At 38.7% G+C, this 72,089-nt stretch overlaps 3 protein-coding genes and 2 long non-coding RNA genes across 6 annotated transcripts; 3 read left to right on the forward strand and 2 right to left on the reverse strand.

Moving 5' to 3' along the window:
• The first annotated feature begins 25,382 nt into the window (after positions 1-25,382).
• On the forward strand, positions 25,383-27,489 carry LOC131330055 (receptor kinase-like protein Xa21). Of its 2 annotated transcripts, none has more exons than XM_058363542.1 (2): positions 25,383-25,781; positions 26,191-27,489. In XM_058363542.1, exon 2 carries the CDS (start codon positions 26,191-26,193, stop codon positions 27,487-27,489), a length of 1,299 nt encoding a protein of 432 aa, XP_058219525.1. In that variant the 5' UTR covers positions 25,383-25,781. The 2 variants fall into 2 exon arrangements, with proteins under 2 accessions (XP_058219525.1, XP_058219524.1); XM_058363541.1 differs by having other exon boundaries at positions 25,385-25,821.
• Positions 27,490-27,579: 90 nt separating this feature from the next.
• Positions 27,580-60,612, forward strand: LOC131328596 (receptor kinase-like protein Xa21). Its single transcript, XM_058361522.1, has 12 exons — positions 27,580-28,861; positions 51,204-51,626; positions 52,287-52,379; positions 54,390-54,531; positions 55,285-55,406; positions 56,562-56,635; positions 56,738-56,881; positions 57,014-57,269; positions 57,803-57,866; positions 59,383-59,564; positions 60,049-60,163; positions 60,327-60,612. The coding sequence occupies exons 1-12, from the start codon at positions 27,580-27,582 to the stop codon at positions 60,610-60,612; spliced, it is 3,183 nt and encodes a 1,060-aa protein (XP_058217505.1).
• On the forward strand, positions 39,499-40,420 carry LOC131330086 (LRR receptor-like serine/threonine-protein kinase EFR). The gene is made up of 2 exons (XM_058363590.1): positions 39,499-40,080; positions 40,169-40,420. Exons 1-2 carry the CDS (start codon positions 39,568-39,570, stop codon positions 40,211-40,213), a joined length of 558 nt encoding a protein of 185 aa, XP_058219573.1. The 5' UTR covers positions 39,499-39,567; the 3' UTR covers positions 40,214-40,420.
• LOC131330115 (uncharacterized) lies at positions 40,813-44,302 on the reverse strand. The gene is made up of 2 exons (XR_009200970.1): positions 44,060-44,302; positions 40,813-41,145 (listed from the first exon to the last, which is right to left on the reverse strand). It is a non-coding gene; the product is annotated as an uncharacterized LOC131330115 (long non-coding RNA).
• On the reverse strand, positions 45,913-49,402 carry LOC131330111 (uncharacterized). The gene is made up of 2 exons (XR_009200966.1): positions 49,160-49,402; positions 45,913-46,245 (listed from the first exon to the last, which is right to left on the reverse strand). It is a non-coding gene; the product is annotated as an uncharacterized LOC131330111 (long non-coding RNA).
• Positions 60,613-72,089: the final 11,477 nt, after the last annotated feature.

Raw genomic sequence — 72,089 nt, forward strand, 5'->3', positions numbered from 1 at the left:
GCAGGGGGAGGATTAATTAGTCTTCTCAATCATCTGAACATTGAGAAGTTTTTGGGTGCCGGGCATGGGTTCCGCAAATGTGGTACCCCGTCGGCAATTCTAGCTGTCCAAACACGTTTGCTATCTATGTATTTGCAATCTTATCAATCACAAAAATTCTCTACTTAATGGGTCAACAGAATTAGTTTTCAATACCTCTTCTCAAGTAAGAGATTGGGAAATTGTTTCCAAGTACAGACTCGAAGTCTAATGTTGTCATCAATACAAGCTAAAACTTCATCAGCACTTCGATATATGTCTACCTCGAAAACTCTAGAGTTTCGTTCATTCCAGAGGTGGTAAACCCCTGCTGCCAAAGCCAGTTTGAACATGAGGGATCTGAAACTTTTCCCTATTCTGAAATCCACATACCAATTACCTGCCTTTCTCTGCACCTGAAATATGCATAGGATAGACTCCCATATTCTACTTGAAAATTAAGTTTCATTCAAAGAACAGATGTTGTATAGATTCCTCATGCTGTAAGCACAACACACAACAAGGATTACCTTCCATGCCCCATCTTCTGTGTCTTTCTTTACTAGCAAGTCTTTTTAGGCAAGCTACCCACAGGATGAATGCCCACTTAGATACATTATTGGGGAACCATACAAGAGAAGCCCATGGCACCGTAACACCTCTGTGTCTAAGGGTATCCCTAGTGGTGTATTGGCCATTAGGTGATGCAGACCGAACAACCTCATCATTCTGTCCCTCTGAGGTTGAGTTATACCAGTTGCAGTGTTTTGAATTTGCTGAATCAAATTGGACGTAGGTCTAGGCCAATTCCAATCCCCTCTCTTTTGTCTCATTCTCTCTCCTCTTTCTTCCCTTTCCTCACTATTTACAAGCCTCTCCCTCATGTTCTCCCATTCTCTTCTCTTCCCTCCCTAGTTAACCTGTCGATCAAGTAAGAATGGTCAAAAGAGAGATGCAATGTTTGACCATTGGGTGATGTCGGATGCAAAAATTTGACTGTAGTGTAGTCAAATTTGTCAAAAATTTGACAAACGAATTGTGAGGTGTTAGCTTACGAGTAATTAAGTAAAGCTGGAAAAAAAAATACTACTAGACAATTTTTGGAAACTGAAATTTTGCTGCATAAGTGAATGATAACTCTTAGATCATGATCCATCATAGTGAAATTAATCATTTTTTTAGCGAGTACGTCGAACAACAGTTTGTAATTTGCTGGGCCTACTCCTAAGCTGGACGTACAAGGGAAGGGCCACAAGCTAACAGGCATTTGGCGCGGGCATGCACAATTCTGTATGTGTTATCTACTTCATTTATGGTTTAGAATGATGTCTCCTAGCCTGAAGTGAAGGATGTGAAGAGGGTTCCTCTTTGTTAGAAAATGGCTTCTGAAACAGAAAACCAGTCTTCGTCCATCATTGGTGTCGAGTAAGATGACTTACAACATATGCTTTCATTTGAAAGACTCAAGGATAAGTAACGATTAGCATGGGAATCGCAAGGGCGATGGCTAGTTAAATAACTTTTTGAGTATCTAATTACATAATATGAATAGTGATATGGTCCAAGAAGGAATTAGATAGCTAGGTACAAGGTCGAAGCTATTCTCGTGACAGACAGTAGGAAAAAATAGTTGTGTACTTGTGTTGTTCATTCAATATCGTCAAGGTCAATTCTATCAGTTTAATGAAGGAACGAAATAGCACGTTAGAAAGAAACAATACATGAAACCCATCACTAATCAATAGCTAATTAGCACTTTCTTTTGATAATTTTGTATCTAACTCACTAATAATGGACTAATCTTGGAAGATCAATCCCATTGTGCACTAGTGGGGATCCAATGAAAACCAGGACAAAGCTTAATATAGACTCACCCAACATAGGTATTGATAGTATGTGAATGGGTTGAAGCCGAGACCAAAGGCGTCCTGATTGCCCTTGGTTGCAGGCAGTACTATTCTAAAAGTTGGCTGCCTAGTCCCCGCCTAGGCTCTAGGCGGTGGTCTAATGCCTAGATTAGGCAGCTGACTAGTCGGTGCCTAAGCACTAGGGGCCCCTTATCCACCCGACTAGAGCCTAGCGATTTTTAGAACATTGGTTGCAGGTGAATGCCACTACACCAGCCTAGCAGTTCCTTGTTTAGCACTTCTCCCGTAACCTGAACTAATTTGAATAGATACATCGATCTGACGTAGTTATGGAGAGTAATTGAATGGAGTCCTTGTTGGAAGTTAATTTGTAATTTCCAAGAGTCTTAAGTAATGGAATAATCTGGAAAGTTAGGTTCATTAATGGTCAGTGAAAGAGATAAGTTCATTGTAATGGTTCGTCTTCCTAATGAGCTTGGTAATTGTAAAGGTCAAGCCGTCAAGGATAGAATTGTTCTAGGTGCTTTCAATTGTAAGTATAAATAAAGGTTTAGTGAGAGCAGCTATAGAGGAAATCGACCAGCTATCTAAAAATTAGATCAAAGCCTTTGTGCCGTAGCAGAAGGTTACTTGTAATAACCTAAGCAGATTTTGTACCACAGCCCTCAACTGATTGAAATATCCAACACCTTAAATTACTTTCTCTTTTCTTGCAATCACACACCCACTCACTCTTCCGCTGTCCCCAACAGTCCTATCAAGCAACATAAATAAGTTGGTGAGTCTAATTCAAAAACCAAGGCTCGCAACAAACAGTAGTACTGAAAACAAATTTCTGGAATAGTATGCCTCATGACGTGAGTTTTGGTTTTATAAACCCCAGAGATCAATGCAAAAAATCAGTAAACCAACCAACTCAAAGCCTACTAAATAGTCCTGCTTCTTACTAGAACCATGGATTCCAAAACCAGTACCAATGCATATGCCTTGCTTTGGTACTCATTTTGGGAACATTGGCTTCTCAAGTTGCATCTCCTTCTCTTCAAAAGGCGTCAACGTCTTCGAAGCATGAGCAATGGATGACTTGCTATGGGCGCGTCTATGTGGATGGATGACTCGTTTTGGGCGTGTCTAGCCATATGGATGCTGAAAAGAAGTACTAGAAACTTTACAAAATATTCAAGGCCAATGTGGCACAAGAATGCTAGTTCACTTGCCGCAAAGCATATCAAAGTTTGCCTTTGTAATTTGATTGTATTACACAATTTAGTATTGAACTTTCTCGAGATTCCTCTTCCATTTCAGGAGTTTTTAATGAGCATCTCCAATTGTTTTGTTAAGAATGTTAGGTAAAACTAATGTGTTCTAGAGCCAAAAAGTAAAAAAAGTGGGACCTAATTTTGTGGGTTACGAACTTGTTCATTTAGTGAGCGAGTGATGTATGTTCAATGTTGTTAAAGAATGTATTAAGTAGTGTTTTTTTTTTGGGCAAATTTTCGTAGTCATCCCTCTAGTTTTACGGCTGTCCCAATTTCGTCCCTCTAGTTTCAATTGTCTCAATTTCGTTCCCGTAGTTTGTTTTACGTTTCAAATTGTTAAAATCGTTAACACCGTTAATGAAACTAACGGAAAAATATGATTAAAAATTTAAGTGCTCCAATTTTCAATTCGGTTGAACCGATGCGAAGATCTTATTTTTTTGATCATTTTATCCTAGATGGTCGTAGTCAACTTTTGGCTCTAAGGCTTTTCAACATGTACTTGAAGACTTCTTATTTAGCTTCAGGGCTCTCTTAGGGTGCTCATTGAAAGATTTTAGAGCCAAAAATTCATTATGACCATTTAAGATAAATGATCAGAAAAATAATATCTTCGCACCGGTTCAAACGGATTGAAAATTGGAACACTTAATTTTTTACAACGTTTATATATTAAAAAAGATAGTTAAAAAATTAAGTGTTCCAATTTTTAATCTGTTTGAACCCGTGTGAAGACCTTATTTTTTTGAAGATCATAATGGATTTTTGGCTTTAAGACCTTTTAATGAGCACCCTAAGAGAGCCCTGAAACTAAATAAGGAGTCTTCGGGCACTTGTTGAAAGGCCTTAGAGCCAAAAATTCATTACCACCATCTAGGATAAAATGATCAAAAAAATAAGATCTTCGCATTGGTTCAACCGGATTGAAAATTGGAGTATTTAATTTTTTAATCATATTTTTCTGTTAGTTTCTTTAATCATATTTTTCTGTTAGTTTCATTAACGGTATTAACGATTTTACCAATTTGAAACGTAAAACAAACTACAGGGACGAAATTGAGACAATTAAAATTAGAGGGACGAAATTGAGACTATCGTAAAACTAGAAGGGCGACTACGAAAATAGTGTGTTCCCCCCTCTTTTGTCTCATTCTCTCTCCTCTCTCCGCCTTTTCCTCACGATTTACAAGCCTCTCTCTCACGTTCTCTCATTCTCTCCTTTCTCTCCCCTTGCTTGTTAGTTAAGACCTTCCTTAAAACTACCAAACTTTCTAAAACACTTCCAACTTAACACAAACTAACACATCAGATAGTACTCCCATTGGAGCACTAAAAAAACTTAAATATTCACTATTCTTAACTAATGGTACTAATACACATTTTGAAACACGTTTTGGAGATGCTCAAGTTCGCGAGTTGGAGTTGATTTCCAATAGGGGTGTAAAATGGGCGTGTTTTGGTCAAATTGGGTAAATTATAAGTGGGTAGAGTCTTTAATGGGTCATTGACCCACTTAGACCCAATTAGTTAGGAGTCCAATTACCCATACCCAACCCAATCCATTTATTTAAAATCAAACATAACCCGCCTATTAACCCAATTAAAATTAAAAATGACTAAAATACCTATATACACTGAAATGACCATTTCACCCTTGTACATTTAAATGACCAAATTATCCTTGCATACTAAAATTACGATAATACCCCTATATACTAAAATGGCCAAGGTCGAGTTTTAGGCTCATGTCTTCAACAGCAGCTCAGCAATCTAAAGCTTGCTTGGCTCAAAAAAGCACAACTCGTTTGTATATACTTGACTCGTTTGTAAGACTCATTTAATAAATGAGACCGGGCTCGGCTCGTTCGATCGAATGAGCCAGGCTCGAGTTTTAGACTCGGCTCTTTTACACCCCTCCGGAGTCCGGACCAAATCCATCCGAAATTCTATATCTCCCAAAATTGGGACCAATTTTGTTCAAACTTCATAAACAGTAAACCCAACTGAGAATCAAAATCCTCACTCACATAACAATAAGATTACAGAAACTAGAAGTTAATTTCAATCACAAGAACAAAACATGATATAGGGTCTGTTATTGCCGTCGGCGACGATGACGGTCCCTTGCTTCGATCAATATTAGTACTATCACTAGTAGTACTCATGTTTCTGCCTAAGTATGTGATACTCCATCTCGGTGTTCCGCGCTCCGGCTCATAATCCTCGACTCGTTTTGTATAAACTTGGCTTGAACCGGACTCTGCTCGTTTACAAACAAACGAAGTTTGAGTTCGAATTTTTGATTCGTTAGTGTACGAGTTCACTACAAAACTCGGGTCGACTCGGCTTGTACTGTAATTGGAATTCATAACATGAAACCATTCAAACTAAATCACCAGTTCCCGATTTGACAATTTGACCAAGAAAAAGGTTCGCTTCATGTAATATGTTTACTTTTATTTTTTTCATTTCTATGGTAGTTCTATTTTTTTTGTTGGGTAATGTTCATGACTCATTGAGCACTCAAGTTGACCCAATTGAAACCCAATTAAGACCCAATAATAAATGGGTTAGATGGGTTTGGACCCATTCTAACCCAACTAATAAATGAATTGGGTTGGGTTTATTTTTTAATAAATGGGTTTGAGTTTCTAAATGGGTCTGGGTTCAATTTGTCACCCATAATTTCCAGGGCCCAGCCATTCGATTGCCTTGCCCTTAGTATAACCGTACTTGTTTAATCAATTGTCCTATAGGAAGACTTGACTTATGCCATCCAATTGGTATTGGTATTGGTCCTCTTCCTCCTCCATGGATTTAGGGATTTAGGTGGTGTTCCAACTAACTTTTCTTTTTAAAAAGTTTTTTTTTTTCAATTTTCAAACTCAAATATAATGAAAATGAAAAATAATTTTTTGATTTTTCTTGCACCGTATAAAAGATCTCAATGAAATCTATCAAACAAAATCTATATTGGTAGGAAAATTATTTGCATAAACATATAATTTTTGGGCTTGAAATTACCTTCATTTTTCCAAAACCTTCTTTTTTTGAAGTTGGAACACCCTTTATAGTATTAATGGCAACATGACTATGGCCAACCCCAAATTTCACGCCATTGAAGATGTCAACTGACAAGTACCACTCTGCCCCAAATTTCAGCCCCAAATTTCACACCACTTTGTTTGGTTTGGATTTTGAGGAATGTTTTTTGGATAATGAATGGAGAGAGATAGATAGAAAAATGAGAGTAATAATTGGAGAGAAAACTTATTGAGGTCCGTGCGCAGAGAGATGTGTTACCCAAATAAGAGAATTCAATTCTTGTTTTCACTATTTTACTACCCAAACAAGAGTTTCCTATAGTTTTCACTCTTTTGTTACCCAAACGAAATGCATTAACAGAGTTAGGAAGTACGAAGCCGCAGAAGACTAGTCTTTGCACAGCCAAACACACGCAAGGAACTGATCCCCGTCAAAACCGTGTCTAAATGACTGTCGAAGACGCCAAGTCAAGCAGCCAAGCAGAATCAAAAGTTTCAAATAGGCATCAGCCTAAGTAATCTGCTTGCCCCAAAAACTTAGTATTTTTTGTTATAGCATTGTGAGTCATATTTTGCACTAATATTATTAATTTTAAAAACTTAGTACTTTTGTTATGCCATTGTAGATATTTTAATGTGGAGATTATAGGATCATTACAAAACTTGCTTGCTTTCCATAAATCAAGGCAAATTTTGAATTTTACGATTTGAATGAGATAAGTTTATCCCTTCCATAGGAATTTTACCAATGGCTCCTATATAAAGGAATAATTTCTTAAGGAATTTTACCAATTGGAAGTCGTATATTACCTTGTCAATTCTGTACTTTCTTGATAAAGTTCAATCATTATCATGTTACTTTCCTTTCTTCTTACTTTTTTCTTTTTCTTCGGAGAATTTATTTATACTAACCTATTGGAAAATATTTATTTAACTTTAATTATCTTTCCATCCAATCAAATCTCGCCATTTGTCGCGATGAGAGTCCTCCTTGTTAACGACCACTTTGCTTTAATATTAGCGCATGCCTATGCCTGAAGGCACATGTCGAACAATCAACATATGCAAATAAATATTGAACTCGCGTGTAGTATATATATAAACCCTCTGTCTAACAAATCCAACTATGTGGAAAAAAATAACTCAACATATCCATTGACAGAGACGGCTGTGTAGCTAAAGAAGCATGGTCACACAAACACCCAAGATTTTTTTTTTTCTTAGGATACATTTAAAATTATGAGTTAACCTTTCTTTGAACACCCAATTCTTATACTCTTGAATACCTAGCCCAAAAAGAATTGAACACTCAACCCAAAACCAATTGACCACTTAGTTACGATCAAATTATAGCCCATCAACCCACATGGTACACTATGGGTAAAATGTTAGTCTCTATGTAATATATTTTTGGAGAAGTACTACCAAAAATACAGAAACAAATGTACGTAAATTTCATCCATTCAGGGCAAATTTGGTAGATTTTGAAAATCGATCATATGTCCAGGGTTCAAAATATTGGGAATTCAACAACCTCTTCTCCATTCGAAGTTCAAAAAAATATAGAAAGAATTTAAAGTTGAGCAAATAAAAAGTCTTTTACAAAACAGGAAGCGAAGAAAGTATGTAAATGAGTGTATTTCGAAAATTTCATAAGAGTAAACTCAATCTTTACTTCTCCATATATGGTATACGTACATTTAGCATATTAGGAGCCTCTTTTTAATTGTTTTTTGTTTTTTTTCCGTTTTACCTTTGCTATGAAGATCTAGAAAAAATCAAATCAATTGAAGGTTTCTTTTGTGTGAAATTTGAAAAAAGAGAGAGAGGGGGTCTGGAAATTAGATTTCCAAATTAGGCACGGGAATGTGTGATCGGGAATGTTCAAAAAATGTTAAGTATTTACTGGCATGCTATTTTGTAGAATGAAAGATACTCACTCCGTCCCCTTTTAAGTGTCCTGCTTTTTAATTCCAACTTATTAAAAAGACATCATCATTATACATTTTACATCAACTTTTTCCTCAACTTTCTTTACTTACCTATCATCATTACACTTTTACTCGCTAACTTTTTAATATGGAATCTACTTTTAGGGACAAAATAGACAAGACACTAACTTTTATCCACTAACTTTACAAAATGGACACTTATTAAGGGACAACCCAAAATGGAATACTGGACTCTAAAAAGGGGACGGAGGGAGTAAGATATAGTGTATAATTAAAATAGGTAAGGTAAAATCTGTTTGAACCTAATTTAATTTAAACTTATTTAGGAAGTCATATAGAATAGGTAAGATATACGTGTACATACAATTAATATTGCATTAGGTTTCGGAAAAGAAAACAAAATTATATGTTTAGTCTTCTTTATATACGTGTACAATCCAATATGATACACAATATTATACAAGTACAATTAAATGTGTAATTTTTTTTTTTTAATGTGGTAAAGAAGAAAACGTGATATTGTGAAGCCATAAAAGGGAAAAAAAATTAAATGTAAAAGAGAACAAAATTAAAACAAAATCAATTGAAAAGGGAAGGGAGATATGTTTAGTCTAATTCCATATAAGGGAAACGTTAAAACTTAAAAAGAATGTAGAATGGATGGTGAAGATTTATGTAGGCATGGCGATAAATTTGGACTGTTAGTTATGTATAAGATTCAAAAACTGCTTTGTTTTATTATATAGATATTGTATAGATAGATAGAAGTATAGATATAGATAGGAAAATGCTAGTTATTCCCATTAATCAACTTTTTTATTTTATTTTATGTTGTTAGCCGTTGAAATGTTTGGCCAAAGTTCTATATATAGTGCCTCATGTTCTCATTTTTCTATCACCGAGAAAACCCACTTCTCTCATACTTTCACTTCCACTTGGCTAAAATTTCAGCACTATCTCACCTTTTCACAGTCAAGTTTTCTTCCAAAAATGTTATGTAGTTCTAAAATATTTGGGCAACTCTGGTTCGTGGCTTTGTTCACATTTTCTTACTGGGTAACTCTGGAAGGGGAAGCTTGAGAGCATTTCGGTTTGAATCTTGGAGTCATTATAATCTGGCCGTCATCACCTTCACATAAGGGAGGACTATTGGATTTAAGATAGTGTATCACGCCTCCCGATTGTATTTCAGGCAAGATTTTCTTTCACTCTTTTACTCAATATTTCCCTATCAGTATATGCTCTCAATTTTAGATTACTTTACCAATAGTTTTATGAGAGTAAATAAAATAAACCGGCGGTATAAATATTTATTTCCTCCAAATCAATTACACTGCCCCAAGTTGTCAAAGAGATTAAATTCTTTCCACCGGTGGTGGAAAATCTCACTTTTCCACCATTACCTTTTCAGTTCTACCATGTGTTTATTATTCATCTAAACCGTTCATCTTGTAGATCTCATATAGTAATATATCCATATAAAAAATAAACTTGATCGGATATCGATAGGAGTATTAAAAATTGAATTATGCTTTATAAAATGGATAATTTATCTTTATTATTACTGATAGAAATCAGATTGTCTATTTTATAAACCAAAATTTAAATTTTGATACGGTAACTACATGTCGAAAATATGTTCAACTTTCGGTAAACAACTGCCGATATGCATTTCTAGTAAATAGCTGTTGAAAAAAATATTATATTTCCGTAATTGGATGCTCAAAATATATTTCAATTTCGGTAACTAACTGTCGAGTATAATTGAAAATTTTTAACGGGCTGCTGGAGAAAATAGGAGGCTGCGAATAGTCGTCCCCTTTCCGTTTGCAAGAATTGGGAACATATGGATCTTCTAGTACTCCTGGCTCTCAAGATCCACAAACAGGTGGATCTTCCTCTGTACGCGAATCTGGTTTTCAAGAAAATTCGAGGAGGCTGGTGGTGACATTGTCGGAGAGGACATGGTAGCGGCAGTGGACTCGGCGTTGCTCCATCAGTGGAGAAAGAGAGAAGGAAAATAGCAGGGGAAATTGAGGGAGGCGGGGGTGGGGTGGGGTGGTGGAAGGGGAAGAAGGAAAATAGCAGAGGAAATTCTGCGAGGAGTCTATTTGGGGTAAAAAAAGTCACTGTGTACCATAACCAAGCCTATCTAGGTTTGGAAATAATATTTAAGATTGGAATCAAAACGAACCTAAAAAAGAGGACCGGCCTCTAATTTTTTATATCAACTAATCCTATAGGAAGACTTGATCAATTATGTCATCCAATTGATTTTGGTTCTCTTTCTCCTCCTAGCTTGGATTTATATACTGATGGCAACATGATTATGGCCTCGGGGCAACCCCAAATTTCACGCCATTGGAGATGTCTACTAACAAGTACCACTCGGCCTAAATTTCCAGCCCGAATTTCGCGTCAATTTGTTTGGTTTGTGTTTTGAGAGAGTTTTTTAGGGTAATGTGGTGAAGAGAGAGAGAGAGAGAGAGAGAGAGAGAGAGAGAAATGAGAGTACTAATAAATGGAGAGAAAACTTATTGGGGACTGTCCGCAGAGAGATTCATTAGTTTTTGAGACCGAAAGCGAACACAATCTGACAACCCCAAATTTCACATCTTGTTTATCTACGTGAATTTAGGCATGGGACTAGAATATATCTAGGACTAGGAGGAACCGTTGGTTGAAACTTTTGCGTTTAGTACTAAATAAATATATATAGGACTAGGAGTATAAGAAATGAAATTTCATGAAACATAAAGATATGCAATACGTTGGATTTGGGATGCAATACTATTAATTAAATTTCATGACACATAACGAATTTTCTGTAAGCTGTCCTTTTGGAGAACAAGTTTCTGAGTTTATCTCCTTCCCTTTCATTCTCGGGCCTCCCGGCCGTTAAGTAAATGATTTCCTACCTATTGATCAAGAGAATGCAATTCTTGTTTTCACTCTTTTATAGTATTACCCAAATAAGCGTAAATTACCTAATTTTCACTGATCTTTTGTTAGCCAAAGGAAATGTATAGAACGACAAAAATCGCCACAGAAGACTAGTCTTTGCACAGCCAAACACTCGCCAGGAACTTCCCCACCAAAATCGTGCCTAAATCTGTCCAAGACGGCAAGACTTGAAGTCGATCAAGCGGCCAAGCAGAATCAAAAGTTTCAAATAGGCATCAACTAGTCTAGAAATATACAAGTACGTACTAACCAAAAAAATACAGCACTAAAGTAATCGGCTTGCCCCAGATCGAAATCAACAACCTTGGTGGCTGGCTTTCTGTCGAAATATAATTATTTTGAGTAAGTTTCAAAACTTATCATATGAATTTACTATTTTACTCTTCAGTTAAGAAAAATGATTGAAATTAATAGAATTAGGCACATGTCTTATTCCATTTAGCAGTTGGAGTTTGATTTGCTTTAACTAGCGTAAAACTCATGTGCTATGCGCGAATAACACCCATAAATTGGTACCAAATAAAGAAAATCTTGAAATGAAAAATATTGTCGATAATAGTATACGAAAAGGCAATTACGATGTATAACAAAAAAAAAATGCATGTGAAAGCAGCAACTTTATAACTATCATCCCATCTCAAAATTGTGTTCCTGTTAGGTCTACTTGTGTCGTAGGTCTACCTTTTCGATTGTGTTGTAAGGCGGCTAAAGGTATTTATTCAATTTTGCAAGTCCCCGAAAGGTGTACCTTACTCAGTGCTCCAATTGATAAAGATCTAGCATTGGTCATTGGTTTTTTTTTTTTTTTAAACGGTAAAAAGAAAGTTTTATTAACTCATAACACAAAGTACAGAGCTAATAGGGGGTCATGGATAAACCAACCTGACCATCCATGGCCCTCATCTCCTAACCACATGGAGGAAACTGATTTGGGCCCAATAGGCTAAGCCCAAAACCAGGGAAAAACACCTAAAACGGCCTAGATTGGAAAGGAACCAAACCAAACACCCAAAAGGCAAAGCACAAAACACCTAATACAACCCAAACCAAAAAACCCAACCCTAGCATTGGCCATTGTTGAAACCTGCTATGTATGCGTGCAAAAACAAATGTACATATTAACATAATATAAGTTGTGTAATCTAAATTAGTACTTCTGCCATTATTTTCCTCTTGTAGTTTCGTGCATGTTAAACGTTTTTGTAACAGGATAGCCTATTCGTTGACTAAGCATTCCCTATATATTAGGAGTTAGACTAGAAAATTGTGTGTGTGTGTGTGTGTGTGGGGGGGGGGGGGGGGGGGGGGGGGGGGGGGGGGGTGGGCTTTTCTTGTTTTGGATGATGTTCGGTCCTTAGACCGGGTTCTTCGTTAATAAAAACTTCTCTCTTTCCGTGAAAAAAAAAGGCTAATCGTGTACATGTAATTAAAAAAAAGGGTAATCGTAGACATGTAATTAAAAAAAAGGATAATCATGTTTTGAATGATGTCCGGTTATTAAACCAGGTTCTTCGTTAGTAAAGCTTCTATCCTAACCGTTGCGTCTTACATGCTTTGATCGGTGGTATATATTCAAGACCAATCCTATTGGAGTATTGAACTTTGATCTTGTAATATTTGTTCCATCAGAAAGTCTGTCCACACAAACACTTCTTGCACAGATTGTGCACAGTTTTTTGTGTGGGACCCGTGGCAAATGATTCGAGCCGTTCAGTAAATGTAAAATACTTTTTCAAGGGTATCTGTAAAATATCAGCTCAATCCGATACCTATAGGTGCTCAATCCAATCATTTAACTTTTCATTATCCAAAAATCTTAATGAAAAGTTAGATGATTGGATCAAGAACCTATAAGTATCGGATTGAGCTAATTATTTACGAGAAACCCTTGAAAAAAGTGTTTTACATTTACTGAGCGGCTTAGATCGTTTGTATGGGACCCTTGGTGGACCCCATAAAAAATATGTGTACAATCTGTGCACTTTCGTCTGTGTGTGGCAGCCTTCTAAATCTAAATTCAAAAAAATTGAACGTAAGATAAGAAAAATGGTATGATAAAATCACTCCGAAGATGAATATTGTTCATTAGATAAAATCAAAATCCTCTAGGTTTTCAATAAATGATGGAGAAACCAATTATGCCATTTCAAGTGTTCGTAAATGGCATATGAGCTCAACCCTGAGGACTCACAAACCATCATAAATCTATCCAGCCCATTCCCTATTAACAAACTTGCGACAATTTTTAAGGTTGGCCGAAAAAAATGCATATCCAGCAAGCACTAAAACAGATTAGATTCAACCCAAAGAAATTTCACACCTAGAAAACATTACAACAGATTCTTTTTAAGCTATTACGTACCTTCGGTTGATGTATGGCCTGCTCAAAAAAAAATCCCACCAAATTTGTAGAAGATGAAAACCATAAAAATCCATGGATAAAATTGAATATGTAAAAAAATAAAATCATAGAAATCCTTGACAAATACTAATGATGGATAAAAAATTTCTCTTTCTCTAACTACCCAGTCCATCCATCATTTGTACTCCATTCATTTTGAAAAAGGATACCAGAATCCCATAATTCAAGGATGGAATAATTAACTGAAATCTTCTTTTTAAGAATTGAAACATTTATTAGTTTTTCAAAAGTCAGCAATGGAAATCCTAATCTTTTGGAAAAAAAAAAAAAAAGTTAGCCTATCAGTTTTTTTTTTTTTTTTTTGTCGAAAGGCAGCCTATCAGTTAGTTAAACTATTTTTAGATCAATTAATACCTACCTATTGTGGAGCACGAGACCGATTGTAGCAACTCTATAGGGCTCATTTCGATGGGGTATTGAGAATGGGTATTAGTTTTTCCCTCTCCTAAGACCGTGGGCTCAGGCAAGGCCGGCCCAACCTGTCACACCCTCGATTTTCAACATAAATATAAAGGGGTTTCCCACAATAAAACCTCACGATTAACCGTACCATGCCCCAAAAAGGGTTTGGCGTTTCCATTCCCATAAATTACATTTCTTTGTCCAAATGTTTACAGAAAGTACTTCATCAGCTCAACGGCCCCCAAAATATACTAAAGTGTCAAATGGAGTTACAAATACATCTTCCAAAAATAGGTTTACAAAGATGGCTAAGTAACTCTTCAATATTAGCTTTCAAAACCGTGTCCACATCCAAGCACTCCAAACATGTTGCTACTGCCCTGAGTTAGTACCTGAAAATGATGGAGGGTCTGAGCTACACTAGCTCAGTAGAAAGCTCTAATCTAACAATGTATGCAAATGAAATGTAGGAATAGTCACGAGATGAACAATGGTAGCAAAATCAAACGGATGAACAATAATAGCAGTTTGAATCCAACACTCCATTTTCAAAACCAATCGTGAGTCTTACCGAACAAACTTTGAAAAAAAAAAAAAACACCATATGTCAAGACGTGTCTCGTACATGTGTCATGAGCCGAAGCTCTAACTGGGCCAATTAAAGGACCCCAATGTCCTCTGCCAGGCTCTTTACCCTTTTCGGGATGTCCTGAAATATCAATTATGAGCTTGTAACTCATACCGGGCCAATTAAAGGACCCCGATGTTCTCTGTCAGGCTCTTTACCCTTTCGGGATGTCCTAATATGTTCTCGTCGTCTCCGCAAGGTTTCAAAATCCATTTTCCATCACGTTTATACTGTTCAAGCCAACTTTGATTCATAAAACAATTTTCGTAAAATCATGTCCAAACGAACATTTGAGTCATGGGAACATTCAATGAGGTCTATGAATACAAATGATCAAGTTAGGGATCGTTTGGGAGGTGTTTGAATGGGTTGGAAGTGATTGAAAACCAAAACGGTGAAGCTGGAAGCAAAACAGTAAAAGCTGGAGATAAGCCAAAGGTATCGATACCAAGAGAAATGGTATCGATACCATTTGGTCCAGAATCATTCCAGACGCAAGGGTATCGATTACAAGGGCAAAAGATATCGATAACAATAGATTTTATGGGTTTTGGAGTTCAAAGGTATCGATACCTATGAAAATGGTATCGATAACAACGGGTTTTCTGGGCTTGGTAACGTAAAGGTATCGATAACGATTACAAAAGGTATCGATAACATAGCTGTTCGAGCAGATTTTCTGCAGATTTTCATGGGTTTCTCAACAACAACAACATCAACAATATCAACAACGATCAATGGCAAGAATCAAGCTATAAGAAACAAGTCATAAACATATATTGAAAGTTAGAACTCCTTACCTCAAGATTGAATAATGAATTTAAAGGGTTTTCCAAGCCCTAGCCACAATTCTTGAAACCGAATGGAATACGTCTCCACCGAGCCTAATCCAACGCAATACGGGCTACAATGTGTGAAGGAATGGAAGATTGAAGGCTACTTTGGTTGGGTTTTGAGTTGAGTGTGAGAAATTTAGAGTGGGAGCAAGAGAGAGTGAGGGAGCCGAGAGATAGAGAGATGGATGGGAGTGAGGGAGTGGAGATTGGGGAATTTTATTCCCTATGCTCACATACACATATGTTATACACACTTAGCACAAATCACACACTCACCCTTCAAATATAACACTTAAACACATTGACCCCAATCCTCAATTTTCCAAATCATTTTCCTCCTTTTATTTCTCGTAAAATATTTAAATCAATTTTACGAATTTACGGGTCTTTACACAACCCCAAGGCCCAAGAGACCTGGGCCTTAGGCATCCAAAAAAGTCCAATTTTTAGGAGCGCTCCAATATTTTTACTATTTAGGTTTAAGTATGACTCTTTTTAAGCCTAATAGAATGGAAAAAAAAAAACCCAATTAGAGATAACGAGTTAGCCCAATTCACCATCTCATAAGCCCAAGTGTCCAATTCACTAAATCCCCAAAATCATTTCCCCCAAACCACCGAATAACACCTCCCAAAAATCATTTTCCCCCAAAAACTTGACGATCTCGTATTTTGTGTTCATATATAATGATTAGTAGAACTTTATATTGGTTTGGCTTTTTCGTATTGTGATTGTTGCTTTAAAAATTGTTATGTATTAACTCTTTAAGGGCATACTTTTTTTTATTAGACCTTGGGCATTAAAAACCCTTGTGCCGGCCCTGGGCGCAGGTTTATCACCTGGTTTGGCAACCCAAAAATGCAAAGGTATAAAGTTTTGCTTCTCTTCTACTGGCTAACGTCCCCTGCTGGGGGGATAATTTATGTGTAGGTTTTGGGGTGTTATTAGTTAATACCTCCGGATAAAGTCGGCCAGCCAAAATAATACCCCATCCTCCTCCATTTCAATTACAAAACAATCTTATCCCCCTATTTTATCTCTCATCCAAACCAAGTACTATTTTATCCTCCCATTTTTAATACCTCATCAAAACCAACTACTATTTAATCCCTCTCCATAAACATTACATCAATATAGGTCATCATTTGTTAACCAATACCCGTTACTATTGTATCCCTCGTTCATAAATAATACTCCAAATCCTTATCCCGCACCAAAACGAGTCTGTGTATTGCTGATGGACCAACAGCCCGCCGAGCACTATCATAGTCAAACCTCGTTGCCGAGCCTAAAAGCTCAAATGTAAGTCCACCTTGTTACGGCCTTGAATTTTAATTTATTTTATTAGTTATTTTGGCCATTACTTAATTGGTTATTATGGTGGGGTCTTGTTTAATTATTTTGCGTACATAATGGATACAATTATCGTAATTATAATTGCAAGTATATAAGCTTAATTAACCGTAGTAATTTAGTTTTTACCTCAGTTAGAATATTAGATATTTTGTTAAACTAGATGGCTATAATTGTGGGTGTTTGTTATTAGTGGGAACTACCTAAGGCTATAGTTATAAGCTGAGTAGGGTTTCTATTAGGTTGGACGTACCGTTCTGAGGAAAGAAAAAAGAGGCAGCTTCGAAGTTCTTCGAGTTCGAGAATTCTCCAATTGATGCTCTTGATTTCCCTAAAATAGGTAATTTACTCCTTAAATTGATTTGATTGCCTCCTAATCTACTTATATGTTTTAGTCTACACCTGGTTCTGCTTCTCGTAAAATTATTGGATGTGCTGGGTTGTGGCAAGGTGAGAGGGAAGGTGGTCGTTCGGGTGCCGTGTCGGTTTGTGCGTGGTTGTGGTGAAGGGAGATTTTGGTGGGAATGGCCGAGAGAGCAAGGGTGTTGTTGTGGTGGTGGGTTTTGTTTTGCTTATTATAATGTATATAGTACATAGAGCATAATTAATATTATTCTAGCCTAGGTTATATGATTTGGGTGTTTTGGTTATATGGGAACCAGTTAGTATGCACGTGGGTGATCAACTGGTTCATGGGAATTGGAGTTAAATGGTTGGGCTTCAATGGTTGGCTGGTGACCTGGTTTTAGTTTTAGGTTTCAATTTTTTTTAGGTAGTCCCATGTTAGATATGTTGATATCGTAAGTGATAATATTGTATATGATTATTTTGTTCAGGTTAGCATTGTTTTGCGTGATACAAGTTGCATTACTTTTTGGACCCAGGTGAGTGGTTAAGCATGTTATGTACTTTCGAACTTTCCTGTGTCCCTTAAATTGTTGTTTTGGAAAATTTATTATTGAAGATGGAAACACGTAATGTTTATATTTGATTATATTAAATTGACATGCGGTATCGGTGAAACCATTTGTTGATCAAATAATCTTTTGGTGAGAATTTTGTGGATATTGATGGGAACATATTTTTGGAAGTCCAGAGAAATTAATCCTCTGTGTGCGGGTGACTCTGGCCATTAGGGAAGAGACCGGATTAGGCCGGTGACCCTAGTGCTCAACGGTTTTCTTCTGCCGGATCGTTCTTAGGGAAAAGTTCCACGGGCTGCCTACTCGTGGTGACTCTAAGTTCCGATATTGGATCCAATTTTGAGATATTTATTCACTGGCACTTGGTACTATTGATTTTGGTTGTGGTTCCCCATTGTTGTTGGAGATTGGATTGAGAACACCATTAAGACTTATCGGATGAATCGTTAATTGGATTAATGGATTATTTTGTTGTTCACCGTATATGCCAAATTTATGTTGACATGGTAAATTATTTTGATCCCTATTTTGGAACTGTATTTAATATACATGCTTTGCTACTCACTGAGCTCGTCAGCTGACGGATTTATTCCAACTTCTTTTTCAGGCAAGTTGGGCAATTAGGAGGACTCTGGTGGCATCTCGGGGATTTAGTTTGGTTGACCTCCTTAGGGTGTCTCATCATATTTTTATTTTAGCAATTGCTTCCGCATTTGAAACATTTGTTAGTTATCGAATTCTTTTATTATTGGTGGATCACTTCGTATTATTTGGTTCGTGGGATGTTTGTGCCCCATGCTTTTGTCTGAACCTTTTTGGCTGATACTGTTTTGAAATAAAATTTACTCGGTGATTCAAAGCTTTGGCATTTAATTTATTTTCTTTTTAGGCTGCGGGTTCCATGGGTTAGTCTCATGGTTCACGGCCGGTCACTTACCATTTTGGGGTGTGACAATTGTGGTATCAGAGCCAGGTTTAAAAAAAAAAAAAAAACAAATTTCTTTTTCATTCATTTTGTATCATGTTCATTTAGTGGAGGTCCAAGTCCCAGAGTCCTATTGCCATTTGTGAGAGTATTTGTTGTTTGATGCGTATTAGTACCTGCATAGTATTATGGAGATAGTAGTCATTCGGTGGGAACATTATTTTTCAATAGACTTTGGATAGAGTATTAGAGGAGAACGTGGTATATGTGATTTTATTTGTTATTTGGATCGCCGCCCTTATTTTACAAGTACTTTGATGACGTAAGGTAGTTGGAGTATGATATCAGTGAATATGAAGAATTGGTATTCGTGGTAGTACACTTGGAGGTTGACTTAAGTATGTAACTTAGAGGACTGCAACAAGTTGGTATTGACGATGGGCTAGTTGAATTGTGTGAAGGTGTGCTAGGATTTTCTTATTTGTAATGCTCACTACATCCCAAAATACTCTTGAATTGTTGCTCTTTGATTGGTCCTTCGTTCCTATAGTTGAGATCCAATTAGTAGAGTTTTGGTTATGTTCTATTAGGAGAGGTCAATAATTAAGCTTGTTTGAGGAACTACCCCATGAATTCCTTGACGGTTATTAGGTAAATACCCTATGAACTCGTTGATGGTTAGGATTTCTGTGTTTTGTCGTTTCAAACCGACAAAAAAAAAAAACCTTACGGTTAGGTGGGTATAAAGTGGGAGTATTTGATCGTTGAAAGTGGGTTTTTCTAATCATAGTAGTAATTGTTCGGTTTTGAGGATTTGACAGTAAATAGATAGTCTGTAGCAAGGGTACGATTACTTGATTGGTATTGGCATGCAATGGGCTATGGCTATATGAGGATGTGAGTGCTTGGTTTTGTAAAATTATATGGAAGGGATTGTTACAGTTTGTTTAGTGATTATAAAGTGAAGTTATGGAGTGCACTGATTTGAAAGTTTAATGCATTATGGTATTGCTATCGTGAAATTATGGGAAGGTTAGGAAAGAGACAATTTGATTGGATAAACTTATGATATTAGAGTTGTTATTGTGCTATAGAAGTAAATATGTGAATATTACCGACTTGATCATTAGTAGTTTTAGGGTTTGTGATTTATTTGCTACGAAAGGTTAAAACTCTTACTTTGGGGTATAATTTAGAGGCGTGGTTTGAAATGACAAGGGAAAATTCATAATTCAAGATTCTGTGGTGTTAAATTTTGGGTTAGTGCATGGAGTTGGTCTTCAAGTTGCAAGGTGAATTTTAGATCGGATCTTTAGGTGGTGATGTGTTTTATATGTTCTTTTGGGAAGTGAGAATAGAGGCTAGTTAGTTTGATTAATTATTAGTTTTGTGGACACCATTCAGTTTGGGTAATTGATAAAGGCTGTAGATATATGTATAATGACCTGTGAAATTTTTGGATGATTTAGTGGAGTAAAATCTTGTTTATACTTCGGCAATATTATTGTTAGCCGTCTTGAACTTTGGTTGAGGTGATCAGATTAGATTGTATTTATTGACTAATTCTGCTCTTGCCACCATTGTTGAATATGTGAAATAGTTATGAAATATGGAAGCCTTGGTTGTTACCTAAAATTTTAATCTGGATTTGATAATTTGTTTGGACTTTTGTGGAGAATTATTTGAGAATGGTTCAATGAAGCTGTTTGGACAGTATGGTTACCATAGGACTTGTAATACTTTGGTAAATATTAATATTTTTGAGAATTAAAGTTGGATAATAGAATTTTGGATTTTTGAGGTTGTATGAAAAATAGTAATCAATTGTAGATATTAGACATTGAGAGAGCTTGGCTTACTTGGTTTAGTTGGAATTGTTATGATTCTTTCTATGGCTGCTAATTTTAACATGAATACTAATGGCTTGGTTAATATTCTTCTCGGTTGTTTCCAAACAGTCATTTTAGGTGAAGTTGAAATATAATTTTGGAGATAATCTTGTCAATTTGTCGTTCGTTCATAGTTGAGGACGGTAGTACGATGTTACCCAAAAAAGAAAAAAAAACTTACCTTGGGAAGACCCATATGTATTTTGAAAACTGGATTGTTATGGAGTTGGATGAGAAAGAAAAATTTGATCGCTAGAAATGGAATATTCAACCTTGACGTATCACTTTAGTAAAAAAAAAGAAAGAAAGAGAAGATTTTGGGGATCAATGATGTAGGCAATTTATAGATTTAGTCTATTTGGGTTTGTAGTTTTTGTGATATCCATAAATGTTTGTTGTAGCATATATTCATTTGGTTGGTGGTTCTGAGTGCATAGAGTATGTTTGGCTCGAGTGTGGTTATCGTTTAGGTGGAAAACTAAGAACTGGATTCTTGTAAGTGATTTGGAACCATCTTTGATTAGGTGTTTATTGGAGGATGCATTTGAAATATTAATTTTGGAGTTTGGAGAATATGGTAGGGTTGGCTATGATGGTCTTATTCGAACATTTCATTAGTGTTTTGTGCTATGCTTTGATTGCCTATTGAAAACTATGTTGGCGTGTAATGAAGAGGTTAATGAGATGAACCATTGAGATTTTGGAGTTTTAGAAGACATGATGACATTGGTTAGAATAATCCTTTTGTTTGAATTGCTCTATTGATGCCGGATTTTATGTACAGATGGTCCACTTAGAACAAGATTCGATGCACTTGGATATAGTAAAGTTGGACATAATGAGGCAGTAACTATTGAATGGTTGGCAAATTTTTTTGGAGTTCTTGGATATTCGAGATGTTCAATCTTATGGAGGCATAATTCTTTTCGGAGTTTCAAATAATTGCATACATTTCTTTGATCTTGATGTGAGTGATACGAAGTTGCCAAGAGATTATAACTCTTACATGAAAGTTGAGTTTGGAGTTTGTAGTTGATTGGCTCACTAAGTCAGTACGTTTTATTGCTATCGACATGATGTATACGTTGGATCGTTGGTACAGTTGTATTTTAGGGAGATTGTTAGACTCCCTGGTGCACTTGAATCAATTGGGTCAGATTGTGATTCCTGTTTTGTATCTAAGTTTTGGGGTGCCTTAAAGACAGTGATGGGTACTCGTTTACTTTTTAGCTCTTCTTACCACCCGTAAACCGATGATCAGAGTGAGAGCACTATATAGACTTTGGAGGATTTATTGAGAGCATGTACCTTATAGTGGAGAGGAAATTGGGATGATCAATTGTCGTTGATGGAATTTGCTTACAATAATAGTTATCATTTAATTTTGGGAGTTACTCCATATGAGGCTTTGTATGGGCAAAAGTGTAGATCCCCTATCTGTTGGCATGAGGTTGGAGAAAGGTGACTTTTAGGACTTGACTTGGTGGATGATGCACAAAAAAAAAAAAAACTATTTGGGACAGGTTTGTAACCACTTGGAATAGATAGAAAAGTTATGCAGATAATCGTAGGAAGGATTTGGAGTAATTAGATGGTCCGGCCTATGAATATTTTTGAAATGATGGAAATCTAGTGACTATTATTTTGACATTCTTTTACAATTTTGGGAGTCTTAATTTGATTGACGGGGTTGGTTGATTAACTTCTTTGATAGATTTCGGCTAGTTCAATTTCTAGTCATATTGTAAGAGATATTTTTTCGAACAGTCATTGGAGGGATTTGGAGTTTGTAACTAGAGATATTGTACTTCTTAAGGTGTCCCCATAGAAAGATGTTATTCGGTTTGGCAAAGAGAAAAAGTTGAGTCCTCACTATATTGGACTGTTTGAGGTTTTGGAAAGGATAATTGAGGTGGTCAATCATTTGGCATTGCCGCTTAGTTTGGCTCGAGTTTATAATGTTTCCACGTGTCGATGTTGAGGAGGTGTGTTCGTAGTCCGTCCCATGTTATTAATTATGAGCCACTTCATGATCGGAATGATTTAACTTATGATGAGCAACCCGTAGAGATTCTGGATACGAAGGAGATAGGTGCTTAGCAATAAAACGATTCTATTGGTTAAAGTATTGTGGTGCAATCACGCGGTTAAAGAAGCCACTTGAGAGCGTGATGAGGAGATGCGCGAGAAGTACCTGGATTTGTATGAATGAGGTTAGTATGCAATTTCGAGGACGAAATTTATTTTAAGGGGGGAAGGATGTTACGGCCTTGAATTTTAATTTATTTTATTAATTATTTTGGCCATTACTTAATTGGTTATTATGGTGGGGTCTTGATTAATTATTTTGCGTACATAATGGATACAATTATCGTAATTATAATTGCAAGTATATAAGCTTAATTAACCGTAGTAATTTAGTTTTTACCTCAGTTAGAATATTAGATATTTTGTTAAACTAGATGGCTATAATTGTGGGTGTTTGTTATTAGTGGGAACTACCTAAGGCTATAGTTATAAGCTGAGTAGGGTTTCTATTAGGTTGGACGTACCGTTCTGAGGAAAGAAAAAAGAGGCAGCTTCGAAGTTCTTCGAGTTCGAGAATTCTCCAATTGATGCTCTTGATTTCCCTAAAATAGGTAATTTACTCCTTAAATTGATTTGATTGCCTCCTAATCTACTTATATGTTTTAGTCTACACCTGGTTCTGCTTCTCGTAAAATTATTGGATGTGCTGGGTTGTGGCAAGGTGAGAGGGAAGGTGGTCGTTCGGGTGCCGTGTCGGTTTGTGCGTGGTTGTGGTGAAGGGAGATTTTGGTGGGAATGGCCGAGAGAGCAAGGGTGTTGTTGTGGTGGTGGGTTTTGTTTTGCTTATTATAATGTATATAGTACATAGAGCATAATTAATATTATTCTAGCCTAGGTTATATGATTTGGGTGTTTTGGTTATATGGGAACCAGTTAGTATGCACGTGGGTGATCAACTGGTTCATGGGAATTGGAGTTAAATGGTTGGGCTTCAATGGTTGGCTGGTGACCTGGTTTTAGTTTTAGGTTTCAATTTTTTTTAGGTAGTCCCATGTTAGATATGTTGATATCGTAAGTGATAATATTGTATATGATTATTTTGTTCAGGTTAGCATCGTTTTGCGTGATACAAGTTGCATTACTTTTTGGACCCAGGTGAGTGGTTAAGCATGTTATGTACTTTCGAACTTTCCTGTGTCCCTTAAATTGTTGTTTTGGAAAATTTATTATTGAAGATGGAAACACGTAATGTTTATATTTGATTATATTAAATTGACATGCGGTATCGGTGAAACCATTTGTTGATCAAATAATCTTTTGGTGAGAATTTTGTGGATATTGATGGGAACATATTTTTGGAAGTCCAGAGAAATTAATCCTCTGTGTGCGGGTGACTCTGGCCATTAGGGAAGAGACCGGATTAGGCTGGTGACCCTAGTGCTCAACGGTTTTCTTCTGCCGGATCGTTCTTAGGGAAAAGTTCCACGGGCTGCCTACTCGTGGTGACTCTAAGTTCTGATATTGGATCCAATTTTGAGATATTTATTCACTGGCACTTGGTACTATTGATTTTGGTTGTGGTTCCCCATTGTTGTTGGAGATTGGATTGAGAACACCATTAAGACTTATCGGATGAATTGTTAATTGGATTAATGGATTATTTTGTTGTTCACCGTATATGCCAAATTTATGTTGACATGGTAAATTATTTTGATCCCTATTTTGGAACTGTATTTAATATACATGCTTTGCTACTCACTGAGCTCGTCAGCTGACGGATTTATTCCAACTTCTTTTTCAGGCAAGTTGGGCAATTAGGAGGACTCTGGTGGCATCTCGGGGATTTAGTTTGGTTGACCTCCTTAGGGTGTCTCATCATATTTTTATTTTAGCAATTGCTTCCGCATTTGAAACATTTGTTAGTTATCGAATTCTTTTATTATTGGTGGATCACTTCGTATTATTTGGTTCGTGGGATGTTTGTGCCCCATGCTTTTGTCTGAACCTTTTTGGCTGATACTGTTTTGAAATAAAATTTACTCGGTGATTCAAAGCTTTGGCATTTAATTTATTTTCTTTTTAGGCTGCGGGTTCCATGGGTTAGTCTCATGGTTCACGGCCGGTCACTTACCATTTTGGGGTGTGACACACCTGCTTTGGATACAACGTGACATGTACTTGTGGCCTGGCTTTTGCCTAGCACTGCGATAGTGGTCGAACCCTTAATGTTCGAACCTTAGAAAGGAGCATCAACCTCAATATGGGTTGGCCGAATCATAATGTCCGAACCATAGCAAGGAGCGTCGACCTCTTTATAAATTGGCGGTTAGATACTACTTATCCGAATGTCACTACTGCACCGAGCCTATTTATTCGAACCTAAGATTTCGATGCTTGACTTGACCTTACTATGGGCTGGCCGAGCCACTGTGTCCGAGCCATAAGAGAGCTTGAGCGTCAACCTCAACATAGGCAGATTGGCTGATCGTTCACATTGTTCTTCTTGTCCGAACGTCACGTTTGTGCCGAACCAAGCTTGACCGGACCTAGCAACCCGATCAATGCCTTGATCAGCTCAGACAGAATCGAAGACTTTAACCCAGCTAGTCTTTCGCCGAAAAGCATATTCGGCCCACTACAAATTCTATACATTCTTGATAAAGTTCAATCATTATCATGTTACTTTCCTTTCTTCTTATTTTTTTTCCTTTTCTTTGGAGAATTTATTTATACTAACCTATTGAAAAATATTTATTTAACTTTAATTATCTTTCCATCCAATCAAATCTTGCCATTTGTCGTGATGAGAGTCCTTATTAACGACTACTTTGCTTTAATATATAATATAGATAGATAGATAGATAGAAGTATAGATATAGATAATGCTTTCCCATTTGGCCGTTTGGCTCATCGGCTCATTAGAAAACAAATCACCTTTTTATTTTATTTTATGTCGTTAGCCGTTGAAATGTTTGGCCAAAGCTCTATATATAGTGCCTCATGTTCTCATTTTTCTATCACCGAGAAAACCCACTTCTCTCATTCTTTCACTTCCACTTGGCTAAAATTTCAGCACTATCTCACCTTTTCACAGTCAAGTTTTCTTCCAAAAATGTTATGTAGTTCTAAAATATTTGGGCAACTCTGGTTTGTGGCTTTGTTCACATTCTTCTACTGGGCAATTCTAGAAGAGGAAGCTTGAGAGCATTTCGGTTTGAATCTTGGAGCCGTTATAATCCGTCATCACCTTCACATAGGAGAGGACTATTGGTTTTAAGATAGTGTATCACGCCTCCCGATTGTGTTTCAGGCCAGCTTTTTTTTCACTCCTTACCTAAATATTTCACCACAGTCAATGATCTCAATTTTAGATTACTCAGCCAATAGTTTTATGAGAATAAATTATATGCACTAGCGGTGTAAATATTTGTTTCTTCCAAAATATTATCCCACGTTGTCAAAATAGCGGTCTCAATTAATAGAACATGGCGACATGGCACAACATGATTGATTTAGATAAAATAATTGTTTACATCGGTGGTATAAATAATTGAATATCTAGTTTTATATGCATGTTCTGTCTTTTCTTTTTTACTGTAATTTGATTTAGACTGTTCGATTTAACCAATTGAAACCGCAGTTTTTTGTGCTAGTGTTCTAACACCTTCTCCATCACCAGATGGGTCTGCTATTTTCATGGTCCTTATTCCTTACTCTCTTGCTTTCGGCTTCAGTTGCCGACTCTGTTCATGGCGGGAACAAGACCGACCGACTAGCCCTGCTCTCGTTCAAGGCCCAAATCACGGGCGATCATTTTGGAACTCTCAACTCGTGGAATGAATCCATCCACTTCTGCCAATGGGTTGGCGTAACATGTAGCCGCCGCCACCCCACGAGGGTCACTGTGCTGAACCTGGCTCATCGAAAATTGGTGGGGCCCGTATCACCACACATTGGAAATCTAAGCTTTCTTAAGAAACTATTGCTGAGTAACAACAGCTTCAGCCATGAAATCCCACCACAACTTGGCCGTTTGAAAAGGCTACAACTGCTAGCTATGGATAACAATTCATTTACCGGTGAGATTCCCACCAACATATCTGGTTGCTCTAACCTCATTGACCTTTACCTCGATGGAAATAATATATCGGGGAAAATCCCCGTGGAGCTTGGTTCCCTCTCTAAGCTACAGACACTGAGTATTTATAATAACCATCTAGGTGGAGGAATTCCTTCTGCTTTTGGTAATCTATCGTCTCTTATTCACTTCGTGGTACCAGCTAATAGGATTGGTGGGAGTATTCCTTCTGCACTGGGAAAATTGAAAAATCTAAAATATCTTAATCTTGCAGTGAATATATTGGTTGGTACCATTCCTTCCTCAATCCTTAATGTCTCTTCTCTCACAGCCTTTAATGTGCTAAATAACCGACTTGAAGGCATGCTTCCCTTGGAACTTGGAAATACTCTTCCTAATCTTCGGTTATTCGGAGTTGGCGGGAACTCATTTAATGGATCTATTCCAATATCCATATCTAATGCCACCAAACTCAGTTACATTGGTTTTGGATTTAACAAGTTTACCGGAAAAGTGCCTTATTTGGGAAAGTTGAATAATCTTAGGTGGTTAGACCTGGCTGAAAATTATCTCGGATCTGGGGAAGCTGATGACTTGAGTTTTCTCAATTCTTTAACCAATGCTACGAAGATGACCAATCTAGGCCTGTCTAGAAACAATTTCGGAGGGTTATTACCCAGGCGGATAGGCAATCTCTCAACTGAACTTCATTATTTGAGAATACATACCAATAAAATAGTTGGGAGCATCCCAACTGGGATAGGTAATCTGGTCAATTTACAATGTCTTGGTTTGGCCGACGACCATTTGACAGGTCAAATTCCTTCTGATATTGGTAAGCTTCAAAATCTAGTGATTTTGGGTCTCTCCAATAACAAATTCTACGGGGACATCCCGTAGTTTGTCGGAAATTTTACTCGGTTAACAACTCTTCTACTGTCTGAAAACAATCTTCAAGGAAGTATCCCTTCAAGTCTGGGGAAATGTCAAATGTTGGTGGAACTAAGACTTGAACGAAACAATCTTATCGGAACCATACCCAGACAAGTTATGAGTCTCTCATCATTACTATATTTGAGCATTTCTCGAAACAATTTGACTGGTTCTCTTCCAATGGAAATTGGAATTTTAAAAAATCTCGAGAAACTATCTGTTTCTGAGAACAAGTTATCCGGTAAAATTCCCAGCAGTCTTGGTAGTTGCATGAAATTGAGAATACTATACATGGAGGGTAACAAGTTTTCTGGAACCCTTCCTTTCTCTTTAAGTAAATTGAGAGGTCTGGAGGAAATAGATATTTCTCACAACAATTTCTCCGGACAAATCCCCGACTATTTTGAGGACTTTCGCTTCTTGCACAAATTGAATATGTCATTCAATAATTTTGAAGGAGTGGTACCACAAAGAGGCATATTTGGGAATGCGACTGCAATTTCTGTCAAGGGAAATAATAAGCTCTGTGGAGGTATAGCAGAATTGGAGCTACAAAGTTGCAACTCCAAAGGATATAGAAAGAAAAGATATTCTCTTACCAAAAATCTAATAATCTCAATAGGTTGTGGGGTTCTAGGACTAAGTCTGATGTTGTGTTTCCTCTATCACTATTCATTTAGAAAGAGGACAAATGTGTCTTCTTTCAGATTACTAGGGAACCCGTTTCTAAAACTGTCCTACCAAATTCTACGTAAAGCTACTGATGGGTTCTCGCCAGCCAACTTGATTGGCGTGGGTGGCTTTGGTTCAGTGTATAGAGGAATTCTTGATCATGGAAGTAAAGTTGTTGCAATTAAGGTACTACATCTAGACTTTGCTGGAGCTTTGAAGAGTTTCACCGCGGAGTGTAAAGCCTTGAAGAACATCAAACACCGAAATCTTGTAAAAGTTCTCACGACATGTTCAAGTATTGACTATGAAGGCAATGATTTCAAAGCTCTAGTATATGAGCTCATGGTCAATGGAAGCCTAGAGGAGTGGTTGCATCCGAACGAGAATGAACATGTGGTGCGTAGTGAGTCAAGAAGTTTAAATCTTCTTCAGAGGTTAAACATTGCAATTGATATCGCTTCTGCATTGGATTATCTCCACCATTATAGCTCAGAGCCAATAGTCCACTGTGATTTAAAGCCAAACAATGTTCTTTTGGATGAAGAAATGGTTGGACATGTTGCTGATTTTGGGCTAGCAAGATTCTTACGAGATTCTACTTGTATTTCTTCTGTAAATCAATCAAGTTCCATTGGCATAAGGGGATCTGTTGGTTATGTGGCTCCAGGTAAATGTACTCCTTAGGCACTTTTTTGCTTTCTTTTACTTTCCAAAAGTAAGACTATATTCCTATATCCAGAGTTCATCGGAATCTAATTGCAATTTTTTTTCACTTCGTAATTGTAGAGTATGGCATGGGAAATAAAGTGTCAACATCGGGTGATGTGTATAGTTACGGAATCCTTGTTTTAGAGACGTTTACAGCCAAAAGACCTACTGATAGAATGTTTATTGATGGTATTACTCTCCACAACTTTGCCAAGATAGATCTGGCTGAACAAGTAGAGAGCATTGTTGATCCAACACTGCTTCAACAAACAGAACAGGGGGGGGGCAAGCTCAAGCATCAACAGTGGTCAGAGCCGAAGTTTTGCTAGAAGTCACAAGATTCGGGAGATCTTGATTTCAATACTTAATGTTGGGATTGCCTGCTCAGAAGAACTTCCCAGAGATCGACCGGCAATGAGTGAGGTTCTTACTCGGTTGCATGCTTGCAAGAAGATTCTTCTCCGAGATGGAAGACGTATCAGATGAAGTGTGACAATGAGGAGGTATATGAACCGTTCACGCTTTTAGTTAACTCGACAAGATGCCTACATTTGTGTTTATGCCTACAAATTGCCTGCATTTCTTTAATAAGTATATTACGGCTTGAAGCAATCAATTAGACTTTAATTTGGAAAGTAAAACCCTGTTTCATCAGCTAACTTTAGGAGAAACTAAATCAACCATAGTCTCGTTTTTACCTTCAAATATTTAGAAAATACGATAGAATCAAGATCATAGCTTACCTCTTTTGCCAAATTTCTATTCAACATACTGAAATCTAGATTTCAATTTTTACGGTGGGAAAGTTCTTTGATAATGTCTACAGTTACTGATTTGGGCATGTGATTTGTGTTTGTCCTTTTTTTTAATTTTTTTTTTGGAACTATTTTTTTTTTTAGCTATGCAGCTTCTTACCCTTGTGTTAAAGTAATTATTTATTTAAGAGCATCCACAATGGCATAATCAAAACTAAAAGGTTGTTAAAGGTTAGCGATATTTACTTAAAAAAATGCTCCCATTTGAAGATGTAAGGTTAGCGATATTTAGTGGACCATATATCTTCTCAATCAAGTGCACCCAATATTATACACAAAACCTTTTCTCTCTTCCCTTTTCTCTCTTTCTTTCTTTCTTTTTCAATAGTGTTTTGAAAAAAATTATTTTAAAAAATTGTAAATTAAATGGATAACATCCAATTTTGATTAGGCCATTGCAGATGCTCTAAGTGCATCAAACTGCCTCAACAATTCTAATCATTTTTATTTCTCTGGTCGTAGGTAATTACGGCGTGATTGGCCATAAAGTATCTCGTGGCTTAAACAATTTCGTTTCAAGTGATGCTGAATAATTGCTTTGGCTGCCTCTTATATTTAGTGTCCTATTTATTGTTCCTTTCCTCTATACACGCTTTTATTTGTGAAGAATGCAATTTATATTATATAAATTTCCCTTCCGTTTGCTAAATAAGAAGTCCTTTCAGAAGGCAAATGACTTGCAATGACAATTCTCTCTTACATTTAATTCATATCGATTTCATAGTTAATTCATAGAATGGTTAGACACGTCTGCGCAAACGCTTCCCAGCAGTGGGACAGATGATAATGTTCCAAATTTCATAGCTCTGTGTGGCAGCAGTGCATACATTTTGAAATTTGAACACATAACATATCCAATTTCTACGGTTCATCAGTGAAGTCGAAAGAGTCATTTCTACAAATAGCACTTTTAGCTTGACCTCAGATTTGTGCAACTCCAGAAAATGTATCTGAAAAGTCCTGTTTGCTTCCCAGCAGTGGGACAGATGGTAATGTTCCAAATTTCATAGCTATGTGTGGCAGCAGTGCATACATTTTGAAATTTGAACACATAACACATAACATATCCAATTTCTACTAGTTCATCAGTGAAGTCGAAAGAGTCATTTCTACAAATAGCACTTTTTGTTTGACCTCAGATTTGTGCAACTCCAGAAAATGTATCTGAAAAGTCCTATTTTTGACATGGGTACGCCGAGCAAGGCGCGAGCGCGCTTGTAGGCATTTGTTGAGCAAGTGCCGGCGTGCCAAGGCTTGTTGCGCCTAACGTTAAATGGATGGATGCCGTGAATCTAACTTCTAAGCTTAGAGCGATTGTTGTGGGTGGCAAGTTGGTTTGTGGGTTGCCACAACAGGGTGGACTTAACTATTTCCTAAACATTTCCTAACCATGTAGGAAAAAAAAGAACAAGCAAAGATAAAAACTAATCGAAATCCATTAATGATTAAAAGAGTAGATGATTACAAGTTGGTGCGAGGACCAAATATAATTATGTGGTGGTTTTCAACAAAAAGATAAAAAGTTTTGGTACGAATTGAAAGTTAAAAATCACCTTTATTGTGTCAAATTTGACGTGGGCATTTACGATTCTGCATCTGTTACCTACTTCATTTATGGTTTAGAATGATGTCTCGTAGCCTGAAGTGAAGGATGTGAAGAGGGTTCCTCTATGTCAGAAAATGGTTTTTGAAACAGAAAACCAGAATTCGTCCATCATTGGCGGCGAGTAAGATGACTTACAGCATATGCTTTTCATTCGTAAGATGCAAGGATAAGTAGCGATTAGCAAGGGAATCTCAATGGCAATGGTTACTTAAATAACTTTTTGAGTATCTAATTACATAATATGAATATTGATGATCCATTCCTTTGTCATTAGGAGGAATGTCTTTGGCACATGAGTCACCCTTTTTCCTCGTCTTGGAAAATTCAAAACTGTTTAAATTAGGGGTACTCTAGATCCATTCCTATGTCATTAAGGAGGAATGTCCTTGGCACATGAGTCTCCCTTTTTCCTCCTCTTGGACAATTCGAAAATTGTTCAAATTAAGGGGTACTCTAGTTCAGTCATGGATCAAATATGTGGTTGGTAATGGTGCTAGGATTTTTCTTTGGCTTGACAATTGGCACCCTTTGGGTCCTCTCTGTTCGGGGACAGGGTTGTATTCAATACTGGGAGATCCCTTGGGGCTAAGGTTGAGTCATTGATCAGGAATAACTCGTGGTCCTGGCCACGGAGGAGGAATGCAGTAACTAAAGAGATAATAGAGCACACTCCCAGCTCTCTTGTTCCTAATTCTACTCCGGAAGATTATGTGGTTTGGACCTTAAACTCTCAGGGATTTTCAGTCAAATCTGCTTTTGAATCTGCGAGGAACATTCATCCTACTGTTGGCTGGTGGCAAGTTGTGTGGTTCAAGTTCCATGTACCTCGATGGGCTATCATCCAGTGGCTTGCTATTAAGGGTCGACTCTCAACCAAGGATAGACTTCTAAGTTGGGGTCTGATCACTGATGACAACTGTGTGATTTGTGGGTCTGCTACAGAGGATCATGCTCACCTCTTCTTTTTATGCAGTTTCTCCTCCCTCATACTGGGGAAATTGTTAAGAAAGAATGGTTTTGCTAAAGGGGCTGTAAGTTTGAATCAGGAGATTGTTTGGGCTAGCCATCACGTTAAAGGTCATGGGCTCCAACAAACTTTGTATAAACTGATCCTTGATGCTACTTTGTATCATGTGTGGCTGGAAAGGAATTCCAGGGTGTTTAAGAATGCCCACTTGGTGCTTTCTATGGTGGAATCTGACTTTAGAAGTTATGTGAGTTCTTGGAGGAGGGTTAAACCTAGTGCCAAGAACAAGAATTTGTGTAGCCTCTGGAACATGTCCCCTGATATTTTTTTCTCCTTAGCAATGTATTTTTTTCTTCTCCCAGTTAGTTGTGTAATGTTAATTTGGTTGCCTAAATGTAGTAGGTTTGTATAGGCTGTTTTTGTTTTGCTTGTAATGGGTAGCCCGGGGAGGACTTGATGCAAGTGTTTTGATGTTTTAGTGCTATAAAATTTTTAACGTACCAAAAAAAAAAAAAGAATATTGATATGGTCCAAGAAGGAATTAGATAGATACAAGGTCAAAGCTATTTTCGTGACATTTTTGTCATGAGAATAGTTGTGTTTTTTTATTTTATTACCTACGGTAGGAGAAAATAGTTGTGTTGTTCATTCAATGTCGTCAAGGTCAATTCTATCAATTTATTGAAGGAATGGAACGGTGCGTTTGAAGCATAAATGTAGAAAGAAACAATATATGAAACCCATCACTAACCAATATATAGCTGATTTAGCACTTTCTTTTGAAAATTTTGTATCTAACCCAATAGATTGATGACTAATCTTGGGAGATCAATCCCACTGTGCACTAGTGAGGATCCAATGAAAACCAGGACAAAGTTTCATATACACTGACCCAACATAGGTATTGATAGCATGTGAATGAGTAAGCCGAGACCACAGGCTTCCTAGGCCCTTGGTTGCTGGGTGAATACCACTATACCAGCCTAGGGATTCCTTGTTTAGCACTTCTCCCATACATCGAGCTTATTTGAATAGATACAATGATCTGAAATAGCTATAGAGTAATCGAATGGAGTCCTACCAAGCAACATAAATAATTTGGTGAGTCTAATAATTCAGCTTACTCTCTTAGAAACCTTTCCCGTTGCAGAACTGGCTTAATTCGCTGTAGATGCCCTTCTTGAAGCATCAATCCTACTTTTCTTTTCGGGTCTGCCCCCATTTGCATGCCCCATCATCTCTTTCAACCCCACCTGCCAGAACATCAAGATCTGAGAATTGTGTACAAAAGGAAGTTGCTAGTTCCGGACCTGACTCAGAAAGTCATCCTGACTTTTAATTAGCTTTTTCTTGTCTCGGTCGGAAATTTTACCAAGGCACGCAGAGAGACAGAGAGTAGTAGTATCGAAAACAAATTTCAGGTATAGTATGCATCATGACGTGAGTTTTGGTTCTGTATAAACCCCAAAGATCAATGCAGAAATCAGTACACCAACCAACTCAAAGCCTACTAATTAGTCCTGCTTCTTACCAGAACCATGGATTCCAAAACCAGTACCATTTCTCCCAAGCCCACTATATAAAGAAGTTTGATAAACACTGATATAAGTGAACATCATTTAGCATTTCATATTTCAGCAGTTATGCTTGAAATAATAACAAATATCATCCAAACAAAAAGAACTGCAGCAGCAGATCCTCAGCAGAACAACAAGCGTCAACTTCAGAATCGATTTCATAAACATAACATTTTTCGAATGAACTAAGTTTAAGAACATGGAATATTTTTCTAAACATGACATATTTCAAAACAATAAACTAACTGCATTTTACCCTGTTACATGCTTGTTCTTCACCTAACATCTATTCCATAAAAACACAACATATTTGGAACGTGAAATTATGATTTCATAAAATCGGCTTCATATTCATCACATGTTTCGGAAAATGAATCAATTTCATAAATATGAGTCACATGACATATTTCGAATGAAGTAAGTTTGAGAACATGGAATATTTTTGTAAACATGACATTTCGAAACAATAAACCAACTTCAGTTTGCCCTGTTATGTGGTTGTTCTTAAGCTAATATTTATTGTACAAAAATATGACACATTTAGAACATGAAATCATGATTTCATAAAATCGGTTCATATCCATGACATATGTCGAAAACCATTTATGTCTTACCACGGTCAACTGTAGCATCATGGTGTTCTCTTCAAACTTTCCTTGTGTTCAATATTTCTTTTCGAAATAATTAACCATGAACGTGAAATCATGATTTCATAAACAAGGGCATATTTCGTATGAAAAATCCTTCAAAAAATCATAGAATTTCGTCCATCAAGCCAGTTAACCCACACAATCATGGCATATTGCAGCAATGAACAATGAAATCTGATGAGTTTTATACGCGTAATCATGCTCCAATAAGGCAAACCCAGACAATGAAGCTAAAAAATTAAAGGTGTGTGTCAGAATGGCTTACTGAAATTTGGCCATGGTGCGATCTTTGCGCGATCTGTGTGCTATTCGTCTATGTCAACAGAGTTATTGGTGTGGACAACAGTCTCCCCTCGTGAAACCCTCTTGTCCCCATTGACTCGCTTTCCACGTTTTTTTTCTACTTCCGAAGGCACTAACCAATATATCTCAAAAGTAGGAGACTTCGGGTTTGTTTGATAACCTAAATTTAGCACTTAAAACTGAATCAATTAAGTAATAAGTGATTCAGTAGGTTTGATAACCACATTTTACATTGCTTAACAAATTAAGTACCACTTAAAATATAGGCTAAAAAGTTGAAAAAAATTAAGTAGCTTTGAGCTACTTAATTCTGGCTGAATTTTTGTGTACTTACTTTCAACCATCATACCACCACCACAACCACCTCCTCCACCACTCCACCACCACCACTTCCTCCACTACCACCACCACCACCACCACTGCCATCACTACATCACCACCACCGCTCCTACCACCACCACCACCACTTCCACCACCTACGCCACTCCACCACCACCACTCCTCCACCACCACTCCTCCACCACCACATCACCACCACCACTCCACCACCACCACCACCACCACATCACCACCACTAGCTCCACCATTCCACCACCATCACCACTCCACCACAACCACCACTACCATCACTGCACCCCCACCACCGCTCCTACCATCACTTCACTTCATCCACCACCATCACCACCACTCCACCACCACCGCCATTCCACCACCACCACAACCACCGCCACCACCACCACTACCACCACCACACCACCACCACCACCACCACCACCACCACTACACCACCATCACCGCTCCTACCACCACTTCACCACCTCCACCACCATCACCACCACTCTACCATCACCGCCACTCCACCACCACTACCATCACTACACCACCACCACCACCACCACCACCACCACTCCCACGTACCACTCCACCACACCACTCCACCATCACCACCACTCTACCACCTCCACCACCATCATCACCACCGCCACCACTCCTCCACCACTCCACCATCACCACCACTCCCACCTCCACCACTCCTCCACTATTACCATAAGTATATTGTGACTGTTATTAAATTAAAAGAGAATTGGAACAAAATTAATTCATCATTTTTTAATTTAGTACTAATATATTATCAAACAGCTTTTCAGCTTAAAAATTTCAACATTCAGCTTTCAGTGCTTAATTTTTCAGCTTTCAGTTTTAGTTTTCAGTTTTATCAAACAGCCCCTTCCTCTTCTAATTAAATTTCCTAATTTTCGGCTGATCTATTCAAAACTACAACTCCTACGAGGAGGCCAATCAACTCTCAAAGATTGCCTCCTTGGGCAAATCAATTCCACGTCCAGATCCTTAATTTGTACTGTGGACAGTATACCTCTTTCACATGACAAAAAAACATTACGATACATGCTATATTGTTTGCTTACTTTACAATTGGACTTGCCGTAAGCTCAAATTTTGGACAGACTTTGCGATTATTTAATCTAACGATTGAACTATCTACAATTATCTGCAAGAAAAATGAGTATCAAACTCCTAGGAATACGCTAAACCGGCATAAAAAGAATAAATTAGGAAACGTTAATGTGGACATATAAACACCACCACCACCGCACCCACACACCCCCCCCCCCCCCCACCAATCAGGTATTCATCTTGGGAACATTGGTTTCTCAAGTTAAATCTCGCTTTCTTCAAGAGGTGTCAACATCTGAGAAGCATGAGCAATGGATGACTTGTTATGGGCAGGGGCGAATTTAGACCCACCTGAAATTATCGGGAATTTTTTTTGAACCAAAGAAGTTAAGTAATATATATAAAATTACCGAGAATATATCAATTGGGGTCATCTTGCTCAAGTGGTGAAGGCTTGCCCTAAAACCCGTGCGGTTGCAAGATCGAAACCCTGCATGGAGGGCTTTTTCCTTTCATTTTGATGCCGAAATGTTGAAATTAAAAAATTCTTCAGAACACACGCTAACGGGAGTCAAACCCCAACCAACAAATGCTTATGCTCAAGCACTACCACAATGCCAATAAAGACAATTTGGCATACCCATCAAATAAAAATGTTAAAATACAAAACATGCACTAGTCCACACATTTTATTAAAAGTTTACTGTATATTTAATCTTCATTCGTCACTGATGTGTCTTCATTATGTAATGACGACAGTATAGTTGTACTTTTTATATTATTATTAATGCATTTCTTGCTCTTTCACAAAAAAAAAAAAAAAATTCAAAGTTTTGTGCTCTATAAAGAATGCTTAAACATTTTCTGTTTTCGTTATAATTTTTTTCTGAATGCATGTTCTCGTTATACTAGATTATGTGAATTTTTATCAACTTTATACTCGAGAGGTGACCCATCAGTATTAGATTTATGGACCCATCAACATTTTCTGTTTTCGTTATAGTAGTATGTGTTTCATATGACAAGAAGGTAAAAAAAGAAAAGAAAAACAAGACCTAATTTTTTGTGCTTAGAATGTGTTAATTTAGAGAATGACTGTATGTTTTAATTGTGCAGTTAAAGAATGTGAACAGTGTGTTCCAGTACCCCTATCTTCTGCCTCATTCTCTCTCCACTCTCCTCCCTCTTCCTCATGAGAAAGATGTTGGGATTATGCCCGGTAATCCCATCCGCAACGGAAGCGCAACAAATTAACAAAAACGAAATCACACACAAGAGAACACACACAATCAAAATACGTGGTTCTCCAAACTCGGATATGTCCATGGGAGAGAGAGAAATCTTCCACTATATGAAAAATAGAAATTACAATGTGAGATGTAAAACCCTCCCGAGCTCCTAACACATGACTCACAATGTTTTATATTCACCCCACAACTCTATTTTTCCTCTCAACTATTCTCTCTCTCACACAAAACCTTTCATGGTGGGAAAGACCCCCAAGGGGCTCCCAATCCTTCTGCCTTCTCTGCTCTCTCTCTCTCTACCCTTCACACACGGCATAAATCCCTTAAATACATGGCAGCAAAAGCATTTAGAATTGCCGAGGATATTCTAGAGCTTATCACCACATTTAATGCTCCATGCCAGCCCACTTTCCCAACCATGGCATACAATGACCAACTGTCCAAATCTTTTCCTTTTCCCAAGGGAAAAAACCACCGACTTTTCTTTCTTGCTGTTCCCTTATTTTTTCACATAGCAAAAATCCAACAAAAGATAAAGACGAAATTGTTAGAAAAATACACGATTTTCTTGATTCAAAAGACAATCAAGAATTGCTGGAATATTTATACAATAATTAAGGGAAATTTTGGGTAAAACATGATCCTACCGAATTCGACCCAATTCTGAAAAAAAACAAAGAAATGATTAAACAAAACAGAAAGAGATTTACAAGCTTCTCTCTCAACTTTCGAGAACACTTCCAAACTAACACACACGGACACATAAGAGAGTATCCCATTCAGTGGTGTAGCCAGAATATGCATTAGTAGGAGCACTAAGAAATAAAAGTTCCGGTGACACCGAATCTATACACATTCCACCGACCCACGACTTGATGCTTTTTGGCAATACGACGGTGGCTTGCGTGTTACATCACGAGAATCAAATGGGATTTTTTCTGATTTTGGGGTTGTGTTTTGTTCACCCACCTATTACGAATCCTAAATAAAGTTGAAAATGCTATCATGTTCACCCTATTTTTGAGTTGTTAAAGAGAATATCCTTTGATTCTCTACCTCTCTCTAACCCTCAAAATGGGAGCACCTTTTTCTAACCCTAAAACGGTCCCCACACTTCTTCTTCTCCTTCCCCTTTGGGTTTATACCTTAATTTGGGCGGTGGGAGGGGTTCAGATATGGTTTCTCTTTTCCTTTCTCCACCAAAACCACTTGCCATTCATCGCCGTTCCACTTGCCGCCACCGCTTTTGGATTTGCAGTCGCGTGATCGCTGGTGGCTTCTTGGGCCGCCGACTTGGGAGCTTGATCAGTAGGGGCTAGGCAAGAGAAGGGCAGCTCAATGACGGAAAGGAGTGTATTTTTTGCTTTATTTCATCTTTGTCCGAATTTAGTCCGGTTGTTTGTTGGTCATGCATGTGCTTGGTATTAGTTTTATTTTTTGCGAATCGGATCTCGCTAGATGAGTTTAAAATAAGGTTGCACATACTGTGCTCTAATTGCTCTCTCTAATGGTTTGTCCGGTGTGAATGCTCATTTGCCTCCATGGGTTCCTCTTTGTTGTGTAGGCTTTCACCTCACAACTATGAGTTTGTGTATTTGGGCAAGTTTATTGAATTATATAAACGCAATAGCTGATTCGATTCAAGTAAAAAAAAAAATTGCAGTGGGCGCCAATGCCCTGTGGGCCTACATTGGCTCCGCCACTGATCCCATTGGAGCAGTAAAAAATCCCAACCAGTCACTACTCTGAAATAATTAATGACACTAACATCACGTCACTGATCCAGGGGGCCAGGGGCCCAACATTGTCGTGGTAAGTGTGGCAATACGTAAGGCAAGAGTTCAGACCATTCGATTGCTCATCAACAAATGCTTTGTCCTCAATAATTACACCGTGTTTGTCCTATAAAAACTAATCTGGTCAGCAAACGGGGTCTACGCGTTTACAAAGTGATGGAGTTTTGGTGGAATTACAGCTTTCTTAAATAGGCATCAGCCAGTCTAAAAACAAATAAATACAGCACTAAAGTAATTGGCTTGCCCCAGAAATCAACAACTTCATCAGTGGCCTTCTCCAATCACCAGATGGATCTGCCATTTTCATCGTCATTATTCCTTACTCCCTTGCTTTTGGCTTCAGTAGCCTACTCTGTGCATCACGGGAATGAGACCGACCGACTAGCCCTGCTCAACTTCAAGGCCCAAATCACGGGCGATCCTTTTGGAACTCTCAAGTCGTGGAACGAATCCATCCACTTCTGCCACTGGGTTGGGGTAACATGTGGCCACCGCCACCCCACGAGGGTCACTGTGTTGAACCTGGATGGCCGAGAATTGGCAGGGTCCATTTCGCCTCACATTGGAAACATGAGCTTTCTTAAGGAACTATGGCTTTGTAACAACAGCTTCAGCCATGAAATCCCACCACAACTTGGCCGTTTGAAAAGGTTAGGAGAGATACAGATGGGTAACAATTCATTTACCGGTGAAATTCCCACCAACATATCTGGTTGCTCTAACCTCATTATCCTTAGCCTTCCAAGAAATAGATTATCAGGGAAAATCGCCGTGGAGCTTGGTTTCCTGACTAAGCTACAGGTGCTGAATATTGGACGGAACCATCTTATTGGAGGTATTCCTTCATCTTTTGGTAATCTATCGTCTCTGATTGACTTCAGTGCGGAAGATAATAGGATTGGTGGGAGTATTCCTTATGCTCTGGGAAAAATAAAAAAGCTAGAAGCTCTTCAATTAGGAGAGAATAGATTGGTTGGTACAATTCCTTCCTCCATCTTTAATATCTGTTCTATCACAAGCTTTGTAGTTCCGGTTAACCAACTTCAAGGGAGACTTCCCTTGGAACTTGGAAATACTCTTCTTAATCTTCAATTCGTTGAAGTTGTTTCCAACTTATTTACTGGATCTATTCCAATATCCATATCTAATGCCACAAAACTGTATCACATTGGTTTTTCAAAAAATAAAGTTACCGGAAAAGTGCCTCATTTGGAAAAGTTGCATAATCTCGGGCGGTTAATCTTGGCTGAAAATCATCTCGGATTTGGGAAAACTGATGACTTGAGTTTTCTCAACTCTTTAACCAATGCTACGAATCTGATCAGTTTAATTCTGGGTTCAAACAATTTTGGAGGATTATTGCCCGATACAATCAGCAATTTCTCAAATGATCTTCGTCGGTTGGTTATATATGGCAATAGAATAGTTGGGAACATCCCAACTGGGATAGGGAATCTGATCAATTTACAAGTTATTTGTCACGCCCTCGATTTTCAACTAAAATAATAATATATTTTCTATAAACAAAAAATCTTTTTCCTCAACTATATTTACCATTAAATGTCAAGCCAATCCAAACAAAGAATCACAGTCTCTTCTTCTTCTTCTCTCTAAATTTTTTTTTTTTTTTACATAAAGTCTCCCAAACGTATTCCATAAAAAGGGCTTCACAATAATCAAAGAGAGGAGTTTATACCTAGCTTTACATATGTTCTAACCAAAAGATACAACCTTCAATTGTGAGTAAAGTACACAACATGAATTTGACTAGATGATAAAACACCTCCTTAATGATTCCAATGAAGCTCCCAAGAGACGTCTCAATATGCACTCCATGCAATCCAAGCTAAGTGCCATGACGAGTACCTGAAAGGATAGGGTGAGCTACACTAGCTCGTAGAGATGTCCATACCTAAATTGCATGCAGAAGTGAAGACAGATCACAAGGGAAAACATTTTCCAAAAACGTACTTGTTTTGTCAAATGTGAAGCTCAAAATGTCATACTCACGCTGGAAAATATTTAACTCCATTTCTCAAACACCAACACTCTCACCCACACACACACCAATATTCTTAAAAATCTCAGCTTACCGCTACGGCATTACCTAACCCAATCCCTGCACTTTCATTTCCATTTCAAAGACCTAAAGATTAGTCTGAGTTCTTTAACAAAATGTTTTCACTTTCTTTTCTCATACAACCAACCAACCTCTCACCAAAAATATACACACTAGGCATGTAGAGCTAGAACATAAGGTAAGCAATGACAAGTCGAACAATACCGCACCTCAACAACAAGGAAAACTCATCCGTCAATCCCAAATCAAACTTCAAATCTCAACATCTAGCAAAACTCCTCCACATTAAGATTTCCCTTATAAGTCTGACAAGCAAATACCATACATGAAACTCTCACAATGCATCACACCATGAGGTACCACTTATACATTCACACAGAACTGCCCATCACACATCAGGAGAACAAGCCACAAGGATTTGGCGGTCTAAAGGGAAAAATAAAAGAAAGCATGTATTGACACATTAGACGTTCCACGTTACCAACTCAAACTGACATTTTCAATCTTAGTTGATCATAAATAATAACAAGATTCTCCGTTTCACCATGTCACGCGTTTCGATTTTATTTCCGGGCACTAAGGACCCCATGCGTCCTATGTTCATTTCGGCATCACACCTTTCGGTAGATCCGTGGCTTTCTTGTGCCCTTCCGGGCACTAGGGACCCCCGTGCGTCCACTAAAATCCTTTCGTTCAATTCCGGGCTTTTGGGACCCCCGTGCGTCCACTAAAATCCTTTTGATTCAATTCCGGGCTTTTAGGACCCCCGTGCGTCCACTAAAATCCTTTGAATCAATTCCGGGCTTTTAAGACCCCCGTGCGTCCACTAAAATCCTTTTGATTCAATATCAATTCCAGGCTTTTAGGACCCCCGTGCATCCACTAAAATCCTTTTGATTCAATTCCGGGCTTTTAAGACCCCCGTGCGTCCACTAAAATCCTTTGGATCAATTCCGGGCTTTTAGGACCCCCGTGCGTCCCCTAAAATCCTTTTGATCAATTCCGGATTTTTAGGACCCCCGTGCGTCCGCTAAAATCCTTTTGATCAATTCCGGGCTTTTAGGACCCCCGTGCGTCCACTAAAATCCTTTGGATCAATTCCGGGCTTTTAGGACCCCCGTGCGTCCACTAAAATCCTTTTGATCAATTCCGGATTTTTAGGACCCCCGTGCGTCCACTAAAATCCTTTCGATTCAATTCCGGGCTTTTAGGACCCCCGTGCGTCCACTAAAATCCTTTCATTCAGTTCCGGGCTTTAAGGACCCCCGTGCGTCCACTAAAATCCTTTCGATTCACATCTCATATTACCACCTAATGGACCCCCTTTGTGACATCTCCATTAAGAGTCTAATTTGCAAATACTTATAAAGATCCTCATCTTTGTAGTACCCATCAGTGCTTAACAACCATGCACTCATGCCAAGTGATTCACCAAATCCTGTTTAACTCACTGCAAGTATCCCGCAAGCCCAAAGACTCAATCTCATGGAAAGACATCGAATAATTTACACATCGCGTCAAACATTCTACAACTTAATTTATCATCGATCATATCATCCATCTAATCCATTTTCTATTCCAATCGTTTACAAGTATTTTAACCCTTATGCTCACTAATTCTCATATCCCAATAATTAATCATCTAGATCAACTCATCATATCCCCACATATCCAATAGGTGAAATTAATCATTCACACTTGAAGTTCTGACTATATCCGATCAAATAACATAAATTTAAGAACGACATTTAAACCATTGAAAAGTAGGCTTCTCCTTTGAATCCATAGATCATACATCAAAAACGGAGTTCGGGTAACTTAACTACGGCCTTTCAATTATAGCTCCAACATAACAGTAAAAACTGGTACAAAGGCAGAATTTAGGTCAACTTTGGATGCAAATCTGTTATCGTTCGGACATACCCATGATGCATGGGATGTATCGTTGGAAAGCTCTATGTGTCTAGTTTCTACCAAAACAAACGGTGTGTCCTTTCGAGTCCCGAGCTAGGAGTTATGGCCATTTTACCTAAGTCCGCCAGTGCTGTCAGATTCTACGCGGGAATAAGTAAAATTGATTGAAAAATCATAACTCTTTCATCTTAAACCCAAAAATAGTGAAACCAAAGCCAAAAGCTGCACCACGACAAACCCTACACTCAGTAAAAATCCCAGGTTCAGAAACGAGAGGAGATTAACCCAACAATCAAAAGAAAAACAGTTTCGCAACCATTTTCGCACCTATCAACCAACCCAGCTTTAGAAATTCACCAAAAATTGTATACTTAACCAAATTAATTGATTCCAACGCCAATCTCTTCTTAACTTAAATATGCACCTCCTGTAAAAGACCCAAAGCCACCCAAAATGTTCATCATGCCCAGAAAATTAAAAGAAGACAGCCACGCACAGGTTCGGGTATCCAGGAAACAGCCGGTATTCAAAAATTCATAACTAATTGTGTGATTATCGGTTTTTCATGATCTTGGTACCGAAATCTTCGTATTGAAACGTACTTTAACTGTTATGAAGGCACCAAAAATTAATTCCTAGCAGAAAGGCTCCAAAAAGACAGATTAGCAGAACCCACGAAATTTTCAGCATACAAGATTTATTCAAGACTCAAAATAGATGATCAAACTTGATTCTCGTACATCCATCCAACACTTAAACATGTAAAGAAAGGTAGGAGATCCCTACCTCGAGGGTTAGAAGCAAGCCCGAACATGGAGGAAACTTCGAAGTGCTCCGATCGTGAATTTTCTTCGATGGATAGGAAGCTCTCGTCGCGTAGAACAACTTTAGTACTTGGGACTTTTCAAAAGTCTCACTCGTGGTCGATGAAACCGAAGAGAGAAGGTGAGAGAGGTGAGAGCCGAGAGAGACGCCGGAGAAGAAGAAAAGAAAGGAAAGGAAAGGAGAAAAAAATAATCTCCTGCTCCCCCTTTTTTTTTTTTTTACTTATATAGCACAAATAACACTTTCACCCTTTCACTCCTATTGTATCACGTCAACTCCCACAACTTACAAGTCATCTCACATTGACCCAACTCATATCCACATTGTTATACACACTTTGATAATCCAAATACTTATTAAACATTTAAAATTTGAGAAAATAATTATGGGTCTCTACATCCTACCCTCCTTAAAGAAATTTCGTCCTCGAAATTTATAACCAAGTTAACAAGTCGTGAAACAACTGAATTACACAACACAACCGTCACAACAAATAGCACAACATCAGGGAAGGTTCAACAAGTTAGCCACCATGAAATCTAGATTCAAAAAATCTACACCGATCACAATAAAATCAAGTCCGAACACTTCCCTCCATTTCATCTCTCGTTATCCACATCTCTTTCTCTTCCCTTGTAGCTCAAATCCTCACATTAGAACAACTCCATCATGTTTCCTCATAACCAAGCGTTCCTTTCAAGGCTTAATCCTAAGTTCAACATTCTTCAAGGCGTAGCGTCAACATGACATTAAACTCTATCATACTCTCACACGAGTTCTTATTAATCAAATTACATCATCAAACCATGTCATTGCATCGCCAAATTTCAGGAACACATATACCAACTCAATCTCATGAAGGAAAGTATGGCAATTTTAAAGGATTTAATCATTTTGTTTCACTGTTCTTAATTCTCAATAGGATACAAAGACACTTACTTACAGAAGACTAGTAAGCAGAGGGACTTAGACATGCATAGTCTTCACAACAGAATGGTTCCACGTTTAAAAGTATAAAATCGTCAAAGGGATACAAATCTTTAACTATAGCGTCACATGATCTATCCTTATCCAGTTCCACGGCAGAAGGTAAATCATTTTCTTTTATCTTGTTCAAAAAGCTTCTATTCTAGGTATTCAATCTTGAAGTCGCGGTGGCCAGCCGCACTTCAAACTGAATATCCGGAAGTAGATCCTCAAGTCCAAGAAAAATGAGTTTCACATAGCAGTCAACATATCACTTATCATGCACACATTGGATACACTATCAATTCAAGTTTTACCACTTAGGACAACACCAAATAGACACCAAACATAATGGTGCAAAATATAAGCAAATACATAGAGCAAACTTCAATCGATAACTTTCCACAAATATGCATATTCTTAAAACATGCAATTTCCAACTACTACAACAGTTAGAGAAGAGAAACTAGTAAACTACCATCAACCATCACATCGCACAAGATCTAGAAGGCTCACACATACCCAACTCATGGTTCTAGGAAGTCCAAAAGTAATCAAGTTCATTTCAGTCTCGTAACATCTTACACAATTTCTATCCATTTTATCGATCTCAACACAAGTCAACAAGTCTATATAGCCCTACACAAATGCAATTGCAATGCCACATAAACAGGTGAAAGCTATTCAAGTACACACACACCATTCATGCCCCAATGCAACTGCTAGACCCATAAGACTAAGTGCCTCCCCACGGTCCCGAGGTATTCTAAACCTATGCTCTGATACCAAGTTGTCACGCCCTCGATTTTCAACTAAAATAATAATATATTTTCTATAAACAAAAAATCTTTTTCCTCAACTATATTTACCATTAAATGTCAAGCCAATCCAAACAAAGAATCACAGTCTCTTCTTCTTCTTCTCTCTAAATTTTTTTTTTTTTTTACATAAAGTCTCCCAAACGTATTCCATAAAAAGGGCTTCACAATAATCAAAGAGAGGAGTTTATACCTAGCTTTACATATGTTCTAACCAAAAGATACAACCTTCAATTGTGAGTAAAGTACACAACATGAATTTGACTAGATGATAAAACACCTCCTTAATGATTCCAATGAAGCTCCCAAGAGACGTCTCAATATGCACTCCATGCAATCCAAGCTAAGTGCCATGACGAGTACCTGAAAGGATAGGGTGAGCTACACTAGCTCGTAGAGATGTCCATACCTAAATTGCATGCAGAAGTGAAGACAGATCACAAGGGAAAACATTTTCCAAAAACGTACTTGTTTTGTCAAATGTGAAGCTCAAAATGTCATACTCACGCTGGAAAATATTTAACTCCATTTCTCAAACACCAACACTCTCACCCACACACACACCAATATTCTTAAAAATCTCAGCTTACCGCTACGGCATTACCTAACCCAATCCCTGCACTTTCATTTCCATTTCAAAGACCTAAAGATTAGTCTGAGTTCTTTAACAAAATGTTTTCACTTTCTTTTCTCATACAACCAACCAACCTCTCACCAAAAATATACACACTAGGCATGTAGAGCTAGAACATAAGGTAAGCAATGACAAGTCGAACAATACCGCACCTCAACAACAAGGAAAACTCATCCGTCAATCCCAAATCAAACTTCAAATCTCAACATCTAGCAAAACTCCTCCACATTAAGATTTCCCTTATAAGTCTGACAAGCAAATACCATACATGAAACTCTCACAATGCATCACACCATGAGGTACCACTTATACATTCACACAGAACTGCCCATCACACATCAGGAGAACAAGCCACAAGGATTTGGCGGTCTAAAGGGAAAAATAAAAGAAAGCATGTATTGACACATTAGACGTTCCACGTTACCAACTCAAACTGACATTTTCAATCTTAGTTGATCATAAATAATAACAAGATTCTCCGTTTCACCATGTCACGCGTTTCGATTTTATTTCCGGGCACTAAGGACCCCATGCGTCCTATGTTCATTTCGGCATCACACCTTTCGGTAGATCCGTGGCTTTCTTGTGCCCTTCCGGGCACTAGGGACCCCCGTGCGTCCACTAAAATCCTTTCGTTCAATTCCGGGCTTTTGGGACCCCCGTGCGTCCACTAAAATCCTTTTGATTCAATTCCGGGCTTTTAGGACCCCCGTGCGTCCACTAAAATCCTTTGAATCAATTCCGGGCTTTTAAGACCCCCGTGCGTCCACTAAAATCTTTTTGATTCAATATCAATTCCAGGCTTTTAGGACCCCCGTGCATCCACTAAAATCCTTTTGATTCAATTCCGGGCTTTTAAGACCCCCGTGCGTCCACTAAAATCCTTTGGATCAATTCCGGGCTTTTAGGACCCCCGTGCGTCCCCTAAAATCCTTTTGATCAATTCCGGATTTTTAGGACCCCCGTGCGTCCGCTAAAATCCTTTTGATCAATTCCGGGCTTTTAGGACCCCCGTGCGTCCACTAAAATCCTTTGGATCAATTCCGGGCTTTTAGGACCCCCGTGCGTCCACTAAAATCCTTTTGATCAATTCCGGATTTTTAGGACCCCCGTGCGTCCACTAAAATCCTTTCGATTCAATTCCGGGCTTTTAGGACCCCCGTGCGTCCACTAAAATCCTTTCATTCAGTTCCGGGCTTTAAGGACCCCCGTGCGTCCACTAAAATCCTTTCGATTCACATCTCATATTACCACCTAATGGACCCCCTTTGTGACATCTCCATTAAGAGTCTAATTTGCAAATACTTATAAAGATCCTCATCTTTGTAGTACCCATCAGTGCTTAACAACCATGCACTCATGCCAAGTGATTCACCAAATCCTGTTTAACTCACTGCAAGTATCCCGCAAGCCCAAAGACTCAATCTCATGGAAAGACATCGAATAATTTACACATCGCGTCAAACATTCTACAACTTAATTTATCATCGATCATATCATCCATCTAATCCATTTTCTATTCCAATCGTTTACAAGTATTTTAACCCTTATGCTCACTAATTCTCATATCCCAATAATTAATCATCTAGATCAACTCATCATATCCCCACATATCCAATAGGTGAAATTAATCATTCACACTTGAAGTTCTGACTATATCCGATCAAATAACATAAATTTAAGAACGACATTTAAACCATTGAAAAGTAGGCTTCTCCTTTGAATCCATAGATCATACATCAAAAACGGAGTTCGGGTAACTTAACTACGGCCTTTCAATTATAGCTCCAACATAACAGTAAAAACTGGTACAAAGGCAGAATTTAGGTCAACTTTGGATGCAAATCTGTTATCGTTCGGACATACCCATGATGCATGGGATGTATCGTTGGAAAGCTCTATGTGTCTAGTTTCTACCAAAACAAACGGTGTGTCCTTTCGAGTCCCGAGCTAGGAGTTATGGCCATTTTACCTAAGTCCGCCAGTGCTGTCAGATTCTACGCGGGAATAAGTAAAATTGATTGAAAAATCATAACTCTTTCATCTTAAACCCAAAAATAGTGAAACCAAAGCCAAAAGCTGCACCACGACAAACCCTACACTCAGTAAAAATCCCAGGTTCAGAAACGAGAGGAGATTAACCCAACAATCAAAAGAAAAACAGTTTCGCAACCATTTTCGCACCTATCAACCAACCCAGCTTTAGAAATTCACCAAAAATTGTATACTTAACCAAATTAATTGATTCCAACGCCAATCTCTTCTTAACTTAAATATGCACCTCCTGTAAAAGACCCAAAGCCACCCAAAATGTTCATCATGCCCAGAAAATTAAAAGAAGACAGCCACGCACAGGTTCGGGTATCCAGGAAACAGCCGGTATTCAAAAATTCATAACTAATTGTGTGATTATCGGTTTTTCATGATCTTGGTACCGAAATCTTCGTATTGAAACGTACTTTAACTGTTATGAAGGCACCAAAAATTAATTCCTAGCAGAAAGGCTCCAAAAAGACAGATTAGCAGAACCCACGAAATTTTCAGCATACAAGATTTATTCAAGACTCAAAATAGATGATCAAACTTGATTCTCGTACATCCATCCAACACTTAAACATGTAAAGAAAGGTAGGAGATCCCTACCTCGAGGGTTAGAAGCAAGCCCGAACATGGAGGAAACTTCGAAGTGCTCCGATCGTGAATTTTCTTCGATGGATAGGAAGCTCTCGTCGCGTAGAACAACTTTAGTACTTGGGACTTTTCAAAAGTCTCACTCGTGGTCGATGAAACCGAAGAGAGAAGGTGAGAGAGGTGAGAGCCGAGAGAGACGCCGGAGAAGAAGAAAAGAAAGGAAAGGAAAGGAGAAAAAAATAATCTCCTGCTCCCCCTTTTTTTTTTTTTTACTTATATAGCACAAATAACACTTTCACCCTTTCACTCCTATTGTATCACGTCAACTCCCACAACTTACAAGTCATCTCACATTGACCCAACTCATATCCACATTGTTATACACACTTTGATAATCCAAATACTTATTAAACATTTAAAATTTGAGAAAATAATTATGGGTCTCTACATTATTCGTCTAGACGACAACCGTTTGACAGGTCAAATTCCTGCTGATATTGGAAAGCTTCAAAATCTGGAGTTATTGGGTCTATCCAGTAACAAATTCTACGGGGACATCCCGTCGTTTGTTGGAAATTTAACTAGGCTAATAACTCTTAGGCTGTTTGGAAACGATCTTCATGGAAGCATCCCTTCAAGTCTGGGGAAATGCCAAATGTTGGTGGAACTAAGACTTCATGGAAACAATCTTATGGGCACCCTACCCAGAGAGGTTATGAGTCTCTCATCATTATTGTATTTGGATATTTCTCAAAACAATTTGATTGGCTCTCTTCCGATGGAGATTGGAAATTTAAAAAATCTCGAGGACCTATATTGTTCTGAGAACATGTTATCTGGTGAAATTCCAAGAAGTTTGGTAGCTGCGTAGAACTGAGATTTCTATATATGAAGGGAAACAAATTCTCGGGAATCCTTCCTCTGTCTTTAAGTAATTTGAGAGGAGTTGAGGAATTCGATATTTCTCAAAACAATTTCTCGGGACAAATCCCTGACTATTTCGATGGCTTTGTTTTCTTGCGTAAATTAAATCTGTCATTCAATGATTTTGAAGGTGTGGTACCAGAAATAGGCATATATAGGAATGCAAGTGCGATTTCTGTCAAGGGAAACGATAAGCTCTGTGGAGGTATAGCTGAATTGGAGCTGCAAAGTTGCAGCTCCAGAGGGTTTGGAAAGAGAGGATATTCTTCTCTTACCATGAATTTAATAATCTCGATAGTTTGTGGCCTTCTAGGACCAAGTCTGATGTTTTGTTTCCTCTACCGCTGTTTGTTTAGAAAGAGAACAAATGTATCAACTTTCAGATTATTAGGGAACTCGTTTTTGGATCTATCCTACCAAAGTCTACTTAAAGCTACCAATGGGTTCTCTCCAGTAAATTTGATTGGCGTCGGTGGCTTTGGTTCGGTGTATAGAGGAATTCTTGATCAGGGAGGGAAAGTTGTTGCAATTAAGGTACTAAACCTTTAAGTTGCTGGAGCTTCCAGGAGTTTCACAACTGAGTGTAAGGCCTTGAAGAAAATCAAACACCGAAATCTTGTAAGGGTGCTTACAGTATGTTCAAGTATTGACTATCAAGGAAATGATTTCAAAGCTCTAGTATATGAATTCATGGTCAATGGAAGCCTAGAGGAGTGGTTGCATCCAAATGAGAATGGACGTGGGTTGTGTAATAAGTCAAGAAATTTAAATCTTCTTCAGAGATTAAACATTGCAATTGATGTCGCTTCTGCACTTGATTATCTCCACCATCATATCTCATAACCAATTGTTCACTGTGATTTGAAGCCAAGCAACATTCTTCTAGATGAAGAAATGGTTGCACATGTAGCTGATTTTGGGCAAGCAAGATTCTTTCGAGATACTAAATGTACTTCTTCTGCAAATCAATCAAGTTCCATTGGCATAAGGGGGTCTGTTGGTTACGCGGCTCCAGGTAAATGTACTTCCTAGCACTTTTTGGCTTTCCTTTACTTTCGAAAATCTAGACCATACTCAAATATCCAGATTTCTACGAAATCGTAATTGCATTTTTTCACCCTGTAAATTGTAGAGTATGGCATGGGAAATGAAGTGTCAACATCCGGTGATGTGTATAGTTACGGAATCCTCATTCTAGAGATGTTTACAGCCAAGAGACCTACTGATAGTATGTTTACTGATGGTATGACTATCCACAACTTTGCTAAGATAGCTCTACCTGAACAAGTAGAGAGCATTGTTGATCCAACACTGCTTCAACAAAGAGAACAGGGGCAGGCAAGCTCAAGCATCAACAATGGTTGGAGTCAAAGTTTTGCTAGAAGTCACAAGATTCGAGAGATCTTGATTTCTCTACTTAATGTTGGGATTGCCTGCTCAAAAGAACGTGTTAGAAATCGACCGGCGATGAATGAGGTTCTTACTCAGTTGCATGCGTCCAAGACTCTTCTTGGAGATGGAAAATTGATCAGACTTGAAGTGCGACCATTACTAGGTATAAACCATCCACGTTTTCAGTTGAGTCGACATTGCCTGCATTTCTTACTAAGCCATTGAATCTATGTATTAGGTCACTGGTGATGATAGCTTATAAGGGCGTAGAGCAATCCACCTTTACCTAGGTTATAACATCTCCAAACATGATAGCTTATAAGTGACCGTAAACATGCATCTCTAATTGATTGCGGGGTGATTGGCCGTAAAATATCTCGTGGCTTAAAAATTTTCCTTTTAACTGATGCTGCATAATTTCTTTGGCTGCTTCTTATAGATATTCATACTGTCCTATTAATTTTTCCTTTCTTTTAAGTATTTTTTATTTTTTTGTGAAGAATGAACCTTATTTCATGAAAATATCCTTTCAGTTTGCTACATAAAAAGTCCTTTCAGAAGGCAATGACTTACAATGACAATTCTCTCTTATACTTCATATAGATTCATATTCCTAGTAGAATGGTTAGATATCTCTACGCAAGCAATTTCCAGCAGCTTGACAGATGATAATGTTTCAAATTCATAGCTCTCTGTGGGAGCAGTGCATACATTTTGAACACATAACGCAGAACGTATCCCATTTTTACAAGTTCATTGGTGAAAGAAGAGTCATTTCTACGAATAACACTTTTAGCTTGACCTCAGATTTCTGAAACTCTAGAAAATGTATCCGATGATGTACAGAGTTATTACAGATACCTTTGGCATATACTAAATATGGCTCTCTTCGGAGTAACCAAATTAGTGGCCACAGGTAGTTCAAAAGCTTGTTAATAAATTTGACATGGTAATGATAAAATGTAGGATGATGGGCATTTTGTTTCCCATGAATGCATAAAGTCTTCGTATGTAAATTCTATCAGAATATTATCACCGTTTTGGCATATTTTCTTGTCCTTTAATGAACCTCATCCGGTACCAACAATCGAAACAAGATAAATATATGTTACACTTGATGTTCAGTATTAGCCATCCAAAGCTAGTTTTCACTTATTTCCAAGCTTCTGATGTCATTTTTGTCATGTGTTGATAACGCTAATTAAGTATCGAATAATCGAGTAATTGTCTTGATCAGTTTAGCATTGTTCATTGATAAGCGAAACAGGAAGTTGAAAGCAATCCGATCCGAACAGTAAAACATGAAACCCCTCAGTAACCGATTGGCGTAGTTAATTGATAGATTAATTCAGAACTTCACCCATGAAGTATACTAATAAGGACTGAAACGAATATTTTCACAATTTCAAAGGAGTAGCCTAATAAAATTCTATCAAGCAATATTACTCTGTTGAGTCCGAAACTGATCAATTTACTAAGGCACTCAGGAATCTTGACTTTGAAAACAAATTAAACTTAGTGGACTAGCTACTAGCCTAGTATGTATTAGGACACAGTAATGATTCCCACAAAGATTTTTGTGCACATATCATGCACATATATTTTGTAGGGCCCATATCGGGGTTCCACAAAATGATCTAAACTGCTCATTTTTTTTAAAATATTTTTTGGAGGGTTCCCGTAAAAAATCAACTCTAACGGATATCGGTAAGGGCTTTCTCAGAAATCGTAGGGCAAATCATTCTGTTTTGCCCTACGATTTCTGAGAAAGCTCTTACCAATATCCGTTGGAGCTGATTTTTTACAGGAACCCTCAAAAAATATTTTAAAAAAGATGAGTGGTTCGGATTATTTTGTGAGATCCCGATATGGGCTCCACAAAAATGTATGTGCATGATATGTGCACAAAAATATGTGCAAGTAGCACTGTTGGATTTTGACAAAAGTTTCACGCTCTATATAAAGCCCAGGCCCGACGCAGAAATCAGAGTACCACCGCACTCACAGGTTATCAATCCTAGCTCTTACCAAAACCAATGGGTTCCACATCAGCCTTGCTTTGCTATTCATTATTAAGACATTGGCTTCTCGAGCTGCATTTCACTCTCTTCAGGAAGAGGCGATCTATGAGAGGCACATGCAATAGATGACTCGTCGTGGGTGACAAGGAGGATTTTACGACATATTCAAGGCCAGCAGGATAAAGAATCTCCAAAAAAAAATAAAATTACACGTACGCACACACAAAGGCCTTAAACAAGCCTTAGCTAGGAGCCAATCAGTTTGCCGACCTCGCAAAAAGTGCCATGCATGTCTAGTCCAAATAGTGTATAGATACAAGAGCCATGTCTAGTTCACTGAAGTGTCTTCCTTTATATAGATATATATATGAAAATGTGACAGTAGGGCAATGCCATCTACCATCCATGGATTGGAGGAAGAAAGGCCAACTAACACTTGTTGAGGACAATAACCAATGTGGTAAGTAGGAATTGTATAATCACCACTAAATTAATAAAAGCAAATACACTGTAGGTTTTTTCCAACTCTTTATCCTTTTTTTGTGAAAATTTCCAACTCTTTATCTGATATTAACATATTATTGTTGTTGGACTTTTTCAGATACTGCAGCCCTGAAAGGAATAACCCAATTGAAGATTGATAGTTAAATCTCCCCATCTGCTCTAGAGTTTTGAGTGGGCAAAGGTTGATATATCCAAATTATGATAATTATGTTTATCTTCCTATTCCTTTCTTTATCCCATATTTATGTGCCTAAATTGGACTTGCTTTTTCTTTTGTACGTATTATCCATCTTTATGTTAAAACGCACTCAAAAATTTCTTCCAGTTTCGATTAATGTGGCTGCTGTTTCTAGGACAGATATTAGTTGTCTTACTAATGGTTCATGCCTATTTCAATGTAGGACCTCTGTGTGAATACCTGTCCATAAGCTACTTGGATAATAAGTTCCTTTCCTTTCAGGCTATGTGTTTTATTGCATTGCTGACTAAGTTTTTGTGTACTAATCGTAGAAAGACAAAGCTTGGATCGATGATGCAAATTAAGTTTGTTGTGGCTTGTTTCTCTTGCTGCCAAAATAGAAGAGACTGAGATTCCTATTGTAAAAAAAGGATGGCAAAATCTCCACAAATACTGAAATACATTTCAAGTCACGACTATGTCATTTTCCTAAAAACAGTATTTGTCCCCACCAAACGGTATGCAAAGGCTTACAACAAATCTGCCTTCAAGATAAATCGAAACTCAAACTCGAAGTTCTTTCCATTTGCATTAACGAAAATGGACAGAATATTTGCTGGAATGCTAGGAAAAAACACAGAGAGATGTGGGAGAATTTTGGCATTTGTGTGTCCCAAATTCGGGCAAGTAGTGGTCTATTTATAAGCCACAACGCACCCATTATGAATGGGGTATGCACCCGATCTATCCTAACCATTGGATCAGATCCCACGGCCTCAATCAACCAGTCACACCGAATTGGTGCATCCACGTCAGCACCACCTAGTCACACCAAACTGGTGCAGTCTGCACCAGCTAGATCATTATTTCATCGTGCTCCCTAATAGATACTATTCCAACTTCTATCAACTAATCAATGTGGGACAAAGCTCACAAAGAGGAAAATAAGCATTCTAAGGAAACAAGAAAATTTACAAATGTAGAATGACGACTTATTTACTTTGAAAATCTCTATCAATTTCTTCATATAACTCCATTTCACCTCCTGCTTCATGTGTGATACTAAAGAACACAAACATTAGAGTAATTTATCTCCCAAATGGTGTTTGGTTATATAGGGCTTGTTACGATGACTTTGAAAGTGAACGATGCGAATTACAAAATCTTTTGTGGATTGCGAAGCTTTTTCAAACTTTTTCCAATTACATTCAGTTTATGTTCAAAGTGAAACAACATTCTGGTATCTTATTGTCATGTTTAGGTAACGCATTGAAGGCTTAGTGTAACAATAGGTGGTTTCACTTTTCCTTGCGGGGGTATTTTTAGTTCAGTCGGCGAGTTCAAGTTCGGCACTAGCGCATTGGAACTATAAAGATCCAATTCAAAGATGTTAGATACGATCGTAATCCACATACTAATCAACCTCACTGATATCCGGACGCTTGTTCTGCGGGCGTGGGACCTTTGTGATCACTCGTTCTTAGTTCGCATTAATTGAAACCGATGAGTGTAGCATTAGCTTAATGGGTACCACTATGTAATCAAAAAGCAAGCCTCGATCAACTGCCTAGTGGATAGTATTAGAAAGCACACGGATTTCACCTTGAGAGTAAAATAGTAAATTAGGTACAGATCAGTGCTTGCTGCTTGGCGAGTACAAGATTCAGGAGTTTCGACCAATTTACCTGAGATAATGAATGCAGATTTAATTCCTCCTTTTGGCTGACTTTCTTTCTCTTGTTTTTCGTTCTTTTCTTATCAAACTTTGAAAGTACCCAATTACAAACCGAATGAATGAAAAGTGATTAGTGAAATAAAACCATATAAGATAAAAGCTGGGCAACGTTGAGAGCTTCTCTCTCTAGAATAGAGAGAGAATGCACTCCCTGCTAGGAAATCCTTGTTTTGGGGCTGTTCTAGAGGTAATTTTGCTCTGATCAAGCCAATACCAACCAATTAACCTGCATATATTCATAATTTCCGTTTTTTCTACCTTTAATGGATCTTTTCAATCATCCACAAGGTTCAGTTGAACTGGTTCTTGTCTGGGTTTCCAAGAAACCCAACACATGAGATCCATGAGCCCACCCATGAACCGATCCACATTAGGGAGGATCGATGCTTGGCGGTATGGTGGTACGATCAATTCCACAGCCTTGGGTCATTTTCAACCACGGAGAAGACACAAGAGCTGCTGGGTTTCACAAGAGCTCCTAGCTGCTGGGTTTCGTCAGATCCTGTGTAGTTCAAAACCCCATGCCTTTTCTCCGGTGGTACACAGGGTCAAATCGGAGGAGGGCTACCCAGCTCAGTTTGGTCAGTTCATCTAGCGATTGAAGCTACATATGACCCAAATTTGGGTCTTCACAATAAATTCCGTTCACTTCAAATTCAGAGGTAATCTCAACTCTGGTTGCTCACGATGTGGATAATCGAGTGGAGGTAACACCTTTTGCTCGGCCTTGTGGGGTCCGTTACCATGGTTCCGAGTGGATTCATCCACCTGAAACCGAGAATTAGAAATCTGCTATGGGATAGCCTGGACTGAGATTGAAGCTATATCTGACCCAGATTCGAAGGATAGTCTTTTCCGGTTCACTCCAGATTGGAGCTTTGTGCTCAAAAATTGCTCACGGCCAGCCATGGTCGAAGCCTTGTATAGCTGATTGCAAGAGTTCACAGCCGTGGATGGGGTGGTGGAGCTTCAGCTCGCTGGTCCATTCCAGGGGCACGTATATCTCTTTAGGCTTGTAGATCCATACTGAGAAACTCGAATGGGCAGTCATCTGATTGGACTGAGATTGGGTTACTCTGTTGGATTTATTTACTTATTCCTGTGTTAGCTAGATTTCGCCAGAATGGGTGCGCGCAGGCGTACTACAATCTGGTGTGCGTAGGTCGTACCATAATTTGGGAATCGGAGGACAACTTATGGCTCCTCTCTGCCCAATTCCTTGCAAATCTGAGTTTGGCATTCAATTTGGTTTTGTCATGAAATCTGCAACTGGATGCTATATTCATGTTAAGCTATTGGATTACGCTATTGGCAATTGGTGCCGTATTTCAATTGCCCAATTTTGGGGCTCAATGCGATATGCTGTAGGTTGGTTTTGCCCAATGTTGGGGCTTTGGCTTTAGCATTTATGCTGAGCTTGTTCATATTCCAAGTTTCTTTGTTTCACTGGCCTAGTTCTTAGTGTAGTGTGGTGAGCCAGAGGTTATGTTCGACTAGATTGGTGGTTATGCGCTGATTGAAAGGGGTTTCTTCTCAAGTTGTCTTTGATTAGGTTGAGGTATTGCTCTGATTGAAAGGGGCAACTTGGCGAGCTGTCATTGATTAGATTGGGGTTGTGCTTTGATTGAAATGGGCAGCTTGGTCTCACTTGCGGTTTGAGTGGCCTTTCGGTGGTTATGCGTTGTTATTGGTTCTTGAGCTGTCCCGCTTCTTGTTTTAGCGAGCCTAGGGGATTAGGTTGAGCGTGTAGTAGTCTGGATGGAATGGGCGTGGTGTGCAGGGTGCTTGAGAGGGTAACCTTGTCGGATGCCATCATCTCCAGTTCGAGCCTCTTCTCGGTGCCTTTCCCTCTGTAGTAGTTGTTCTTTAGAAGTGGGTATTATGATTGTTTTCTGGGTTAGGTTGGAATATTAGTGTTGGATTGTTTATCTCATCTCTGGAGTCTGTGGTTGTTGGTAGTTGGTTGTGAGTGGTTGTTTTGGCGAACCTTAGGCTTGGATGAGGGAGTATTAGGCCGGATGGAATGGGCATGGTGTGCAGGGTAGGGCCCCCTGTCGGATGCCGTCATTTCTGGTTCGAACCTCTTCTTGGTGCCTTGTTCCTTTGTAGTAACTGTTCAGCCTATGTTGTTGCCGATTTGCTTTATTGCTGCTAGTCCTCAGTGATGGTTATCATTTGGTTATTTCTGACCGCGACTATTGATTTATTTCCTACCCTGGCGAGATGTGTCAGGCAGTAGTTCGCTTTCATATTCTTAATACTCGTATCACTACTTATCATACCCCGTTATACTATCCTTCCGCTTAGATGAATAGTGCAACGGGGGTATGATCTCTACACACATGACACTTTTGTTATATTACTTACTCTACCTTACTCTCTATGCAGGTTGTGCATAGATTATCGAATTTTTTTCAATCTTCTTTTCTTTTCCTCCTGGGGTATGCTCTTTGTAGGCTGTACATTCGGTTAACCTTTTTTAATTTCAAGCTAAGTTACCCAAAAAAAACCATATAATATAAAAACAAGGTGATTAAGAGCAAAAAAGTAAACTCTTAGGGCGTAGCTCAAACACTCTGAAATTTAGTTTTAGCTAGCCATCGAGGAAAATACGATAGAAAAATGAAACAAATTTGTATTCATGGGCAGAGCTATGTTTGGGCCCAGCCCCGACCTCGAGTTTTAAAAAATTTATTATTTATATACCTAATTTTAAATATAATCTATTCTACTCTCTCCGTCCCATAATGTTTGTTCGGTCCGCAAAACGAGGATGTAAAAATAATACAATTTTTGCAGGAAAATTTGAATTTTTTTTCAACAATTCACTGAATACCCACGAGAGAGAGAGAGAGAGAGAGAGAGAGAGAGAGCTTTTGGTGTGACCTATTTTTGAAGTAGTCACAAAAGTGATTTTCACTTTTGTCCCCAAACATAACAGTACTTACTTTGTCAGAGCTTTCCGCATACTAACTGCCTAGGATAGGATGGTAAATTTAAGCCACACAAAATTCACTCCACATTCAATAACTGTTCCACATCCACATACATAAACGGTTTTCTTCCCATCTTGACTATGGCAAACACCCGAGAAAAGCAAAAAAGAAAAACCTACTGATTCTCATAGATTGTTTCAAGGATAGGCTTTGTTCTACTTAGAAAAGGTTAGATTCTCTCTCTCTCTCTCTCTCTCTCTCTCAATTGGAGTATTCTCAAATAATTGACAGCCTAATGTACTTGATGAGTTGTACAAGGCCGATATATCCTATTCAGTTGGCAGACTGAGCAAATACATGAGTAATCTACAACATGATCACTGGAAGGCAATAGTCAGGGTTCTACATTATTTGAAGTATACTCGTGATCTGGGGTTGCACTACACTAGATATCCAGCAATACTAGAAGGGTATTGTGATGTGAACTAGATATCATATGGACTCGAAATCCAAAAGTGGATATATTTTTATACTTGGTGGTATAGTAGTTTCCTGGAAATCTTCGAAACAGACGTGTATAGCACATTCTACGATGGAATCAAAGAGGCCAAGTGGCTACGCCAGTTTCTGGAGGATATTCCAAGACGGCCGAAACCTGTGCCAGCAATTAGTATCCATTGCGACAGTCAATTTGCAATTGGTAAGGCACAGACTAATATGTATAATGGTAAGTCTAGACATATTCGACGTAGACATAATACCATTAGGCAACTACTCTCAAGTGGGGTTGTCGTTATTGACTATGTAAGGTCAAATGACAATATTCTGGATCCGCTAACCAAAGAGTTAAGCCGATAGCTAATTAAGCAAGCATCGAAAGGGATGGGGCTAAAGCCACTACGCTTATGGTTACCGTGGGGGTAGCCAACCTAGCTGACTGGAGATCCTAAAATCTAGGTTCAATGAGACTATCTTTCGTGAGTACCAGAGAACGATCACTGAGGAGACTTGGTCTCCTGCGCATTCCTATGGTGTAGAACAGTGATACCTACAAACGGGAAGAGGTTAAGCGTTGCTTTTAATGACACCTATGCATTGGGTTGCTAGGCGGGGTATAACAGGATACCCTTTATAGGAAGGTCACCTATGTTAGTATGAAGTGGGGCCGCTTCTTTGAGAATTGTGAAAAATTCTCAAGAAAATACTTGCAGATCCAGGAAGGGGGTTTCATGGCCAAAATGAACCCAATAGTAATGTCTCGCTTTACATCTACGGCGAAATAGTTCAAAGCGGAATCGCATACTGGTCTGCCAGTAAACCCGATTGGTTCACAAGGGAAGGTTCCAGGCCAAATGCCACCTATCCTATGCAAGGATTATCCGTTGTCTCTCTCTTAGGCCAGCTTTGCACTCCGTGTTAGTATGTCTGCCAATTTCATTCATAAGGGGGATTGTTGAAAATTTATGAAATTTCGGATGAATGAAACCAGGACTTCTGGAGGGTCTCCCAAGGCAACCGGTCCATGGTTCAGTGTATCCGGACACATCACAATCAATAGACGTATTGATGTGTGTGGCTATAACTCTTGTAACCCCTCCACCTTGATGGTAGTATTATTCCTCCCTTTGATGACTGATATCAATTTGGGGGTTTCGCATATTCAATGGGTCCATTCAATTCCAACATTTGTGAGGATCTCTCCTTTGGCTATAGATTGGTGGATCTCAATTTGGGACACACACCAGCAAATTCACAACAATCCTAACAAGTTCTGATATTCGTACTTTGAGAGAGAGAGAGAGAGAGAGAGAGAGAGAGAGAGAGAGAGAGAGAGAGAGAGAGAGAGAGAGAGACGGGCGGTAGTCAGTTCGCCAAGGCGACGGGTTGTGGTTTAATCGAGCCAACTCTGGGAGGAAGACATCGATAGATCCTACAACACCCTCGGTAGGCGGCGAATTTTTCTTAAGGAGACTGTGGTATCACACAGGACTCGGTTCAGATTCAGAAAATCCCGTTTGTATTTCTCTTTCATTGTAATCTGTGATTATGCAAATATCGATGGAATTGTTATTTGGAATTAATTCTAATATTGCCGAATTTTTTCCCAACACTTTTATCTTGACCTCAGATTTGTGAACCTCCAGAAAATGTATCTGAATAGGTAAGACTGATACCTTTTGCATACTCACACAACTAAATATGGCCCATATGGTAGTAACCAAATTTTCCACAGCTAGTTCAAAAGCTTGTTAATAATTTGGACACGGAATAGGAATGTATTGTTTTTCGTACAAAAGAACTTATACACGCTAATAAAAAAATAAAAAAAGAACTTATACACAATGTAAACTGCAGGATAATGGGGATTTGGTTTCCCGTGAATGCATAATGTTTTTCGTATGCAAGTTCTTTCAGAATATTATCACCCTTTTGTCATATTTTCTTGGCCCTTAATGAACCTCAATACCTCATCATGTACCAACAATCAAAAGAAGATAAATATGTTACACTTGATGTTCAGTATCATCTATCCAAAGCCAGTTTTCACTTAATTCCAACCTTCTAATGAAATTTTTATCATCTATCCAAAGCCAGTACCATATTTTCTTGTCCTTTATTGAACCTCATCTTGATCACTTCAGCATTGTTCATTGATGAGAGAAGCGGCACGTTGAAAGCACACAAATCCATGATTGGTGTAGTTGATCTAGAACTACACTCATGAAGTATACGAACGAGGATTGACTACTGATATTTTCCAAAATTTGGAAGGAGTAGTCTAATAAAATTCTATCAAGCAGTATTACTCTTGTTATAGAATATAAGAGAAAGTGTATAGGGTGTTAATTAACCCTAACACATAAAGAGCTTTATTTATATTATGTCGAGACCCACTGCATAACATAACTACCCGATATGGGACTAAACTATTCTAACACTCCCCCTCAAGTTGGAGAATAAATATCACAAAGTCCTAGCTTGTTACATAACAATTCTAAACGTGGTTTGAACAATGATTTGGTAAAGATATCGGCCAACTGGGCTCCTGTAGACACAAACGGAGTAACTAACATACCACTATCACTCTTCTCACGAACAATGTGACAATCTACCTCAATATGTTTGGTTCTCTCATGAAATACCGGATTCGAAGCAATATGTATCGTTGCTTGATTGTCACAGTACATAGGAATGGGCAATTGCACCCGAAATCTCAGCTCATCAAGAAATGATCTAAGCCAAACAACCTCACATGTAGTATGAGCCATAGCACGATATTCTGCTTCTGCACTAGACCTTGCAACCATAGTCAGCTTCTTACTCTTCCAGGTAACTAGGTTGCCACCAACAAATGTACAGTAACCAGTTGTTGAACGTCTATTAGAAGGTGACCCTGCCCAATCTGCATCAGTAAATGCCTCAACATCCAGATGACCATTGGAACAGTAAAATAAACCACATCCAGGATGAGCCTTAAGATACTTCACAATGCGAATACAAGCTACCCAATGTGGGACGAGGAGCAGACATGAACTGACTCACTATACTAATAGCAAATGAGATATCAGGATGGGTATTGGTAAGATAATTCAACTTACCAACCAAGCGATAATATTGGTCTGGATGAGGAAACTCCTCCCCCTGATCAACACAAAGTTTAACATTAGGATCCATCGGAGTCTCCACAGGCTTGGTACCTAACAAACCTGTCTCTTCTAGAATATCTAACACATATTTCCTCTGGGACAAACTAATCCCATCTTTAGACCTTATTACCTCAATACCCAAGAAATACTGTAGCTTACCCAAGTCTTTAGTGTGAAACTGATTATGTAAGAACTGTTTTAGCTCTTCGATTCCTTTCTGATCATCTCCAGTAATAATAATGTCATCAATATAGAAAATGAGCAATACTTTCCCTTAAGTTGACATAAGGGAAAATACAGAATGATGTGATTGACTTCGACGCATGCCAAACCTCAAAACAGCCTCACTAAACTTGCCAAACTACGCTCTAGGAGATTTCTTTAGTCGATAAAGAGCGTTGCGAAGATAACATACCTTATGATGCTCCCCCTGAGCAACAAATCCAGGTGGTTGCTCCATATAAACTTCCTCCTAGAGATCGCCATGGAGAAAGGCATTTTTGACATCAAGCTGAAACAACGGCCAACCAAGATTGGCGGCAAGAGAAATAAGAATCCTCACAGAGCAAAGCTTGGCAACAGGAGAGAACGTATCAGAAAATCAACACCATAAGTCTGGGTGTAGCCTTTTCCAACCAGACGAGCTTTGTGATGCTCAACAGTGCCATCAGGAAGATACTTGACAGTATAGACCCAAAGAAAACCAATAGTAGATTTCCCAGCAAGAAGAGTAACCAAATTCCATGTGCCATTTGTATGAAAAGCAAACATTTCATCCACCATACATGTCCGCCACTCAGACTGAGATAATACCTCTTGAACATTTTTAGGAACAAAAATGGAGGAAACAGTAATAGTAAAAGCACGAAAGGAAGGAGAGAGATGAACATAAGAGATAAATCGAGAAATAGGATGAAAAGTGCTCGAGATAGTAGTATAACCATATTTTATAGGCAGACGACGATTCTCACGAGTCGGATAACGAGGGGTAGGCGGATCCGGCGACGGGGGAGAAGACAGAGGCGCGGTCACGGAGAGTTCGGCAGACTGGAGTGGTTTAGGAGGCGAAGGCGGAGGCGGTGATGGTGTCGAGAAATGATGAACATATACCTACAAAGGGTTGGGTGAAATAGTGCCAGTAGGAACAACCATAGGTAAGACAGACTCAAGTGACTGAAGGTCGGTGGTAGTAACATGATCCGAGTAATATGGCAACGACTCATTGAACGTGACATCAGCACAAACAAAGTGACGACGTAAAGTAGGAGAGTAACATCAATATCCTTTCTGGGTGTGTGAGTAGCCCAAAAAGATACACTTAAAAGACCGAGGGTCAAGTTTACTCCTATCAGGGTCAAAAGCGTGTACATAACTGGTACACCTAAAAATCCGAGGAAGGAAGAGTGGAGAGGCTGACCAGGAAATAAGACCGTATGGGGAACTTGACCACCTAAGATCGTAGAAGGCATACGATTGATTAGGTAACATGCAGTGAGAACGGCGTCACTCCAATAGGACTTAGGGACCAACATTTGAAATAATAGAGCATGTATAACCTCAAATAAGTGTCCAATCTTGCGCTCTACAACTCCATTTTGTTGTGGAGTCAGAGAGCATGAAGATTGGTGAACAATGCCACGATCAGCGAAAAACTGAGAAAGTAGATGATGAAAATATTCGCGAGTATTATTTGAACGAAATATCTTAGCACAAATATCAAACTGATTTTTGACTTCCATGTAAAAAGTTTGAAAAACAGATTTCAATTTAGATCGCTCTTTCATTAAATAAAGATATGTGATACGAGAAACATCATCCACAAAAATAACGTAATTCTGAAAACCAGAAACACTAGGCACATGAATAGGTCCCCAAATGTGTGAATGAATTAACTAAAAAGGATGTGACGCATGACGCTCAACCCTAGGTAAAAAAGTGACTCTACGATGTTTATTAAACTCATAGACCTCACAGACCAACTTGTTAATGGAACGACAGTAGGGCACAAGGTGTTTCACACTCTGAAGAGAGTGATGACCAAGACGACAGTGATGTTGGTAGGGAGATTCTGATGTCTGAAGAGCTGCAGGTTGAGGATCAGTTAGGTAATATAGGCCACCTCGCTCATTGCCCGCACCAATCTTCTTCTCCGTCTTGAGATCTTGAAAAACACAGCCATGAGGAAGAAATGTGACGAAACAATTTAAAGATTTTGTAAGGCGGCTGACAAACATAAGATTAAATGGTAAACGAAGAACATGTAAAACAAATGACAAAGTAAGAGAGGAATTGACAGGGACAGAACCAAAACCAATAACAGCAGTGGTAGAGCCATCAGCCAAGGTAACATGAGATGGTCTACCAACTGGCTATCAAGCAAAGAAAATAGATGTACCAGTCATATGATCAATGGAGGCTGAATCAAAAACCCAAAGACAGGAAGAAGAGGCAACACAACCAACAGATGTACCAATCTGAGCGAGCGTAGCAGTAAAGGATCCTGTCGCAGCCTGAAATGACAAAAAATGCTAGCACTCATCCGCTGAAAATTGCCATACTGTCGATAGAGGATGGAGTAAACGGTCCAGTATCCTGAGAGATAACAGCCTGATGAGCCCGGGAAAAACCGTGAAGATTATTGTAGACACCCCAATTTTGACCTATTAATTATCCTTAATTTGTGCCCTCAAGGCTCCCCAATGATGAAAAGGAAACAAATTGGGACTCGGCTAAAGTTTGGACGATGCTTCTTGGACTTTTGCATACCAAAATCATCCTTTTTTCCGACACTCTGAGGGTAAAATTGACACAAATTTTAGTGTATAAAACATATTTGAATAAATCCAATTGGGTTAGAAAAAGGACTCAACTAGCTTTCCAACGCTTCGAAAAACACCCAAAACCGAGTTTAGGAATGTCCGTGGCGCCCTTCTGAAGTTGGGCAGGCACTCCTGAGCGCTCGGGACCACTCCAGAGCGCTCTGGACCACTCATCAGCGCTCGTGTAGAGACCCATAATTAGTTTTTCAAATTTTAAATGTTTAATATGTATTTGGATTATCAAAGTTGGGATAACAATGTAGATATGAGTTGGGTCAATGTGAGATGACTTGTAAGTTGTGGGAGTTGACGTAATACAATAAGAGTGAAAGGGTGTAAGTGTTATTTGTGCTATATAAGTCAAAAAATGGGGCAGGAAACCATTTTTTTTCACTTTCCCTTTTCTTTTTTTTTCTTCTTCTCCGGCGCGTCTCTCTCTCTCGGCTCTCACCTCTCTCACCTTCTCTCTTCGATTTCATCGACCACGAATGAGACTTTTGAAAAATCCCAAGTACTAAAGTTGTTCTACGCGACAAGAGCTTCCTATCCGTCGAAGAAAATTCACGATCGGAGCACTTCGAAGTTTCCTCCATATTCGGGCTTGCTTCTAACCCTCGAGGTACTTGTCATGACACTTAGCTTGGATTGCATGGAGTGCACATTGAGACGTCTCTTGAGCGCTTCATTGGAACCTTTAAGGAGTGGTTTATCATCAAGTTTGATTCATGTCATGTACTTTACTTGCAATTGAAGGTTGTATCTTTTGATTAGATCATATGTAAAGCTATGTACAAACTCCTCTCCTTGATGATTATGAAACCCATTTAAGTGTAAACGTTTGGGAGACTTTATGTAAAAAAAAAAAAAAATTTAGAGAGAAGAAGCGACTTGATTTGCTGTTTGGATTTACACGACATTCAAGGATAAATATAATTGAGAGAAAGACTTTGGTTTGTAGAAAATATATTATTATTTTAGTTAAAAATCGTGGGCGTGACAGCTCGGGACCTTTGACCACATTTTTATCAAGTTTTCAAACCTGCAATTTAACCTGCAAGTGCCAGAAACCTGCCTGAGCCATCAGCCCTTTTGTCCCCCAAAAAAAAATGATTTCTTTTTATTTTTATTTGATTTTCAAATTAAAATCTTAACTTTATTCATTCCTATAAATACCCCCTTTCATTCTACATGTTTGAGGACCATGAAATTTTACCCTATCCTTCTAATATGCTTTGAAATTTTCAGTCTCAAAACCTCCCTCAAATATTTTCCAAAATTTGTGTTTTCTAAGAAAAATTTCAAATAATCTTCAAGTACTTCAAAAATCTCAAATCTCTAGTTCATCTAGAACTCCACTTTCCTACTGTTTTCTATCCATTTTCAAGCAACCAAATCAGTCCAAGAAACCAAGTTCAAGTCAAGCAAATGTATAAACACCTCCAAAATCCACTGTTTTTCTATTTCTGAGGGGAATCAAGGGCCCATACCAGTTCCTCATACTGGTTATGAGCTCATTTGAGTTTAGTTCAAGCAATAAGAGCAAGAGAAACACAAAGAACAAAATCTTTTCTGGGCACTGTATTCACTCCCGAGCGCTCGGTACCATTCCTGAGCGCTCAGGAGTGATGCCATCGTCCAAATCCTATTTTGTCACTAAATATTACTTTTCTTGTATTTCAGTAGATACTAAGTGTGCACTGGTCCTTCCAGAGTCCAGTTAGGTTTATTTACAGTTGCAAGGAAGCGAGGTTTGAATGGTTAAGACCAGTTCTTAGCTGTTTAGGCTTCTAGCTGAGCATGTCTATACTTTGATTTCTTTGCATTTTTTATAGCAGTACTAGAATGTGAATATGGCTAACCAAATTTGCAGGATGGCTTGACCGCACTCCTAAGCGCTCAGGACTACTCCCGAGCGCTCGGGAGTGATTCTAGTGACAAATTGTTATGTTTTCTTGTTTCATCATTCTATTGCACCTTGTACACCTTGCACATGCATGCACCCTTTATTCGATATATCTATGGATACTCGCTAGTTGTTTAATGAAACAAAATGCTTTTTTAATGAAAATTCCACAAACACTGAGTAGAGACCGACATTGCGTCGGACGAGAGGGTGCCGTAAAACCCTTCCCCTCTTGTAATGTGGCTTCCGAACCCCAAAACTATCTCTTGTTTTGAATTTCAAACAATCATTTTTCAATCAAAACTGTTTCTTGGGTGGCAAACCTTAAATCCTGGTGGTGACTCTTTCGATTTTTCCAAATCCGGGTTGGGTAGCCCACAATGGCGACTCTGCTGGGGATTGTTTAATTAATGCTTAAAGAACTTGATCCGTTGGTGAACAGTCCTTACAAAGCCTATCAAAAACAATGGCGCTTTATGCTAATTGAAGGAAGGAAATGGCAATTCTAACTGGATTTCTATCCGACCATTCCGACCTGGGGCTTTCCGACTATTTGCTTATGTGTCCTTTTCTTCAAGTATTAATTAATCAAGTGAGCCAAGCTTGAAAAATATTTGTTGGATTTTCAAAATATTTTGTTTCATTGTTTATCTCTTGCATAAATATTTTGTTCAGCCTCACTGTTGTGTTTTGGCAATCCTGCTCGGCTTGCCGGTGACAGGGAATCCCGGAATACTCAGCAACCCTCGACCATGATGAGTCATACCTGCCGTTTGTACCGTTATCAGGTGTACGCTTGATAATCGGGAGGCATACCTTGACTCTAGTCTGGGGAGCCCGTTTAAACCAAAACCGGCCTTCATACATGTGTAGAAAGCAATAGAACCTTCCAAACTAGGACAGGAGCCTGTAGGGTAAATTATGTGATATATCCTGCTTACATGTTATTGCTTTCTGCATTGCATCTTGCATATCGTCTATGTCATGTTGTTGTGCCATGTTTTCTTGAGCTCGCTCGTGTGGTCTATAAAAGGTTGCCGAGACCCGATGAAGAGTCATGTACTTTAATACGTGTTGCTTTAATCATATGAGTCCTTTGAGCTATGAAACTCGGAGAAATCAAAATCTTACTAAGTCTTTGACGAATGAAAGTCTTAACTAAAACGAGGAATGATGAATAGACGGACGTTGTGACACGAACACCATCTAGGTTATAGTGCCACATCACTTACACCATTTCGGTTAATGGCGCCATGCCATTGACGCCACTTCGGTTATAGTGTCACACCGTCCACTCCAAGGCATTCCAAATTAAGGTTAAGGTTTCGATAAAGCATTAGTCGAATACTTAGTTCATTTTGGCATCCTCTGGAATCAATGGTTCTAAACAAGGGATACACTATTAAAAAGAAATCCGAGACCCTGTGAGTCCTTAGAACAATGAGACTTTGAAAAATCAAAACTTACTGAGTCATTGACTAACGCCTAATCAAGATTCAACGGAAAATAAGGAATAGCAAGGAAACGATGTTGTGATACAAACACCATCCAGGTTATAGTGCCACATCACTTACGCCACTTCGGCTAATGGCACCATGCCACTGACGTCACTCTGGTTATACTATCATGTCATCTATACTAAGCTATTCCAAGTTCAAAATTGAAACTTTGAATAAAGCATTAGTCGATTTATTTCATTTTGACATCGCTTAGAATCTGTCGTTCTAAATAATGGATACATCTTAAAAGGAGCTCCGAGGATCAATGCAACCTTTGAGAGGCTATAACCGTTAATTTGAGAGTTGAGATGATGACTTTGGCAATGGTACATTTCTTTTATTATGCACATTTTTCAAAAACAAGAAAAGGAAAACAAGTCTGAGTACAACTTCTTGCTTTGTTGTTAGCCCACTGGCATTTGGGCCAAAAAAGAAAACCATACCCTCATAGACTCGACCTGGACTTAGGTGTAACCACCTCAACCCGAATCAGCCATGGAAGCTCAGAATTTATGGGAAGATATGGAACAACAGCCAGCAGAGAATCCGAATGAGTGGGATGAAATCCGAACCTCTATCCGACAAATGGAGAAACGGATTGATAATCAGATGGCCCAGTTGATGCTCATGATAATCGGGGTTGCCAGACGACTTTCACCCCCACAAAACCCAGAAACACCCCTCGAAAATAACCATGAACCACCCCCTGAATCAAATCCCCAAAGCTCAAAAATGGCCGCCATCAAAGTCAAGTTAGCCCAACTTGAGCAGTCTGTAGCCAAAAGCGAAAGAATTGCCTTGACTGGTTTTGACATTGATGAGCTCTGTCTCTTCCCAAATGCCAGACTTCCCAAAAAATTCAAGCCAATCGACTTCGCAAAGTTTGATGGAACCGGTGACCCAAAAGCACACCTGACCAACTACATTGGGGCACTTTGCATGCGGGGTGTGGAGAAAGACACCATGGCCCAAATGTTCGCTCAGACACTGGTTGGGCATGCCTTGCACTGGTTCACTGCCTTGGAAATAACCAAGAAGAAATCTTGGGAGGACATCTATAAGGCTTTTATGGCCCAGTTTGATTATAACATCCAATTTGAGGTCACCACCCAAGAACTGGAATCAACGAAAATGGAACCGAAGGAGTCTTTCATGGACTTTGTTCAAAGATGGAGAGCAAAGGCTGTTCAGATGAAGGAGAAACCCTCTGAGAAAGATCAAATTCGGATGATTGTCCGAAATCTCCAACCCGCACTTGCTAAGCACATGAACCTAGCTCAAGCCTCTTCCAACTTCAAGACATTCTTCGAAATAGGCCTGCGAAGAAGTTGTTCAATTGGGTATCCTCGAAAAAGCTATCACTGACTCCGTCACAGGGTTCAAGACCTAATCGGCAACGGAAGCATCTCATAAAGTCAATCCATGAATGGAATTTCTCACGAGTCTGGAAAGCTTTTAGGTTTCATGTCAAGTCTTCCTATTTCAACTTTGAGTCTGTTTGTACCTCGAACCTTCTATGCATTCGTGTCTGCATGTTTTCAAATTCAAGTTTATAAGTCAAAAGAGGAAAAACCAAAAAGAAAGTCAGTTTCATAGTCCTGAACTACGTCATGACCTGATTCCTGTGCAAAAGGGATACGTAGGCAGCCTCTTCTAGTGGTTCGATCACACAAGAGTTTGCAAAATCCAAGCTAGGGCATTTTTGCGATCCATGGGTTGTCATCAGCAACCTGGGGCACGGTTCGTTGCTAAAATCCTCGTGAAAATCCTAATGAGCATCATCGCAACTTGATTGTGGGGCATGCTTGTTAATTTTTTTTTTACGAACCCTCAAGTGGTCAAGCTCCTCGTCCAATTAAGATTATCATTGAGAGTCAGTCCTCTAGTAAAGGTTCGTTCTTGTCTTTTGAGTCATCTAAACCTTGTCCAAATTCACACAAGGTCATCTATCTAGTCAAGTCATTGATCTTGAGGCCCCAATTCGTGAAAGAAACTCTGACACATGAAAGAACCCGCGCTTGTGTTCATGATAAAAAGTGTTTGCAAAACTATCAGTGGAATCAAGGAAAAGAATAAGAGCTGAGGTCTATTAGTCACTGGGGCACGTCAGACCAATGTCATAGCAAGCATATAGCCAACATCAAGACTGGGGCACGAATGCTTTAAACTCAAGCCCTGACTCCAGTTCAAACCCAATTCCCATCCAAAGACAAATTCCAACCCAAATCCAAAAGTCTTAAGAGTACCAGCCCGCTGGCCAAAAGACAGTAAAGCAAAAAGAATACCTAGGCTTGTCCCATGTTTTTCTAAAAGTAAAAATAAAATGTTATCGTCATCGTTGTCAAGTGTCTAAACTTGACCAAGTAGGGCATGGTTACCTCCGTCTTTCGCATATATGTCAATTCAAATTCTTTCAATCGCATTTTATCCCTTCGAGACAAACTAACTTGTCTCGTTGGATGGCACCCCTCAGGGTTCAATCGCATTTTATCCCTTTAAGACAAATTAACTTGTCTCGGGTTCAATTGCAATTTATCCCTTCGAGACAAACTAACTTGTCTCGTCGGTTTGTAGAGCATGGCGTCGATTAGAACATTTTCCCCCATTGAGACAGAGCAATCGGTGGGCACTCCTCAATCAATCTATCTTGTCGATTACTTGCTTGCATATTTCTATGCCTTCTGCAGCATGCATGTTTGCATTTGCCCCGAAGAACTACGCTGGTCTGATCCGTACAAACTGGGTACGTAGGCAGCTCCAAAGAGCACGACCTCATGTTTCGAATGCTTGTACATCTTTACTTGCATTTGATTTTGAATTAAGGATTTAGTAGGGCTCGAATTGGGCTGTCTCATTCTTTGGACGTCACTTGTATCCAGACATGATACCGAGCGCCACCCAAAGAGGGCTAACTGTAGACGCCCCAATTTTGACCTATTAATTATCCTTAATTTGTGCCCTCAGGGCTCCCCGATGAGGAAAAAGAATCAAATTGGGACCCGGCTAAAGTTTGGACGATGCTTCTTGGACTTTTGCATACCAAAATCATCCCTTTTTCCGATACTCTGAGGGTAAAATTGACACACATTTCAGTGTATAAAATATATTTGAATAAAATCAATTGGGTTCGAAAGAGGACTCAACCAGCTTTCCAACGCTTCAAAAAACACCAAAAACCGAGATCGGGAGTGTCCGTGTCGTCCTTCTGAAGTTGGGCAGGCACTCTTGAGCGCTCGGGACCATTCCTGAGCGCTCTGGACCACTCTTGAGCGCTCAGGAGCTCTGACAAGACATTGGATGTTGAGTTTAATCTTTGACCACGGTTTTTTCAAGTTTTCAAACCTGCAATTCAACCTTCAAGTGCCAGAAACATGCTTGAGCCAT

The sequence above is a fragment of the Rhododendron vialii genome, chromosome 6a (genome assembly GCF_030253575.1).
Source record: "Rhododendron vialii isolate Sample 1 chromosome 6a, ASM3025357v1".
Classification (NCBI taxonomy): Eukaryota; Viridiplantae; Streptophyta; class Magnoliopsida; order Ericales; family Ericaceae; genus Rhododendron; species Rhododendron vialii.

Excerpts from the sequence above, each read along its gene's own strand:
- LOC131330086 (XM_058363590.1), top strand. The coding sequence starts at position 39,568 with ATGGATCTGCCATTTTCATCGTCATTATTCCTTACTCCCTTGCTTTTG. Across the intron at positions 40,081-40,168 it reads GTTTCCTGACTAAGCTACAG|ATAATAGGATTGGTGGGAGT; the intron begins GTGCTGAATATT and ends TCAGTGCGGAAG.
- LOC131328596 (XM_058361522.1), top strand. The coding sequence starts at position 27,580 with ATGTTGGTGGAACTAAGACTTGAACGAAACAATCTTATCGGAACCATA. Across the intron at positions 54,532-55,284 it reads GGATCGATGATGCAAATTAA|GGCTTGTTACGATGACTTTG; the intron begins GTTTGTTGTGGC and ends TTGGTTATATAG. Across the intron at positions 56,636-56,737 it reads CTTTTGCTCGGCCTTGTGGG|ATTCGAAGGATAGTCTTTTC; the intron begins GTCCGTTACCAT and ends TATCTGACCCAG.
- LOC131330055 (XM_058363542.1), top strand. The coding sequence starts at position 26,191 with ATGGGTCTGCTATTTTCATGGTCCTTATTCCTTACTCTCTTGCTTTCG.